At 48.7% G+C, this 55,398-nt stretch overlaps 2 protein-coding genes across 2 annotated transcripts; both read left to right on the top strand.

Annotated features, from left to right (window-relative positions):
• Window positions 1–23,593: 23,593 nt before the first annotated feature.
• On the top strand, window positions 23,594–24,991 carry LOC123152057 (serine/threonine-protein phosphatase 7 long form homolog). The gene is made up of 4 exons (XM_044571665.1): window positions 23,594–23,721; window positions 23,799–24,236; window positions 24,327–24,619; window positions 24,698–24,991. Exons 1-4 carry the CDS (start codon window positions 23,629–23,631, stop codon window positions 24,987–24,989), a joined length of 1,116 nt encoding a protein of 371 aa, XP_044427600.1. The 5' UTR covers window positions 23,594–23,628; the 3' UTR covers window positions 24,990–24,991.
• An 11,848-nt stretch (window positions 24,992–36,839) lies between these two features.
• Window positions 36,840–39,318, top strand: LOC123148232 (PHD finger-like domain-containing protein 5A). The gene is made up of 2 exons (XM_044567611.1): window positions 36,840–37,028; window positions 38,747–39,318. Exon 2 carries the CDS (start codon window positions 38,765–38,767, stop codon window positions 39,095–39,097), a length of 333 nt encoding a protein of 110 aa, XP_044423546.1. The 5' UTR covers window positions 36,840–37,028; window positions 38,747–38,764; the 3' UTR covers window positions 39,098–39,318.
• Window positions 39,319–55,398: the final 16,080 nt, after the last annotated feature.

The following is a 55,398-nucleotide window of genomic DNA, read 5'->3' as shown; positions in this document are numbered from 1 at the left end:
CCGCCGCCAGCCGTCTCCGCCTTCCCCTCCGACGCCAGCCGTCTCCGCCGCCCTCTCCGTCGGCAGCCGTCTCGGTCGCCCTGTCGAGATGAAGGGGTGCACATCATTGAGCGGGAAGCAGCAGGCAGGACGCCGTGGAGCAGGGGCGTCGTCATCCTCAAGCCACCCTCTCCCGCTCAATGGATGTGACCTCGCCGGTGCCGACATGACGAAGGACGGCGAGCTTTGGGCGAAAATCACCGGAGAGGTGCGCTACATGGATGTCGATTTCTGCAAGGTGCGTGTCCCCCTTCCCCTCGCCGATTTGGTTCGGATGCCCATGAATTTGGGCTTTCCTGATGAGTGCGAGCTTTCTGATGCTAACATTTGATTTGATGGCCATGGTAGGGGACTGAAAACCTACCTGAATTTGACTGGAGTATACCTCTATCCTCTCCTGATGCTGCTTTCAATGGCAGTGACAAAAGTGATCATTGTTGCCACTTACTGAACCCTGCGAGAAGAGTTTGCTCTGATGGATATGACTATGGTCGTAGATTTCTTGTTTGTCCTCGTGAGGTTAGTCAAGTGCCCAACTTTTGTTTAAAAAAGTGTGTTGTTTATCTGACCATTGTTATATGTTGATCTGACCATTGTTGTACTGAACAAATTGTTGTGTTTTGCAGGGTTATGATACATGTGCTTATCTGAAGTGGGTGGACAAAGAATGGCAGGGGAGACCTAGGCAGGTGATTGGCAAACTTGCTGAAGAGAATGTGGCTCTTCAGAAATTTGTGTTTGACAAGGATGCTGAAATTATGAGGCTGAAGGAAGAAAGGAAGGCCATGATCATGAAGCACAAGAAGGAGATCAGAACTAGGCATAGGAGGGAAATTTGGTTAGCCTGTTTGGTCTGCTGCTCTGCACTGTTTTATGGTGTTGTAGCACTAGTGATAAGAGGTTTTGTGTAGCACTAGTGATGTTAGAGGTGAAACTATTTGTTATCAGTTGCTACTTGTACTGATTATATGAAATCAGTGGCTACCTATTATCTATGTTTAGTGTTGTAAATATTCCAAACTGGAATCAGTGGCTTGAAATGAAATCAGTGGCTATGTTCAGTGTTCTGTTTACTTAACTGGAAATTCTATTATTTGACATGAAATCAGTGGCTTGTTTACTTAACTGAAATCAATGATTCTCTTATTTGACATGAAAATTCAGTTAACTTAAGCAAAATTCAGTTAACTTAAGCAAAATTCAGTTAACTCAACAGTGCAAATTTCAGTTAAGTTAACCATTTGGAAGGGGCCCAGGGATCTTCAGGTAGTACAACTTGGCATATTTGGCACAAAGTGAGCACCTAGTACATTCTATTTTAGGATGTGTGCACATGGGCACAACATAAGCAGACAACCTGGGCACATGCAAATTAACAGCAGATCAACATGGGCACATTCAGTTCAACAGCAGATCAACATGGGCACATGCAGTTCAACAGCAGATCAACACTAGATTGCCAAAGATACAGCAGTTCAACATCGACTGCTCAAAATAGATAACTTATATGTCAACATATAGATCAGCAGACCTAACTACTCTTCTGCATCTTCACCTCTTCTGCATCTTCTTCAGTTCTTGAGCTGCTGCAGGCGGATGGAGCGGCGCACCTTCTTCACCTCTTTCTTCAGAGGCGCCTTCTTCTTGTTTTGCTCTGGCTCCTTCACCTCTTCTTCTTGTTCAACCTTCACCTCTTCTGGCAGGAGCTCGACGTCCGGCAGGAGCTCGACGTCGATGGGCATGTTTCTGCCACCCTCAACGTCGACCGGCGTAACGAGCACAACCTCGTCCGCATCTGTGTCGTCGTCACTGATGACAACAGTCTCTTTCAGGTCGTCGTCAGAGGCGTAGTCCGCAGGGTTGACTGGAGCAGGCAGCGCGAGCATGACGCCGACGATGTTCGCAGGGTCGTCGTTGAGGGGGACCGGGGCCAGAGAGGTGGTGGAGCGGTACATCCACCACCTAGCTCGCTGGTACGGATCCACGCTAAGCGTGCCCTCACGCATTGCCCAGACGAGGAACATCGGCGGCGGCACTTTGCAGCCTGTGGGGAAGGCACGGGCGTTCTCGCCGTCCGTCAGCTGCTTGGCCAACCCGCGCGCATGCATGAGCATCATCTTCGGGGTGGTGAACCAGGTGCAGACCTCTCGAATCTGCGCGCGGAACGACTGGTCGTTGCCGGCCAGATCCTCCAGTGCGAGCTTCCAGCCCTCGATGTTCGCCATGGCGGCGGTGGCCGGCGGTGGTGAGTGGGGAGAGGAGGCGACGCGGTAGGTGTGTGGGGAGTGGTGAGTGGGGAGTGGTGGGCGGAGCGGTGGGTGGGCGGAGCGGTGGATTTATTGATGCGGCGACTGGGAACGCGAACCGTCCACAGTGGGAGTTGGCGACTGGAAGAGTAGAAGTAAGTTTCTGCATCTACAACTAACAAGCTCCTACTCTTACCGTACTGGCATTGCACCCTACTTCTCTACCCACAGGTCCTGGGTTCAAGACCCAGGCCAAACAATTTTTTGTTTATTTTTTTTAATTGTGGGATTTCACCAAATTCAGTTCAGCAAATGCAGAAAATTTAGTACATTCAGCAAATGCACATTCAGTACATTCAGACATTTTTCATGTAATGCACAAACAACTCAAATGTGCTGGTATTCAAAACTCAGATGTTTTTAATTCTTCAGTACATGGCCATGAAGTTCACTACATGTCTAACTGTCATTGCAACGGAAAATTGGTATTACATGAAAAATGCTAGCATCAAGTTCAGATATGAACTTCTACAGTTTAGCATGAAGTTCATTGATGAACTAAACAGACATCTAAATGTCAACCCTAGGTGCATTCTGAGAAACTGGAATTTCTTCAGTTAAGTTGAGATCAGGTATTGGCTCCCCCCTTGCTCCATCTTCACCAAACATGAGCCTGTATGCTGGATAAGAGCTAGCTTCCCTCCTGTCCCTTCTCCCAGCCACTCCTCTGCCTCTTGCTCTACTCCCAGAAGATCCTCTTCTCTCTGTAGTGCCAGATCTCACTGTCTTTTCTTTCTTCCTTCCTCTTCCTCCAGTTGCACTTGACCCTGGCTCATCTGGATGTGGTACTGCTGCAGCTTTCTTCCTTCCTCTTCCTCTTCCCCTCACGCTTGTTGTGGTTGTGGTTGTGGTTCTTCTGGGAGGGATAGAATCCCTAGCTTGCACCACAAAAGCAGACTCTTCAGGAAGTGGCCCAGGAGGATTCCAAGTGCTCACATATGCCCTTTCCTATGCAGGATCACAAAATGTCAGGAAGATACAAAATGAGAAAAGGAAATGCAGATACAAATTCAGAGAAAAAGAGTTAACTGAAAATGAAAGACAGTAATATTAAAGGTGCACCTCCTGGCCTATGGTGTAGACCATACTGCTTCTGTCATTCATAGGATCAAGTCTTGTTGGCATAATATCCTGTAGTCAGAAAACAATTCATGTTAGTAACATAAATGAACTTAAATGCAGTTAACTGAAATCACTGTTCAAAGTCCAAATTCAGAGAAAAACAGTTAACTGAAATCACTGATTTAACCTGCAGAATTGAAGGATCTTCTACTTCATCATCATCTTCTAATTGAGCTTCCTGTTGCCTCATAAACTTGGCATGTCCTCTCTTGTTGTGGTCAGCACTGCCACACACTGAGCAATGCATGGCCACTCCTTTTTTGTTGATGTAAACAGTTCCATCTTTCTTCTTCTTCTCTTCTGGTGTCTTTCTCCTGTTCTTTGTTGGCCTGCCCATTTTCTTTGTGAAGACTGGAGGGTGGATGGGAATGCCATTCATCTTTTACCAGCTTTTCCTGTCCCTCATAGGCATGATGTTGTGCCCGTATGCCTTTAGATAATTTTCTATGCTATAGCACTTGTGAACCAATATTTCAGGATCAATCCTATCAGCTCTACAACAAGCAATCACATGATTGCAAGGGATGCCATCCAATTGAAATTTTTTGCAATCACAAGTTCTTGCTGGAATATCCACAACATACTTGTTGTTACCTGATTCAACACCATAAATTCCAAGTCCTGAATGTGTTGGAAAGCAGTTACCTGAGTACTCTGCATTTTTGTCCAATTTCTTCCTAATCTTGGGGCAGATAAGTCCAGTCCACTTTTCTGAAGCTTCTTTGTACTTTTTGTCATGCCTCATAGTAATTTTATGTGTTATGCATTCTAGCATTGATATAACACACAATTCTCTTGCATCCAAGATGTAGCTGCAAGAGATATATAGTAAAGTTTTGTCAGAACTAACTGAAGTTTTATGTGTTAAACATAACATAACTTGTTTGCTAGAAAAGTGAACTAACTGAAGTTTACCTGTTGTACACCTCTGACATGTTGTTCAGCAAAATGTCACACTTGGGGAAATCTCTGAAGTATGCTTTCACCCACTGGTTGGGGGGCTTGCCATCCAACCAATTATATGCCTCCAAGTTCTGTGCCCTAAGCTTCTCTCTGTTCAAGGTCCACTTGTCCACATTAGTTGACCTAGCAATGGCCCACAACATATTCTTCAGTGTTTCTCCATTGAACTTCTGGTGGAAGTTTTGATAAAGATGTCTAACACAGAATCTGTGTTCTGCATCTGGCCATATCTTCTCAACATCATTGATCAAACCCTGCAAAATTAGTTCATAAACATGTGAGACAACAGCACCATATGGAAATATGCAACAGCAGCATGTTTGGACAAATGGAACACACCTTTTTCTTGTCACTCATTATAGTGAAAGGGGAGGTGTTAATGATGTTCAAATCATTCTTCAAAGTGGTGAGAAACCATTCCCAAGAGTAAGTTGACTCCACCTCCACCATCCCCATTGCAATTGGAAATATGCAATCATTGGGATCAATCCCAACAGCTGTAAGCAACACACCCTTGTATTTGCTCTTCAGGTGACAGCCATCAACAAATAGAATTGGCCTGCACCCCCTCAGGAAACCTCTCTTGCAGGCATCATAGGACCAATATAGTGAAGATAGGTGATCTTTTGGAAGCAGGTCACCTATTTCCTTCGCTTTGGTTGTGCAAACAATGAATTTGCTCCCTGGATTACTTCTCCTCAGTTCTTGTCCATAGTCCCACAACAGGCTGTATTGTGCTTTCTCATCACCATGTATGATCTTAAGTGCAGCACTCCTAGCCCTGCCAAGCTTCATTCTCACTGGATTAAGCTTGAACTTTTTGCTGAACTTTTCTTCCAAATGTACCCAAGTCCATGCTCTTGTTGTCTCTGAACTCATCCATAAATATCTCAGTCAGGTACTTCACTGTCAAGCACTTGGAATCCCATGTTTTCTGACAGGTGTGCTCTCCATTGTACTCTCTGATGACAATGCTTCATGTTCTATTGTCTCTAGATGCTTTCAACCTCCAAGGGCAATCAGGTTGACACACACCAATGAATCTCTCTGCCTCATTTCTAGCTTTGATGATTTTCACTCTGTTTTTGACTGTGTATGCAGTGACTGCTTCCCTTAGCTCTTTCATTTCTCCAAATACTTGCCCAACCCTAAAGATTGGGTTGCTCATGTCCATTTCTGCATTGAATGTTCTGAATGTATATTTCAACTTCTCCAACTCATCTTTTGACAGGTTGAGCTCATCATCATCTAGTGGATCTTCCTCCTCAAATATCTCTTCCTCTTCTTCATTGTTGTCATTCAATGATTTGTCCACATTCTGAGCAAACAAATCATCATCTCCATCTTCACAATCATAGTCACTCTCATAAAAGTCTGAGTCAGTTTCATTCAACTCTCCTTCTCCATCATTGTTTTCAACTACATTATCTGCATTGTCTGCATCTGCATCATGATCTGACTCTGCATCCTCTCCTTCCATTGCATTCTCTGCATCATGATCTGCCACTGCATCCTCTCCTTCCTCTGCATTCTCTGCATCATGATCTGCATCCTCTCCTTGTTCTTCATCCTCATTTCCATCTGCAGTTGGGCATCCCTTTAGTATGATTTCAGGATATAATGTCTAAATCTTGTTCTCCTCATCAACTAACAAATCCAATGTCTTGGCTTCTCTGCTGGACCTCACCATAGCAGCTATAACATCTGGATTGTCCACACATAGCAGGCCATCACCATAGTCTTTATCTGGCAAAATCCAGTACACCTTGATTTGAGGGTCTGTAGGGTCATAGTCCATCCTTGACAAGCAATACTTGATCATCCCCAGTGACCATGTGTCTGAATGACAGTAGTCAAAAGCTTCATGACTGCACCCAATGTAAGAGAACTTCAATTCTCCACCTATGCATTCCCCCAAGAAAATTCCATTGTGCTCAAACTCCACTGAGAAAAACTGGCTAGCTTCTCCATTTGTCACTGCAACAATTGACAGATGATATATTCAGTGCAACTCAATCTTAGTTTCAGTGATCAAACTCTAACTGAATCTGTACATGATTTTCAAACACAAATATGTACTGAATATCAACTAAAAGACAACCCTTTCATCACAAATCAATGGTAAAAATGCTGACTTTCATCTAAAAAAAGCCATGTACTTTTGCATAACAGGGAAAGTCAGCATTTTTACACTGAAATATGAACTAAAATACCACCCTTTTCATCACATTGTACACTGCATCTACAATTCAGTGCAACAATAGCATATAATCTCTGAATATGTAAACAATAAAATCACATCAAAAGACCCCCTCAAGGACCCCCCCCCCCTTTCCTGTATGCTACCCAAAACCCTAGATCAAATCCCCTCACATTGCCCTTGATTGACCCCCCCAATTCCTCAAATCAGCATCAAGAAACCCTAGACAAGCTCATGGAAACTAGTTCCCCTACGAACCCTGGGGACGCACACAACCAACCCTAGTGAGCAGATCGACCCAATTTTCAACCCTACATCGCCATGATCGGCCTGAAAAACCCTAGTGCGCCGGTGCAGGAACAGGGGAAGCAGAGGAACAGGGGAAGCGCCGGGTGCAGGTCCTTACCGTATTCAGGAGGGAACTCGCCGGGTTCCCTACGCCGCGGCTCCATGGCGCCTTGTGTCGCCGCCGATGAGGCCGACGGCGGCGTCGCCTCGCAGGAGGAGCGAGCAGAGATGAGGAGGAACAGGGGACGTGGGCGAAAGAAGGGGAAGGTTTTGGAAGGGCTTTGCATCGGGGGCGACGACCAGGTGCTTTACTGTCCAGGGATGGATTTGTCTGCGAAATTGCTAAAGCGCGAGGGTTTCTTTGTAAAAACGTGATCCGGGCCCGACAGAGCCTACATGGCATGCCACGTGTGCAGTTCGGGGTGGTTTTGTATGAATTTGTTACAGCAGACAAGTTGGAGGGCTAGTTTTGTGGGTTTTTTTAGTTTTTGTATGAAACTGTTCCCACCCCTACAAGTTTATGTATGAATAGTGGTATTAACTCTTGGCATTTTGGCCCCCATCGTCGGAGTTCACGAATTTTGCTTGCCAGTTCCAGAATCATCATGTTTGTTTGTACTGAACTTGGATGGGGGATTAATAAATATACTACATAAATGTCACTGCAATTTCGCCGATTTAGAGAGATGCCTTTGCAATGTTTCCTCTTTTGAAAATGCCGACCCCCTCCCCCCCTCCCCCCCCCTTCTCATCAGCAATGGTTACTCCAACCGGACCAGCCTCTGGCAATCTCATCTGCCTCCACTTGTAGCTCGGCCGGAGAAGCGCAATGGGGTGAGGGTAGAATAATAGGTGGCAGCACATGGCTAGCCAAAAAACATGACAATGGCAAGCTGTGACAAGTCATGATTATGTGGTTTAAGTCATGATTATGGGAAGTTAATAGCTGGAAGTGGCGGCGCTAGGGCGCGAGAGGTACAGAAAGGACCAAGAAAGGGCAAAGAAGAGCTAAAGAAGCGGGATGTCGTCTGAAACTCACTCGGGTGGTCTGGGACAAAAAAGGAGCACCATAATGAAAGCCTCGACACAGTGGCGGAGCCAGGATTCGAGTATAGGGGGGCCGAGTACGTATATTGATCTAATCTCGTTGGTAATTACTCGTCGCTCCTACTAAAATTGTCGATCGTTGGGGGGGGGGGGCAGGCCCCTACTCGTCCCCCTGGCTTCGCCCCTGCCTCGACAGCGACAACTAGCAGCGGAGTAGGGCAATGATGAGGAGAGGCTCCTGGGATGTGTATCTTGATACGTCTTCGTCGTATCTACTTTTTCAAACACTTTTGCCCTTATTTTGGACTCTAACTTGCATGATTTGAAATGAACTAACCCGGACTGACGCTGTTTTCAGCAGAATTGCCATGGTGTTATTTATGTGCAGAAACAAAAGTTCTCAGAATGACCTGAAACTTCACGGAGATTATTTTTGAAAATAATAAAAAATACTGGCAAAAAATCAAGACCAGGGGCCCCACACCCTAGCCACGAGGGTGTGGGGCGCGCCTGCCCCCCTAGGCACCCCCCTACCTCGTGGGCCCCTGGAGCTCCTCCGACCTCAATTCCAACTCTATATATTCGTGTTCGGAGAAAAAATCAGAGAGAAAGATTCATCGCGTTTTACGATACGGAGCCGCCGACAAGCCCTAAACTCTCTCGGGAGGGCTGATCTGGAGTCCGTTCAGGGCTCCGGATAGGAGAATCCGTCGCCATCGTCATCACCAACCATCCTCCATCACCAATTTCATGATGCTCACCACCGTGCGTGATTAATTCCATCGTAGGCTTGCTGGACGGTGATGGGTTGGATGGGATTTATCATATAATCGAGTTAGTTTTGTTAGGGTTTGATCCCTAGTATCCACTATATTCTGAGATTTGATGTTGCTATGACTTTGCTATGCTTAATGCTTGTCACTAGGGCCCGAGTGCCATGATTTCAGATCTGAACCTATTATATTTTCATCAATATATGAAAGTTCTTGATCCTATCTTGCAAGTATATAGTCACCTACTATGTGTTATGATCCAGCAACCCCGAAGTGACAATAATCGGGACCACTTCCGGTGATGACCGTAGTTTGAGGAGCTCATGTATTCACTATGTGTTAATGCTTTGGTCCGGTACTCTATTAAAAGGAGGCCTTAATATCCCTTAGTTTCCGCTAGGACCCCACTGCCACGGGAGGGTAGGACAAAAGATGTCATGCAAGTTCTTTTCCATAAGCACGTATGACTATATTCGGAATACATGGCTACATTACATTGATGAATTGGAGCTAGTTCTGTGTCACTCTAGGTTATGACTGTTACATGATGAACCGCATCCCGCATAATTCTCTATCACCGATCCATTGCCTACGAGCTTTTCATATATTGTTCTTCGCTTATTTACTTTTCCATTGCTATTGTTATCATCACTACAAAATACCAAAAACATTACTTTTGTTACCGTTACTTTTGCTATCTTTACCACTACTATCATATTACTTTGCTACTAAATACTTTGCTGCAGATATTAAGTTTTCAGGTGTGGTTGAATTGACAACTCAGCTGCTAATACTTGAGAATATTCTTTGGCTCCCTCTGTGTCGAATCAATAAATTTGGGTTGAATACTCTACCCTCGAAAACTGTTGCGATCCCCTATACTTGTGGGTTATCAAGACTATTTTCTGGCGCCGTTGCCGGGGAGCATATCTCTATTCTTTGAGTCACTTGGGATTTATATTTTTTTATCATTATGAAGAACTTGAGATATCCAAAAACCAAGATTTATCCCTCAACTACGAGGGGAGGTAAGGAACTGTCATCTAGCTCTGCACTTGATTCACCCTCTGTTTTGAGTAAGCTTGCGACACCTAAACCTGCCCTGCTATTGATTCTGATATGTCGCATATTATTGATGATGCCACTTCTGCTATGCGTGATACTTATGATGAAACTACTTCTATGCTTGATACAACTGTGCCACTCGGTGAATTTCTTGATGAACAACTTGCTAGGGCTAGAGAGAATAAAATTATTGAAACTAATAATACTGATGAAAGTGATTATGAAGGTTCTCCTAATAAATATGAATTACCTGTTGTGCCTGAGGGCTATGTTATGGATGAAGAAACTAAAAGAGACTTTCTTGCTTGCAATGATAGAAGTGATCTTAAGAAATTATTAGCTAAGCTTAAACAAAAAACTCTAAATGCTAGAATGAAATATGATCTTGCTTATGCTACTTCACCTATCTTTGTTACTGCTAAGGATTATGAATTCTCTATTGATCCTGATATAATTACTTTGGTTGAATCTGATCCTTTTTATGGCTATGAATCTGAAACTGTTGTGCCACATCTTACTAAATTAAATGATATAGCTACCCTGTTCACTAATGATGAGAGAACTCGCTACTTTTATATCATTAAAATATTTCCGTTCTCATTAAAGGGTGATGCTAAGATATGGTTTAATTCTCTTGATCCTGGTTGTGTGCGTAGTCCCCAGGATATGATTTATTACTTCTTTGCTAAATATTTCCCTGCTCATAAGAAACAAGCTGCCTTAAGGATATATATAATTTTGTGCAAATTGAAGAAGAGAGTCTCCCACAAACTTGGGGGAGGCTTCTCCAATTACTTAATGCTTTGCCTGATCACCCTCTTAAGAAAAATGAAATACTTGATATCTTTTATAATGGACTAACCAATGCTTTCAGAGATTACCTGGATAGTTGTGCCGGTTCTGTTTTCAGGGAAAGAACACCGGATGAAGCTGAAATTCTATTGAATAATATGTTGACAAATGAAAATAACTGGACACTTCCTGAGCCAACTCCTGAGCCTATTCCTAAACCAACTCCAAAGAAAAGGGGTGGTCTATTTCTCAGTCCTGAAGATATGCAAGAGGCAAAAAAATCCATGAAAGAAAAAGGTATTAAAGATGAAGATGTTAAGAATTTACCTCCTATTGAAGAAATACATGGTCTTAATTTACCGCCCGTTGAAGAAATATATGGTTTTAATCCATCACCTATTGAAGAAACACATGGTCTTGATAACTCGACACAGGTAGTAAAGGTAAATTCTCTCTATAGATATGATAAAGCTGAAATCCCATTTACTAAGTTTGCTAGCCCATACTTAGATGAGTTTGATAAATTTATGGTTAAGTAAGAAGACTTCAATGCTTATTTTGGTAGAGAATTAAAACACAGTGCTGATATGCTTGAACACTTGGGTGATTATATGGCTAATGTCAAAGGTGGACTTAAACTTATTAGTAAACATGCTTCTATGGTTACCACTCAAGTAGAACAAGTACTTAAAGCTCAAAATGATTTGCTCAATGAATTGAATAGTAAGAATAAGGACTATGATGTTAGAGTGGCTACTAGAACTGGTAAAATGACTCAGGAATCTTTGTATCCTGAAGGCCACCCTAAGAGAATTGCGCAACATTCTCAGAGAAATAATATAGATGCACCTAGTCCTTCTAAAAGGAAGAAAAAGAAAAATGATAGGACTTTGCATGCTTCTAGTGAACCTATTGCCGAAACACCTAAGAATCCAAATGATATTTCTATTCTGATGCTGAAACACAATCTGCTAATGAACACGAAACTAATGAGAATGTAAATGATAATGTTCATGTTGATGCTCAACCTAGTAATGATAATGATATAGAAATTGAACCTGCTGTTGATCTTGATAACCCAGAATCAAAGAATCAATGTTATGATAAGAAAGACTTTGTTGCTAGGAAACACGATAAGAAAAAAGAGCCTTGGGTTCAAAAACCCATGCCTTTTCCTCCCAAACCATCCAAGAAAAAGGATAATGAGGATTTTGAGCGCTTTGCTGAAATGATTAGACCTATCTTTTTGCGTATGCGATTAACTGATATGCTCAAAATGAATCCTTATGCTAAGTATATGAAAGATATTGTTACTAATAAAAGAAAGATACCTGAAGCTGAAATTTTCACCATGCTTGCTAATTATACTTTTAAAGGTGGAATACCAAAGAAACTTGGAGATCCAGGAGTACCCACCATACCATGCTCCTTTAAAAGAAACTATGTTAAAACTACTTTATGTGATCTTGGAGCCGGTGTTAGTGTTATGTCTCTCTCTTTATATCGTAGATTTGATTTGAATAAGTTGACACCTACTGAAATATCTTTGCAAATGGCTGATAAATCAACTGCTATACCTGTCGGTATTTGTGAGGATGTGTCTGTTGTGGTTGCAAACGTTACTATTTTAACGGACTTTGTTATTCTTGATATTCCCGAGGACGATAGTATGTCTATTATTTTTGGAAGACCCTTTTTGAATACTGCAGGAGCTGTTATTGATTGCACCAAAGGTAATGTCACTTTTCATGTTAATGGTAATGAGCATACGATATACTTTCCGAGGGAACAACCTCAAGTCCACAGTATCAATTCTATTGGAAAAATTCCATCGATTATTTTTGGAAGTTTCGAATTTCCTCTTCCTACTGTCAAAAAGAAATATGATATTCTTATTGTTGGGGATGTGCATATCCCCGTTAAGGTAACCTAGTGTTATTCGAAAATTCTCCAGTTCCATGTTATTCGGAATGAGTTTGTTAACAAGACTTGATCAACCTTGTTAATGGATTCCTTTTGATGATCATGATATGGATAAATTTAGAAAACACAACTCTCTGTACCCTCTTTCTACTTTCTGTTATTTATATTAAATAAAGAAAAAATAGTAATTTCTGTCTGTTTTCTTATTATCCGTGCAATACAAAAATACCCTGAAAATAAAAGTTCTCCAAATGCCCTAAAATTTAAATATGATTTTTTCTGAAATATTTGAGAATATTTGGCACTGAGAACACAGCAGGGGGGCATCCACCTGGCCACGAGGGTGGAGGGCGCGCCCTACCCCCTGGGCGCGCCCCCCTGCCTCGTGGGCCCATGGTGGCTCTCCTCCACTTATTCCTGCACCCACACACTCCTTCTTCCTCCCACAAACACCATTATCTAGCTCAAGCACGAGTTCTAACTCATTTTGCTGTGATTTTTGATCTCCTTGCTCAAAGCACCTCTCACAAATCTGCTTTGGGGGATTGTTCCTTGGTATGTGACTCCTCCAATGGTCCAATTAGTTTTTGTTCTAGTGCTTTATTCATTGCATGTTTTTGCTACTTAGGTGACCCTGTTCTTGAGCTTGCATGTCAAATTTATGTGGTTCTAAGTAGTTTTGATGCATGATATATACTCTAGGCACTTGTAGGAGTAGTTGCTATCAATTTTGTTGAGTTTGGTTCACTTTTATTTGAAGTTACTAAAAATTTCAGAATTCTTCAGAAAATAATGAAGAGATTTTTGAGGGGCTCATTGAGCCGAAGCTCGAAAGAAAAGCAAAATGAAGAAGCAAAGAGGCCCAAATATAATCTGCCTCGCATCGCGGAGGTTCGACCGTGTGAATGGCCTTGTGATGATTTCTTGAGAGCAGCCGGGATTTATGATGATTTCTATGAATTGGCTGAGAATGCAGGCCTCACCGCCTTCCTCCACGACCAGCGCGAACAATATCTCTTACTCACCAATTTTTTTGTGCAAAACTTTCATTTCCATGATAGGAGCTCACCACATACGTTGGAGTTTTATTTATATGATGAGCATAAGGAGATGTCACTTCATGATTTTTGTCGGGTTTGTTTGATCCCTTTCGAGGGCATCATAGAGGAACCACATCGCGGCGATGTGGATGGGTTTATTGATACCATCACTGTAGGGGAAACGAGGAAGGTTTCTGATGCACAAACTACTAACATACACTTTCCTGTTCTACGTTACTTAGCTATATTTGCTAGTAGATGCTTAATTGGGCGCGGAAACTATGGAAACATGAGTGCCCCTGATATTGTTATTTTGTGCCACGCCTTATTTCGTGATGATACATTCAACATGGGTGCTACTATTGCAAAGCGGTTAAATCTTAACCGTACTAAGGGCCCTGTCGGTGTCAAAACCGACGGATCTCGGGTAGGGGGTCCCGAACTGTGCGTCTAGGCCGGATGGTAACAGGAGGCAAGGAACACGATGTTTTACCCAGGTTCGGGCCCTCTTGATGGAGGTAAAACCCTACGTCCTGCTTGATTAATATTGATGATATGGGTAGTACAAGAGTAGATCTACCACGAGATCAAGGAGGCTAAACCCTAAAAGCTAGCCTATGGTATGATTGTTGTATGATGAAGTGGTCCTACGGACTAAAACCCTCCGGTTTATATAGACACCTGAGAGGGTTAGGGTTACACAAAGTCGGTTACAATGGTAGGAGATCTTGAATATCCGTATCGCCAAGCTTGCCTTCCACGCCAAGGAAAGTCCCATCCGGACACGGGACGAAGTCTTCAATCTTGTATCTTCATAGTCCTGGAGTCTGGCTGAAGGTATAGTCCGGCTACCCGAACACCCCCTAATCCAGGACTCCCTCAGTAGCCCCTGAACCAGGCTTCAATGACGACGAGTTCGGCGCGTAGATTGTCTTCGGCATTGCAAGGTGGGTTCCTCCTCCAAATTCTTCATAAAAGTTTGTAAACACCAAGAGTAGTGTCTGGCTCTGCAAAATAAGTTTCCACGTATTGCCACAGAGAGAATAATATTAACACAAATCTAATCCGCTGACGTATTCCGCAGCGTGACATCACACTACGGCCAAGCCTATATTCGAATCGTTTTCACTTTTCCACCTCAGCGTGTTTTGTGAGGCGGTTTCCTTGGCACGTCTTGTCAAAGCAAAGATCGTGTCCCCTTTATTTACAAGATTCTCATCAATACGGACGTGGGTAACCCAATCGTGCCCGTTAGCATGTCTTCTCGATTAAAGGCGAGTCCCAAACGGTTACGGGGAGGGCTCCTGGTATTCAACCTCTTATAAAGAGACAAAGTCCTTACTCCTTTTCTCCAATCTCAAAACAAGTTCGCCCGTCGCCTCAAGTTCCAACACCCTAGGCTCCAGATTCCAGGCGCTTCGGACCTTTGACAATGTCCGGTTCCGACCTTCAAGGCCGATGGATGCCCTCCTCCGTCACGGAGGAGGACATGCTAAAGTTGAGAGAGGCTAAGTTCTTGACCGCCGAAATTTTGCATAGGTTGCCTGCTCAAAGGCAGGCTATTCCCAGTCCCCAGCCCGGTGAGAGCGTAGTGTTCATGTCTCACTTCCTTCGGGGTTAGGCTTCCCGATGGATCCCTTCGTGAGGGGGCTAATGTTCTATTATGGGCTGGAATTTCATGACTTAGCTCCGGAGTCCATCCTCCACATTTCCTCATTCATCGTTGTGTGCGAAGCGTTCCTCCGTGTTACTCCTCACTTTGGATTATGGCTCAAGACTTTTGGAGTGGAGCCGAAGATGATTGAGGGATGACACGCAGAGTGCGGAGGCGCTGTCATAAGTAAGAATGCTGATGCTCCATGGCCCGAGGGCTCCTTTCAAGAGGAGCTCGGCTTGTGGCAACGAGAGTGGTTCTATATCACCGCTCCCAGGAGCGCCAAGTGGGTGGCGCCTCCTACCTTTCGCTCGGGTCCCCCAACACGGCTAGCGTCATGGGTCAACAAAAGATTAGATTGGGGGTTATCCAAAGACGTGCCCTTGTTGCACGGCCACATTAGAGATCTCTTAGAAAGAGACCTCAACCTGGTCAAGGTGACGCAGGTCATGCTGATTCGCCGAACACTGCCCGGCAAACGTCGCTCCCTTCGTTTGTGGGAGTTTAATCCGGAGGGACCACGAGCTCTCCAGCATTTTATGGGCGCAACACCCGTGGAGATGTATAAAATGTTCTTCGGATCACAAGCAATGTGTCCGGATTTGACCGAGGACGCAGGTTTAAGCTGCAATCGACCTGATACTCAAGTAAGTAACCTTGTGCCCGGACTCGCTATCCGTAAAAGTGTCATAAATTCGCCCCTAAAAGAGCTATCCTTTTAAACAGGAGTGGATAGCGAAGGCAAAGTTGATCAGGTGTCTGGCTCCCCTTCCTGAGACCATGCCGGATCCCGTGCTAGTCAGGATGTTGAAGATCGTGCCTTTGGAGGGAAGTGAGGGGGAGGACAAGGAAACTATGGCCTCCTCGAAGGAGGCTGCTCCGAAGTGAAGAACCGACAATTCCTCTCCTAAGGGGAAGAAGAGGACCGCCTCTGACGACCCGGAGACCATGGCCTCAAAGCAGGGGGAAAAGTCCTCATCACAGGGTCCGACGCCGGGGAGATCCTCGGCCGAACTACGCCCTCAAAGGGATCAGCCCTCCAGCGAGCCGTAAGTATAGAAAGATTTTCCTGTAGAGGTATGAGAGAAATCCTTGCTTTTTATCTGAGAAGATTAACCGAAATTTTACTTTGTAGCTCGGACCTCAGCCCTTCTCAGCAGAGCTCGTCTTCGGGGGATCTTCTTTTGGAGATGATGGAGAGTGGAACGCCTCCCCCTGCCATACCGCCCGGTGAGGCGGGCGACCCTGTGGTGTCATCGCGGAGGGTTTCTCCGAATCCGGCAGGGGTGGAAGGTAGCCATATGTCCCCCCAAGGTTCTCCACGTCCGGCCTTCGATGGAGGTCATAGGACGAGTCCGGCACCGTCTGATGCGCGGTCGGAGGAGCTGATGATTCTGCTGGGGTGAGCTTCTATCTCAGAGGAGCACCGTGTATTGATGGGTACGGTGATTGGAAGGATTTCGTCCGCAGAAAGCGGATTGCATGAGGCCGTCAGAAGTTTGCTGACGGGTTTTGAGGTACATTTGATAATGTACTTCTTTGTCAGTTGCGCATAAACAAGATGCGCCCTGTGTAGATAGTAGCCCCTGAGACTCTGTGCGTTGTCAAAATTGACGGCGCACAGAGGGTCATAATCCCAGGTCTAAAATGTCGCCTTTGTATACAGGTGGCGAAGTGTCCGGAATCGAGCCGAACTGATGATTTTGCCGAACTAAAGCGGCAACTTGACGTGGCAGATGCTGACATCGCGCTCATCAACGAGCGGCTTGATGAGGCTCAAGGTATGCAATTCCTCGGGCGGCATCTGGTAAGAGGAGCTTTATGCCAGTATCTTACAATGTGTGTGCTTGACGCAGATGGTGCGGCCGCCGTGGAGAGTCTTCGGGCGGAACTTGACCGAGCTAAGGAACAAGCCAGGAAAAGTGATGCGGCTGCCGAGAAGGCCCTTGAAGAGATGAGAGTCGAACAGGCTGCTCACTGCCGAAGCAAGAAGGAGATGGCCGTGATGGCCGTGAAGTTAAAAAGTGCTGCTGACCATTGCAAGTTTCTTGAGAAAGAAGACCGTGCGAGACAGACGGACTTAGAGAAGGCCGTTGCTGATGCCAAGGACGCTCGCTCTACGATGAGAGCTGCGAAGGAGGAGTTGCGTCAGGCCGGACAGATTGCGGCTCGAAAGCCCTTTATGCTGCGGAGGAAGTTTTGCGATCCGAAGTTTGCTCCGTTGGACCGGATGTGGAGTGCGGAGGACACCTATCTGGATTTGGCAGCGAGTGCTACTGATGTGACCGAATACTTTCGAGATCAAGAAGATCACGAAGTGGAAAGGCTTTTCTGGTCGTAGTTCCAGAATCCAGAGCGTCCACTGGCAGTGGACGATCGTCTGGCTCAATGGGTCGAACTGAATAGATTGTCCGGATGCGCCATGAAGTACATCATGGGTCATCTATGGTCGGGGAGATCGGAGCCGAAGAGTTATTTCAGCTTGGTGCAGCAATTCCTTGACGCGGTGCCACGTATCAATGTGATGAAGAGGGCAGCATGCATAGAGGGCGCACGGATGGCTCTTGCCTGTGCCAAGACATATTGGGCAGAGATGGAGACCACCGTTGTTGCATCCCGAGATTCGGACAAAAGCCGAGTACCCTCCGAGCACTATTTTCAGGAAGCCCTTGAAGGCGCTCGTGTAATAGAGACACAGTGCTCGAAGGATGCTATGTTCTGATAGCATATGTAATTATAAAGCAATATTTTGATGAATTGTAGTAGCCTTTTATACTTGTGCCTTCAAGTATTTGGAACACCTCCTGTGTGGCCATTTTAAGATATATATACAAAATCTGAAAGATTGCAGTCGTTGGCTTCAGCCCCCACGCACATAGTGCGGGGGTGCTCGCAGAAGGCGCATTTTCACACTTAATCCAACGTCTTGGTCCTACAAAGGAGGTGATAGCACAGCGAGCTAGGCAACCAGACTATAATGCTTTAACACTTTCACTTAGCCATAGGAGCTTGACAATGGGACTATTTAGGTAGCCCCTGGTGGCGACTGCGCTCGCCCGAATTCGGGGCGCGTATGTGCCTGGCCGGGAAACGGCCCTTCGTTAATGCGGAGGAATCCTACAGATTCCGGAGAGTCATCGAGTGGTTGACCAGTCTCACGCCATATCATGACAGTCGGTTTTCGGCTTTCTCTACTGAGGTGCTCGCCTGGCTGAACCAGGGCACAATCGCAGTAGTTCTCCTGGTGCCTCCTTAGCCGATAGAGCGGAACGTAAGGCGGCCGAACACAGGAGCTGGGCAACCCAACATTTGACCAAAATCATGACTCAGAGCTGATGCATATAAGGCCAAACTCGCGACGCCGAACACTCCCTAAGGTATTCGGTCTTTATGAGAGCGGGCAAGGTAACTCTCTGAGGTATAAGCCCCTAGTGTCTAGGTACGCGCAAGAATTCTAACGTGGCCACATGCCAAGACGCTAGCCTCCTCCTTGGTCATAGAACCAGGGGATGTGTATCAACAAGAGAGAGTAAAAAAGGTTTACGCAGGGTCTTAATCTGAAAAGAATCCTTGGAACGGGTCCCTACTACACGTCTGCGCCTGTGTCTCCGTTGTGTCGTATCCTGGGCGGGCGCAGCACGACGTTCATCTGTAAAAAGAGAGCAACTAAGTTGAAAGAGGGGCATGCCGACTATGTTATTTTTTGTAGCAATTTCGGAAACTATAGCGTAGAATGAAAAAAATGCAAAACTAGTAGCCCGTCGGCCAAAAGTGGGCCGAAAAGGCAGTTTTCGGCCAGGGTGTGGCCGAAGTAGGCTTTTCGGCCGCGGTTGGGCCAAAAACTCGTTGTTGGCGGGGGCCCGGCCGAAAATAGTAGCTTCGGGTGCCAGGAGGCCGAACTGGGCCGTTTTCGGCCCACCGGTGACCGAAGCTGGCCTTTTCGGCCAGGCTTCGACCGAAGAGGTTTTCGGCCAGGTGTAGGCCGAAAAGGTGCGGATAAGCACCGTTCGCCCCTGCGCTGCTGTTCTTCGTTTCCCTTTCTCTCTCTCTCAATTCTTCTCCGTAGAACTCCCCCCCCCCGCGCCGATCTCCTCCATTTGCCACACATTTGCAAATCCAACCCACAGAATCGGTAGATCATAGCAATCTCCACCGGCCTACGGTGTTATTTTTTGCTATGGGATAGTTTTTGATGTGTAGAGGAGCAGCCATGGTGGGGAGGAGGAGCCATGGTGGAGAGGAGGACGGGTAGTAGGTGGTGGTGACTAGTAGCAGCAGCTGCAGAGGAGGAGGTGTTGAGGAGGAGGAGCAGGTTGGGGGCTGACCAGAGTTGAACCTCCGGTCGTCGGGGGCGGCGTTGTCGTTCTCCGGTGGTGCAAGTACTTCGCGAGGTGGCCGGTGCCGCTGAGTCAAAGAGAGAAGCAAGAAGCGGACACACACTTCGAAGGTATAATCACGTCGTCACAAATATTATGTAAATATTAGCGCATAGTTCGTGTAGCGGATAATATTAGTGTTCGTTGTGAATTTCAGTGTTAATTTAATTTAGGAGGCATTTTAGCGCATAGTTCGTGTAGCGGATAATATTAGTGTATATTGTGAATTTTAGTGTTAATATATTTCTGGAGGCATTTTAACGCATAGTTCGTGTAGCGGATAATATTAGTGCATATTGTGATTAATATAGTTTAGTTAGTGTATATAAGTCATATTATGAATTTTAGTGTTAATATATTTTTGGAGGCATTTTAGCGCATAGTTTGTTGTGATTAATGAGAAGATGGCAATGTCTGACAGGTGAAAATGTCTGAATCAGTAAATCTGAATGTTTACTACGGCGCTGGTAATGTTCGATATAATGAGTTGGGGGTTGATCTTAGCGAGTTTAAAAATGGCGTTATGACACTAGCTGACCCGGACAGACTGGACATTAGACAGTTGAAGTACTGGTTGACAACTAGTTTCGGTCTGGATCCTGAAGTATGTTCCGTCAGTATTCATGCATTGTGGACCAAATCTTGTAAAAATGTCAAGTGGGAGTTGATGCCGGTAGATAGGAGCCAGCATTGGTTGTCCCTGTTAAGACGCTGCCGAGACCGAAGAATCCACCCATATGCACTTGTGCAACCTGTGCCGAAGAAGGAGAATACCGTACAACTCCACAGGGGGTATGAACCCGGCCAAGGCAGTGAAGTGGCTAACGAGATTGTTTTATCCGGGTCACAGCCACAAGATGTGGATGCTAGCCAACCGGAGAAAGAGTCAGACTACGTGCCACACAATGTTTGTGGTCCTGATACTGGGCAGAGTAGCCAGTCGATAATATTAGCTGTTTCTGGTTTTGCTGATGGGGATGAGGAAGGGGATGAAATGCAGAGGGTGATGGAGGAAGAGGACGAGGATGGATTGGTGGAGGAACTGGATTCTGAAAATTCTGAGGATGAAGTTGAGGTACCGATTCCTTCTGCATGGGAGCAGGACATATCCACCGGCCTTACGGTGAACGATGGCCATGAGACTCCATGGCAGTATAATCTGAACCAAGTACAAATAGGGGCTATGTTTGATACAAAGAAAAAATTGAAGTATGCGGTGATAAAGTGGGCTATGTCTACGCAGAGGGTTTTCAAGACACACATATCAAGTCCAACAAACTATACCGTGAAATGTGTTGTAACAGGTTGTCCTGGGAAGGTGCACGGTCACGTGCCGAAGTATGACATCCACTGGGTTGTCACCATTGTCGTCCCACATAATTGTGTGAGGACGAACCTGCTGGTGAAGCATCCGAACCTGACTTCAAGTCTCATTGCGCAACTCATGTATACTGAGATAGTAGAGAAGAAAGATATGGAAGCAAAACACATCCAGACAGCAGTGAAGGTCAGATGGAATTATGTCATTGCTTATGGGAAGGCTTGGAGGGCTAAGCAGAAGGCTATGGAGGAAAGGTTTGGGACGTTCTTCGACTCATATGATAATGTTGTCCGTCTCCTGGGCATACTGAAGGAGAGGAATCCGGGCACTTATGTGAACGTACAACACATGAGGTTGCTGAGTATACCAGATTTCAAGGTGTTGAAACGAGTGTTCTTCTCATTTGCTATGTGCATCGAAGCTTTCCGGCATTGTCCTCCTGTTATGTTTGTGGATGGTACATTCCTGACCGGTCAGTATAGAGGGCAAATCCTGACTGCTATTGGTGTGGACGGGAACAATCAAATCATCCCACTTGCCATGGCATTTGTGGAGGGTGAGAACTTTCTCAGCTGGGTTTGGTTCTTCCGCCAAGTGAAAATTGCCATCGTGAAGGACCGACCAAACGTGTGTGTCATTCATGACAGACATGCTGGTATATTGAAGGCCGTGAAGACACTTCGGAATCCAGCAGATGACGAACCAACACCTTGGAGGGACTTGCAGAGCCGGTGGTGCATGCGCCATCTTGGGGCTAATTTTTTCTCACAGTTCAAGAACAAGCGGTTGATGAACTTGTTCAAAAAATTATGCAAGCAGAGCCAGCAGCGGAAATACGAATTTATTTGGTCAAAACTAGATGAGTTTACTAAGAAGCAGGTCCGTGCAAGGAAGAAAATGGAAGAAGATCAGGTTAAATTAGCAGCACTCATCGCGGAGCTAGAGGAGCCAGTTGGTCTTTGTGACTTGCCAGCAATTGACCCTCCTAATACTAAGAGAAAGAAGGGAAGGGCAATAAAGAATTTTTCTGAGTGGATAGAGAAAGAGCCTCCAATGAATTGGTCTTTGCTGCATGACACACATGGAGCTAGGTATGGCCACATGACAACCAATCTTGCAGAGGTGTATAACTTTGTGCTGAGAGGGAATAGAGCATTGCCACTCACAGCTATTGTGGAGGCTGTATTCCATGGCACTTTGAGATATTTCAGAGAAAGGCACGAGTTAGCAAAGAAGCATATTGAAGATAATCAGAACACACCTTATTGTAGCCGTGTCATGGAATACATGGCAAAGAAGATAGAGAAAGCAAAGAAGCACAGTGTCAGACTCATAGGGAATCAAGAAAGGAGGTATGAGGTTCAGCTTCCTACCGATGGTTTTGGTTCTGGAAATGAGGTGAAGACACACGAGGTAAAAATTGGAACGGAATTTTATCCAACGTGTGAGTGTACATGCAACAAACCGAAGTTGCTGCACCTACCTTGCTCTCATGTGTTGGCTGCCTGTGGCCAGATTCAGTTGGATGCTATATCCTTCGTGTCCCCATACTATTTAAAAGAGCCAGTGCTCAACACCTGGACAGGCGAGATGACAGGGTTTAGAGTCGTCGGCAATTTCAACAAGGTAAACGATGGTGAGAGAGTATACATCCCGCATCCAGACCTTCGGCGAACAAGTAGGGGCAAACGAAAGGCCCGTCGCATCCAGAACGATATGGACCAGTCTGAAGCTGGCGGAGCAACCAGACAATGTTTGTTATGCACGGCTTATGGGCATAGGATGAAATATTGTCCCGACCTGAACAAAGATGGTGCTTCCGCATCGACGAGTGCTTCCACGTCGACGGCTGCGACAACAAGAGCAAGAGGCGGACGTGGTCGTGGCAGTCGAGGCCGAAGGGGCGGATGAGGAAGAAATAACTCACAAGCTATATAATGTGCCGTAGTGGGTTTTAATATGTAATATGTCAGGACTATGTTTTAATTTGTAATATGTGAGGACTATGTTTTAATTTGTAATATGTGAGGGCTATGTTTTAATATGTAATATGTCAGGACTATGTTTTAATTTGTAATATGTGAGGACTATGTTTTAATATGTAATATGTCAGGACTATGTTTTAATTTGTAATATGTCAGGACTATGTTATAATTTGTGCGGATAATTTGAATTGCAGATATGTCTTCGTATCCGTTGCTTAATGGTAACATCGATAGAAAGCACCGGGGCGCTCTTACGGAAGCGGGCAACAACTTAGACGTGTTGGTCACTCGTACCCCAAAGACTAACTGGCTGATACACGATTCATGGGTTGATAGGTATGTGTGCATATAATGGAGACCATATAATGACTTACTATGTTTGACATACTTTTCATAACCGCTAACAATCTCTTTATTTTGTAGGTTAAGTTGGGCTGGACTTCTACCCTTGGCACGGCTGGTTGAGGGTACATTGGATGAGTGGATTGATGGTCCGGACTTAGATGAGGCAGGTGAACCATTGCAGTTACACAAGAGGCAAGTGAGACGTTTCTCTTACGACAAGTCACTCCTTACCTGCTTAGTAGATAGATGGAGACCAGAAACACATACGTTTCACTTTCCTTGGGGAGAGATGGCGCCTACTTTACAGGATGTGTCTTACTTGTTGGGATTACCTCTGGCCGGTGCTGGCCATAGGTCCCTTAGAGGCAGAATCTGGGTGGCAAGCAGCGATGCAGACCCGTTTTTTGGCTGCAGTCCCGACTGCTAGGGCTATAGACAACGATCCTCATGGACCTCTTTTTAGATGGTTGAGCCAGTTTCAGGTAACCATCACGGCCACTTAAACAAATGTTGTTTTTTAGTTGTCTGATGTTCATACAATTATTACGTTTCTATGTAGATTGTCTCGTTAGGACATCCCGACGTTCAGTTGTCGGAGGCTCAGATTGACCGGTCCCTAGAGGCATATATTCTTTGGCTATTCGGCAAGACAATGTTTACGGAGAACCACGTGACCACTGTCGATGCACGACTCATCGGTATTGCACGAGAGATAGCTGACGCACGTTGCCCTGCGGATATTCTACAGAGGAGTTTTGGTTCTGCTGTGTTAGCGGCTACGTACAGAGGCCTGTGCAAAGCTTGCTTGTTGAAGTCTAGAAAATCTAGTCTTGTTGGATGTCCATTATTGTTGCAGCTTTGGTCATACGAGAGGTTCCCTATTGGACGACCCTATGTCTACATTGATAAACCTTTTGGTTTGGAGGACTTAGCTGGGACTTATGTGCCTGCTATCGGCGACTTACCTACTATGGGATCTGTTTGGACACGGCGAGAGGTACTTTTATATTAAGTAACAATTAATTCAATTATTTCTTGCCATTCAATAGTATTACTAATGCTTATTTGTTGTCATGCACAGAGACAGTTTGCGCATACTCAGGTTAGGGGATGCTACCCGTCCTTCATGGCGCAGTTTGATAGTTTGCACGAGGATCAAGTTATTTGGGAGCCATACTCGCCTCAGGCTATATCATCGAGGTACCCAGTTGGGATTTCTGGATTGTGCACTAGAGATCGGCACTTTTGGATGACCAAGGCCAAGTTGGTGTTCGACGTGACGGTTGAGGAGATGTCTCTTCATAGGGTGATGAGACAGTTCGGTCTATATCAAGAGCCTGCGATTCCAGATATTCCACACTTGCCAGACCACGTGCACAAGTAAGTACTAATACTATTTTAGTTGGCAGCTCTGCATTCATAATATACCTAATCATGTATCGCGCATGTCAATCTCAGGGACAGTCGCCTAGGAGGAAACAAGTCCATGACTTATTGGCTTGAGAGCATTACCCCTTACGTTGACGAATGGACTACCGCTGCGACAAATATCTGGGGTGAGGTTCGGCCCTTTAACTGGGAAATGTTTGGGTTGTATCTGCAGCGTTACCGGCATACAACGAGGATCTACTTGGTTCCATCAGCTGCTACTGATCAGATCGAAGCCCCTCTCACCAGCGATATGTACCCAACTGCCTCTGTTGTGGGAACCAGACACCACGCGGTAAATGCCTTGGTTCTCATATGTTAAGTCTTTTGTTAATCTGGACATATTCGCTTGGTTGTCTATTCGTGGTGTCTATCATACAACGAGCATATAATTGGTTCATTCTTTGTGTATAGGGTGACTTGACAGTACAGGTGCGAGAGGAGGTTTCCGCTTTAATGCGGCGCTTTCAGAGGGGAGAAACTATCCCACCGCGAGAGGGCGTCTCATGGTTGAGGCGTCTTGATGACAAGCTACGCGGGATTTACGCAGCTGTTACGTGTAGACGGACTTCGGATGTTGCACTTCCTCCTCCAGCACATCGTCCGCCACGTCCCTCTGTACAACATTCAGAACCACGACCCTCTGTGCACCGTTCAGAACCACGACCCTCTGTGCACCGTGCAGAACCTCATCCTTCACAGCCAGGGAGCTCTTCCTGGCATGAGCCACCTCCTTCACAGCCAGGGAGATCTTCCTGGCATGAGCCACCTCCTTCACAGCCAGGGAGATCTTCCTGGCATGAGCCACCTCCTTCACAGCCAGGGAGCTCTTCCTGGCATGAGCCACCTCCTTCACAGCCAGGGAGCTCTTCCTGGCATGAGCCACCTCCTTCACAGCCAGGGAGCTCTTCCTGGCATGAGCCACCTCCTTCATAGCTAGGGAGCGCTTACTGGCATCAGCAGATGAATCTAGGTAACACTACTCACTACATTCTTTTGAACAGTGTAGTAATCGTTCTTGCATTCTCAGCAGTCACTGATGCTTACTGGTGGTGCTTCGTTCATGCATTTGTATCAATTTTACTTTACCGCAGGCGGCAACCAGTCGCAACCATTCATGCATTCAGAGCAGTCACCGATCCTTAGTGGTGGTGCTTCGTACTTTGAGGGCGACCGCGAGGATGATGACCAAGCTACAAACATTTATGGCTTCTCGCAGACAGTGTTTCACACTCCACCACCACCACCGACGCAGGAGACACAGACCGTGACAGACGAGGTTAACTATGGTCGTGGTTATCGCGAGCCTCGTCCACCGCCTCAGCGCTTATCGCCTTCGGGTCCTCGCCCAAGGAAGACCCAGACTCGTCGTCGTCCCCCGCAGTGATATGCTTATCTATCTATGTATGACTCATTATCTATGTTAGTTTCAGACTATTCGCAGCTGTGTGTCAGTATTTATGTATGAGACATGCTTCATGTATGTGTTACTATCGCACTTGCTTCTATGTGATCAGGAGACATATATTGTTTTATGTATGCGAGACACATATTACTATTAATTCGCATTCTTATTTCAGTTACATTTCCAAATAGACTACAACCGATAATTAAGATACAAGTACATCTGAATTAAACGGTGCGGCTGAACTTGTGCAATACATCTTACATACTACAAAATGAAATTCAGATAGAACATAATGCCATACAATAATACAATACAAACTAATAATGCAAATACATCTCAATGAAACGGTACAACTGGAATACATCTTACATACTACATGAAGTCATCATCGTCATCCTCTGTTGATGCAGCCCTCTTGCCCTTCGACGATGCGCTCTTCTTGCCTTTCGTCAATGCAGAACTCTTGCCCTTGGTCAATACAGAACTCTTGCCCTTCGCGGATGCATAACTCTTTCCTTTGGACGATGCAGAACTCTTGCCCTTCGACGATGCAGAACCCGGAAGCGGCGGCATGAAGATATCATCGTCGTCCTCGCTCTCCTCAGTCCATAAAAATGGATGCTTTTCTGCAGTCCTTCTAAAAGTTTCACTCTTCGGCTCCACCACCTTCTTCCACCTTTCATGCAACCTAAGAAGTTCTTGATGTACCTCCTCATAGGTCCTTTCAGGCCACCCAGACCTACGTAGTTGGTGAGCCAACTCATTCATTATGGTGTCACTACCGGTGAGTTCGTCCCATGGAACTATCCTATTGTCCATCCTGAAATCGGTAGCTAGACTCAGCAGAGTGCTGCTCATCTTAGGGTGAAAACTATGATCGAATGGATAGTGGGACATCTCGACTACACTACACTGGAATGCCTTATCCACCTCCGCCTGAAGGGGGTTTTATAGATACAGAGGAGAAAATGGCGGGAAAGAATAACTGCGGTATGGCGGGAAAGGGTTGGCGGGAAGGGATTGGCGGGCAAATAAGGCGGGAAGGGATTGGTGGGAAAATAAGGCGGGAACGGATTGGCGGGAAAATAAGGTGGGAAGGGATTGGCGGGGAGGGGTTGGCGAGAAACGGGTGGTGGAAACATATGACGGGAAGGGGTTGGCGGGAAACGGGTGGCGGGAAGGGGTGGGCGGGAAACGGGTGGCGACAAAATACAATTCAGCATGAGCCATGCAACTTCGGCCTAGGGTTGACCAAAAAGTGACTTTTCGGCCTAGGCTTGACCAAAAAGTCTATTTCGGTCTAAGTGTGGCCGAAAAGTACTACTTCGGCCTAAGTGTGGCCGAAAAGTACTACTTCGGCCTAAGTGTGGCCGAAAAGTACTACTTCGGCCTAGCTATGGCCGAAAAGTACTATTTCGGCCTAGTTGTGGCCGAAAAGTACTACTTCGGCCAAAGATTGGCTGACGGGCTATTAGTTTTGTTTTTTTTTCATTCTACGCTATAGTTTCCGAAATTGCTACAAAAAATAACATAGTTTTGAAAAAAAATCTGAAAAATTGAGCTTTATTGTCTCTTATTTTATACGTGTGAAGCCCCTAGTGCAGGGGTATATGGCCACTAAGCCTTTGTCAATGATACTTTTGTGTCGGACTCGTCTATCCGTGTCCGTGGTCTTAATGACCTGTTCCGATGTTCTGGCTGGTGAAGCCATTGTATTGTGGGGCTGTTAAAGCGGCCGCACAATCCTCCGCTTGGGGGAGGTGTTCTCACTGCTTCCCCTTTAAGGAGATGATGCCGCGTGGACCGGGCATCTTAAGCGTAAGAGATGCATAATGCGGTATTGCGTTAAAGCAGGCGAAAGCTTTGCGTCCCAGTAGTGCTTGATAGCGACTTGAGAATGGGACAATGTGGAAAGTCAGCTTTTCGCGACGGAAGTTATCAGCAGAGCCGAAAATAACCTCAAGCCGGAGAAAACCCATGCAATGGGTGTCCAGACCTGGCGTTACTCCTTGAAAGGAGGTTTTGCTGTGGCGAATTCTTTTTGGGTCGATCCCCATGTGGCGGATTGAGTCCTGATATATCAGGTTGAGTCCGCTGCCACCATCCATAAGGACATTTGAAAACTGGAGTCCGCCAATTATTGGATCGAGTACCAGGGCGATCCAGCCTGGGTTCCTGACACTTCTAGAATAATCCAGATGATCGAAGATGATTGGTTTTGACAACCAATGGCGGGATTCCTTTGGGATAGGCCGTGGGGCGCGTACCTTTATGGGAGCCACACATTTTGTTATGCGGAGTAAGTTTACTGTTTTTACTTCTTGTGGGAAATTCTTTTGTTTCCTGATACTCTGCTTTTGGGGTTTGTCCTCGTCTTCGCTTGGTGTGTCGAGCCCCTTGTGTTCGGTGTTGAGTCTGCCGGATTGTTTGAAAACCCAACAATCTCTGTGGGTATGGTTAGCAGGCTTTCCGGGAGTGCTGTGTATTTGACATATCCTATCCAAGATTTTGTTTAGGTTGGATAGGTCGTCCCTATTATCTTGGAGGGGCGGCTTTTTCTGATTCTGTCGTGAGCTTTTGAATCCGGCATTGACTGCCGTGCTCTTCGGACTTTTTTCCTTAGTCCAGCGACGGTCCTTATTGCGTCGCGGTTTTCCGTTTCCATCCCTAGTTTCGAATGTACTTGAGTCGCTGGTGCTGCATCTTGCCAACCAGCTGTCCTCTCCTGCGCAAAAGCGGGTCAGTGTGGCCATTGTTCTTGGCTTTTCTTGGCCGAGGTGTCTGGCGAGCCATTCGTCTCGGACATTATGCCTGAAAGCCGCTAAGGCTTCGACGTTCGGACAATCGACTATCTGATTCTTTTTAGTAAGGAATCTATTCCAGAATTGTCGAGCTGACTCGCCGGGCTGTTGAGTTATGTGACTAAGATCGTCTTCATCCGGAGGGCGGACATAGGTCCCTTGAAAATTTTCTCGGAAAGCGTCCTCGAGCTCTTCCCAACTTTCGATTGTGTTTTCAGGAAGGCTTTTGAGCCAATGCCGGGCTGGCCCTTTAAGCTTGAGGGGTAAGTATTTTATGGCGTGGAGGTCATCTCCTCTAGCCATATGTATGTGGAGGATATAACCCTCGATCCAGACTCCAGGGTCTGTTGTTCCATCATATGCCTCTATGTTTACGGCTTTGAATCCCGCTGGAAATTCATAATCCAGGACCTCATCGGTGAAACATGGGGGTTGTGCGGCACCCCTGTATTTGGGTGTGCCGGATTCTGATAATGGCTTTACTGCATTGCTTACGAGAGCTTGCTTTCTTGGCCCGTAAATGGACCTGGTTGGGCCATGATGCGAATCCTTAAGTGGGTCACATGCCGGCTTAAGTGCGGCGCTGCTTGCCGCTTTATGCTGGCCATGGGGTCGTCTATCCGACCATGTAGCTTTCTCACTTTTGGAATGCGAGGGCTCTAAGGCCTCCTCGTCGAATTCAGGCAGTAGCTTTCTCTTCGGATAGCTTTTAGTGCGGCGACTGTCGCCGTATTTATCTGCGGTATTGATTACTTTACTCCATCTGATCCTGAGTGCATCTTCCGCAGTTTTTAGCTTCCGCTTCTGCTTTTTCAGGCTGCGTGTGGTTGCAACAAGCCGTTTTGTGGAGGTTCTTCTGCTTCGTGGGCTTGTCCGGCGTAGGGTCGTCCGGAATGCCATTTTTGTCGGGGGAGGGATGTTCAGTTTCTCTATCCAGGTTGTCCTGTTGGGACGGTTGCTCTAAGGCATGCTCGTCGTCTACCGGCTCATCCTGCTTTATGGCTGGGTCTTTATCGAGGCAGGGCTCGGGTCGGCGTTTACACCGACGCTTTGATTGTTTTTCGAGAGATCGATCCCTCTTTCCATCCCCGTTTTCCTCGGTGTTGCTTCCTTTAGGGCTATCCACCATGTACACATCGTGAGATGAGGTGGCTGTCCAATGCCCTATAGGCGTTGGTTCTTGGTTGTCTCCTGCATCGTCGTCCATACCGTCGATGTCTTCGGAGTCGAAGTCGAGCATGTCGGTTAAGTCGTCGACAGTGGCTACAAAGTGGATGGTGGGTGGGTTTTGAATTTCTTCATCATTCGAATCCCATCCTTGCTGACCGTAGTCCGGCCAGGGCTCTCCTGATAAAGAGAGAGACTTTAGCGAATTCAGGATGTCGCCGAAGGGCGAGTGCTGAAAGATGTCTGCGGCGGTGAACTCCATTATCGGCGCCCAATCGGATTCGATTGGCAGGGGCGCGGGGGGTTCGGAGTTTGGAAAGGAATCCGGCTCCTCGGAGTCACGGGCCATGCGGAGTGCGGGGCTAGAGTTCGACTCGATCGCCTCTGAGATCGCAGCCCCTGAGGCAGCGTCCAACCGATGATCCTCGATTGGCGCAGTAGGCTCCAAATCAATGGTCGGAACCGATGCATGTGCGGCCTCCAAGGCGCTGTTCGGCGGCAGAGCTATATCATGCCCATCGAGACAGTGCGGCGCGCTTGGCTGTGGCTCGAATCCGTCAAAGATCAAGTCCCCGCGGATGTCAGTTGTGTAGTTTAGGCTTCCAAACCTGACCTGATGGCCAGGGGCGTAGCTTTCGATCTGCTCAAGGTGGCCAGGCGAATTGGCCCGCAGTGCGAAGCCGCCGAAGACAAAGATCTGTTCGGGGAGAAAAGTCTCACCCTGGACCGCATCGTTGTTGATGTTCAAAGGAGCCATCGGGCCTGAAAGCGACGACACAGAGGAACTCTCAATGAAAGCACCAATGTTGGTGTCAAAACCGGCGGATCTCGAGTAGGGGGTCTCGAACTGTGCGTCTAGGCCGGATGGTAACAGGAGGCAAGGAACACGATGTTTTACCCAGGTTCGGGCCCTCTTGATGGAGATAAAACCCTACGTCCTGCTTGATTAATATTGATGATATGGGTAGTACAAGAGTAGATCTACCACGAGATCAAGGAGGCTAAACCCTAAAAGCTAGCCTATGGTATGATTGTTGTAATGATGAAGTGGTCCTACGGACTAAAACCCTCCGGTTTATATAGACACCGGAGAGGGTTAGGGTTACACAAAGTCGGTTACAATGGTAGGAGATCTTGAATATCCGTATCGCCAAGTTTGCCTTCCACACCAAGGAAAGTCCCATCCGGACACGGGACGAAGTCTTTAATCTTGTATCTTCATAGTCCTGGAGTCCGGCTGAAGGTATAGTCCGGCTACCCGAACACCCCCTAATCCAGGACTCCCTCAGGCCCCGTCTTTGGAGGCATCTTCGCCTCACGCCTAGCTGCACATTTTAACATACCTATTAGGCATTATGAGAAGGAAGAAAAATTGCTGCCTCCTGTTTATTTAGATTATAAGAGTATGGTAGCACACGATTTTATTGTTAAGAATAGGGAAAATGAGCTCAAATACAAATTGTTCTTTGATAAACATCATCCTGAAACTATTACCCTGCCTGCTCCTTCCTTGTTTGATTTATCTGCAGGCAAGTACCTTGTTCTGTTGGAGGCTATTCATGCCTATCGGAACCCTACATCAACCACAGAGCCAGAGTCGGAACCACAAGTTGATCTTCCACGACAGTCTAATTACCAGTGGGATCCAGATATGATTGCCAACCAGTGGCAATCAAAGTCTTCTTCTTCGCAGTACGACCCCAACTATTACTATGGATATCCGACAGGCCAACCGTGGCCATAGACCAACTTAGGCCAAAAGCCTAAGCTTGGGGAGTACGTATTTCTCACCGACATTACATTCATATTCACACACTCATTGCTAGTTGTCGGTGCTCATACATTTTCATTGTAATATCAATGCTAGTTTATTTTCTCTTTTTATGCTTTCTTCTTGTGTGTTTAATAAACCTTAAAAAAATAGTTATAGCTTTTAGTTAGTTTTTTCCATGCTTGTAATAGTAATTAAAAAGAAAATTCAAAAAGATTTCCTGTTCTTCTTTTTGCTTGTTGGGAGTTTTCCCGTGTAAATAGTTTTATTTTTTTTCTTTTCTCTGGGGGTCGATAGGAGAAGACCATGATTAAATTGTTAAAGTGACTCCTATATGCATTATTGTTGATTTAACCAAGAGTCCATATTGCCTTGTCTTCTCCTATTTATTGAATACTTGCAGATTCCAGCTTAGTTCAATGCACGTGCACTATTATTGTTATTCACATCGTTCGGTCGTGCAAGTGAAAGGCAATTATGACGATATATGATGAACTGATTGAGATGGGAGAAGCTGGTATGAACTCGACCTCTCTTGTTTTTGTAAATATGATTAGTTCATCGTTCCTGATTCAGCCTATTATGAATAAACATGTTTGCGACGACAATTAAAGATCATAGTTTCTTATGCCATGCTTAATTAGCTAGGAGCTTATAATAGTTTACCTTGCGTACCAACATGCTATTAAAATGGTTGTGATGTGGTATGATAGGGTGGTATCCTCTTTTGAATGATTTGAGTGGCTTGACTTGGCACATGTTCACGCATGTAGTTGAAACAAAATCAACATAGCCTCTACGATATTTATGTTCATGGTGCATTATATCATACTCATGCTTGCATTCGGTGTTAATTAATTTTAATGCATGTTCATGACTGTTGTCACTCTCTAGATGGTCGCTTCCCAGTCTTTTTCTAGCATTCACCTGTACTAAGCGAGAATACTGCTTGTGCATCCAATCTCATAAACACCAAAGTTATCCCATATGAGTCCACCATACCTACCTATATACGATATCTACCTGCCGTTCCAAGTAAATTTGTATGTGCCAAACTCTAAACCTTCAAATAAATACCCTGTTTTGTATGCTCGCATAGCTCATGTATCAACTAGGGTTGTCCGTATTTTCCATGTTAGATGTGTTATTCTCAAGAGGAGTGGACTCCGCTCCTCACTTCTGAGAAAGTGGCTGGTCACTGGGATGCCCAGTCCCATGCTTTATGCAAACCAAATCAAAATAATTGCAAACAAAACTCCAGATGGGACTCTTATTAGTTGGAGGCACTCGTTGTTTCGAGCAAGCCATGAATTGATGCTTGTTGGTGGAGGGGGAGTATAAACTTTACCATTTTGTTTGGGAACAACCTATAATGTGTGTAACATAGAAGATATCGTCATCTCTTGGTTGTTATGTTGACAATGAAAGTATACCGCTCAAAATATTATTCATCTCTATTTCAAAACCGAGCTCTGGCACCTCTACAAATCTCTGCTTCCCTCTGCGAAGGGCCTATCTATTTACTTTCATGTTGAGTCATCATCCTCTTATTAAAAAGCACCCGCTGGAGAGCACCTCAGTCATTTGCATTCATTACTGTTAGTTTACATTGAGTATGACTTGACTGGATCTCTTTTACCATGAATTACAATGTCTAGTTAGTCCTTGATCTTTAAAGGTGCTCTGCATTTATGTTTTGCGGTCTCAGAAAGGGCTAGCGAGATACTATCTTGTTATATCTTATTATGATTGTTTCGAGAAAGTGTTGTCATCCGAGATTTATTATTATTGCTCGCTAGTTTATTATGCCATTGACATGAGTAAACATGATACCTAAGCGTTATTGTGAATATGGTTAGTTTATAATCTTTGCTGAAAACTTGAATGCTGGATTTACATATTTACAACAACAAGAACAAACAGAGTTTGTAAAAGTTTTTCTTTATCACTTTCAGTTTATCAACTGAATTGCTTGACGACAAGCAAAGGTTTAAACTTGGGGGAGTTGATATGTCTCCGTCGTATCTACTTTTCCAAATAATTTTGCCCTTGTTTTGGACTCTAACTTGCATGATTTGAATGGAACTAACCCGGACTGACACTGTTTTTAGCAGAATTGCCATGGTGTTATTTATGTCTAGAAACAAAAGTTCTCGGAATGACCTGAAACTTCACGGAGATTATTTTTGGAAATAATAAAAAATACTGGCAAAAGATCAAGACCAGGGGCCCACATCCTAGCCACGAGGGTGGGGGGTGCGCCTGCCCCCCTGGGCGCGCCCCCTACCTCGTGGGCCCCCTGGAGCTCCTCCGACCTCAACTCCAACTCTATATATTCGTGTTCAGAGAGAAAAATCGGAGAGAAAGATTCATCGTGTTTTACGATACGGAGCTGCCGCCAAGCCCTAAACTCTCTTAGGAGGGCTGATCTGGAGTCCATTCGGGGCTCCGGAGAGGGGAATCCGTCGCCATCGTCATCATCAACCATCCTTCATCACCAATTTCATGATGCTCACTGTCGTGCGTGAGTAATTCCATCATAGGCTTGTTGGACAGTGATGGGTTGGATGAGATTTATCATGTAATCGAGTTAGTTTTGTTAGGATTTGATCCCTAGTATCCACTATGTTCTGAGATTGATGTTGCTATGACTTTGCTATGCTTAATGCTTGTCACTAGGGCCCGAGTGCCATGATTTCAGATCTGAACCTATTATCTTTTCATCAATATATGAAAGTTCTTGATCCTATCTTGCAAGTCCATAGTCACCTACTATGTGTTATGATCCGGCAACCCCGAAGTGACAATAATCGGGACCATTTCCGGTGATGACCATAGTTTGAGGAGTTCATGTATTCAGTATGTGTTAATGCTTTGGTCCGGTACTCTGTTAAAATGAGGCCTTAATATCCCTTAGTTTCCGTTAGGACCCCGCTGCCACGGGAGGGTAGGACAAAAGATGTCATGCAAGTTCTTTTTCATAAGCACGTATGACTATATTTGGAATACATGCCTACATTACATTGATGAATTGGAGCTAGTTCTGTGTCACTCTAGGTTATGACTGTTACATGATGAACCGCATCCGGCATAATTCTCTATCACTGATCCATTGCCTACGAGCTTTCCATATATTGTTCTTCGCTTATTTACTTTTCCATTGCTATTGTTATCATCACTACAAAATACCAAAAACATTACTTTTGTTACCGTTACTTTTGCTATTCATATTACTTTGCTACTAAATACTTTGTTGCAGATATTAAGTTTCCAGGTGTGGTTGAATTGACAACTCAGCTGTTAATACTTGAGAATATTCTTTGGATCAATAAATTTGGGTTGAATACTCTATCCTCGAAAACTGTTGCGATCCCCTATACTTGTGGGTTATCATATCTCCTGGGGGTAGAAGGCTTCGAGAGACCTTCATGGACCCGAGGGTGCAGAGGTGGAGGACAAAGATGCGGAGAAAGGGGAGATCGATGCAGCAGTGACTGTGACCGAAGACGACAATAGCGACATCGATTGGAGGCGTCTTCGACTACAGGGTTCACCAGGACGCGGCCGAGTAGTTTGGCACGCCGGCAAGGTCTAGCATGGTGATTGGATGAGCAAATGAGAAACGATGCTGGCATTGACGCGCCACGCCTTGACGTGCCACCCTCACCATCGTCATGCCTAATGTCGAACATTGCCAAATTAAAGCTCGTCATGTCTTCTCGCGGTCGTGTGTTGCCTCAGAGTGTGTATCGCTTATGGTTAGTGCTACTATACTTGTTACTTTCGCATGATTATAGGATCTTCCACATGAATACTATCAATTGCAAAGGGAAGATTGATAATTCTATGGGCTAAGCTATTTTAGGTTCGGTTGTCTTAAATAAAGAAATTAAGGACCAAAAGTTTCCATGACCAGACTGGTACATGGAACTTAGTTTGGAGCCTTTTGTGCCCACCAAAGTTCAAAAAATTATCTAGAGAGCGTTGCATAGTGTGATTCCATGCTGGTCTATTCTAGCTAATAAGCATCTTAAAATTAATCCTAATTGTCTTGCACGCAATCAGGGACCCGACACAATTCAACATCTTCTGTTTGAATGCAAACTCGCAGTGGACGTTTGAAAATCTCTCAGTCTGGAGGATGTCATTAGGAGAGCAACCAATGTGGACAGGGCTAGTGAAGCTGTTTTGTGGCACTTGTTATGCTTAAAGGACATTGATATTCATATGTTGGGACTGCCAAAACAAAGGGAAATTATGGCAACGGCAGCATAATACCCTTGGTACGAAAGGAGGAAATTGACCCATGGTGGAATATATCCAAAATGCAGCTCAAATAAGTTTGGCAGTGAGAGGACTTGCGGCCAACTTCGTTATATCATGTAGTCTGAAACCTATATAGAAAGTGGTTGGTTGTGTGAAACCAAGATATAGCCATGTCAAACTAAATGTTGATGCTGGATTTGACAGTGACACGCTGGAGGGTTCAGTCGGTGCAGTTTTTCGAGATCATAGCGGGCAGTTTGTTGCTGCTACTAACAAAAAACTTGATACTTGTTTTATTTCATTTACAGCAGAGGCAATAGTTGTCCGATTTGGTATGAATATTGCGTGCGTCGTGAGGCTGCAGCAAAGTTGAAATCTGTTCAAATAATGTGGACGTCGCTGAAGCTCTAAAAGAGGGTAGTTCTACCTCTGTTGCTAGTGCAATCTTCGATGATTGCTACTTTATGTCCTTAGATTTTACCATATAATCTATAATTATTACTAGTTTAGAGAAAGTAATTAAGTAGCTCATAAATTAGCTAGGTTAGCTAAGTTTTCTCCCCCTGAAATTATGGATGGATTCGGCCTTTAGTGCGATCATCCCAATGCTTGTATATGATGCTACTATCGTGACACATGAAAAAAAGGGGGAGTTTATTGTAAGAAAAAAATGACCAAAAGTTTCCAGCCGTTTCCAGCGCGGAGCGTACTGAACTCGTCACGCCGTTTCCAGCCGTTGGATTGGATGAGCTGTGCTGTATTCGGTCGGAGGCTCGGATCGTGCATCCATCTGTAAGCTTCTTGACTCTTGTAGCACCCACCCCTCGAAAAAGGAAGCAGCATCACTCTCCGCCGCGCCGCGAGAACTAGCCGAGCCCATCGTGTATCCTCGTCGCCGCCAGGAGCACGGAGCGACACCGCCGCCGCAGCCAGCGCTTCCTCTCCAAGGTGCGTGACCACCGAATCCAAAACTTCTCTGGATGAACCATGGTTCTTTTCCGTCGCCAGAAACACATGCCCTAGAGCACATGCGGCTCGAGTAGGGCTGTAGGGGACAGAGGGGTCTGTATCCCGTTGGTTGGGGGGTTGCGCGAAAGCCGATAAACGCGGTGTCACCGATGGTGGAACGCAGTTGAGCGCCTGGTTTTTAGTGAGACAATTTTTGCCTGATGACTTGGGGATTTTGCGCTCGTGCACGTGAAGTGTTTGATGGAATGTTGTGGTCGGCGCTGCCGAATCTTGTGTGGCCACGGCTTGTAGAGCATGGAGCAGAGTCCTATGCTTTTCAAAGTGTAAATCAAATTGGAGGCTAGCAAGTTTGTTTATGCATGTTAGTCTTTGCATTATGAGCCTAACTCTCAACAGAAGCTGTTTCTGGTAAAGCGTTGCTGTTTAGTTTTGTGTGTCAAAATGTTTAGGGAAGCTTGTCCGATCCTATCCAGCACTGCAGGTGGTTATAACTCAAAACCTGTGTCTATGTTGTTTTGTCATATGTATTTCTGATCAGCCATGCCTACAATCGATGATGTGGGCAGAGCTGCTGTTTGACGGACAGCCTAATTACACTGTTGCCGGCCATTGTATATGGGGCTGTTGCTTTGCTAGTCCCCGTAGCTCAGTCACATTCCTCTGGTTTAGGTCTTCAATTTCCCCCAAATCGTGAGTTACGATTAGTCGGTTTCTCTTTGAGACAGATTTGTGCTCAGAGTAATTTGAATACTGCAGTCTCCTTACTGGAATTAATAATAATAATAAATAGGTTCAGTTGATTGCAGTATCCAAATTATATATGACATCAACAACAAATCTGTGGAACTAGCCAACCAGGTGACCATTGATTGGAAATGTTGTGGAGCAACTTCCAACGTCGAAACCAGGATTACATCGCCTAACATACCACACCTTTCTTTTGCGGGGAATTTAATATGCTATACCTAAAGGCATGAATCATGGGGTAGCATTCTTCTTGAGTATGAGTGAGTTTCTAGCTTAGCCACTAGTTGTGAGAACATGTGATCAGTGATTTGTTGTAGCTTTAGTAGGAAACATGTGCCTAGGTGTTAGTATGTCACAACACACTCTTACGATGTATACCCTTGCACGGAACTGTATCTTTTTTTATGAGAGATCTCTGTTAGGAGATACTCAGTGGCTTTCAAATTGGTTAGCTTAAATGTTGGTAATGTTGGCATTTTCTGGTGATTTGTGATGTTTCTCTTTGTAAGATATCCCATGAAATTGTGTTTGAAACCCACCTGATGATGCCGAACAAACATATTGGAATGATGTTGGTGCCATTTTTAGCCATACCCACCCTGTTTGCCTTTTTTTTTAATTATGAGATGTAGTAGCAGTATAATTTGTCCTTCCATTATTTCTCGTAAACCTGACAAACAATAATGGCACGTAATGTAGAGCTGGAGGAATATGTATTTCTGAAAGAGTTTTTGCTGTTTTCCTGTTTTCAGAATAATTAATTGAACAACTATTTGCTTCTCTGTAGGGGATACTGTGTTTAGTTTGCTAATAGTTACAATGGTAACCTCATTAACAGTTTGCTTCTCTTAGGAGGGGATGTGAATTGCTCATCTGCTTGTTATTCCTGCTACTTGCAGATTAACATTGCTATATTCTGATCATATATGAATCCAAATATGATTTGCCAGGTTAGCATCTGACCAGCCATGGCGAAGCATCATCCTGATCTCATCATGTGCCGGAAGCAGCCTGGCATTGCTATTGGTCGCCTGTGTGAGAAGTGTGATGGCAAGTGCGTCATCTGTGACTCGTACGTGCGCCCATGTACGCTTGTCCGGGTCTGCGACGAGTGCAACTACGGCTCGTTCCAGGGAAGGTGCGTCATCTGCGGCGGAGTTGGCATCTCAGACGCCTACTACTGCAAAGAGTGCACGCAGCAGGAGAAGGACCGAGATGGGTGCCCCAAGATTGTCAACCTTGGAAGCGCCAAGACCGATCTCTTCTACGAGCGCAAGAAGTACGGTTTTAAGAAGAGATGAATTACATACATGGATTTGTCGGGTCCTCCGGGCCTCTCATTCTGTGCCGTTACGCTAATACCAGAAGCAGGTTGCTGGGGCAGCGGCATTGTGTCCGTGTTATCGTTTGATCCTTATATACAAGAATGCATCCCTGATATGCTCTGTTGTATGGTTCAAAACTCTAGACTGCATATGCAGTATGCACTTGATGTGAATGACCATGAATGTTTGACTTGAAATGTGTGCTGGGATGGCCTTTTGTATTTTTACTTAATCGCCTCAGCTACTCTGAAGACCTGAGGTATGGCTGTAATGTAGAAATACATGCTGGTAGCAGATCATGCCTGATGTGCTTATGATGGAGAGTCAGCTGGAAGTAGGGATTCAAGCGGTGGGCTGGAGGATAATACTGTAGTGCAGATGTAGTGTTAATTTCGCGGGACGAAGCGGGATGCCGCTTGCACCCCAAGCTGAAAGTAATCTGATCAGTGGCGTTCTTGCTGGGCGTATGGACGTACCATGTATGCACTTCCAGGATTTTGTACTTGTATAGGGGATAGATAACCTAGGAGAAAATCATTTTGGAGCTCGGCCTCCATGGAGGCTGATCTTTTTTTTTTGAAAAATTCAAAATTCATACTATTTGATTTCAAAAAAATCTGAAAAAATTGCACAAGTACACAAGGATATGATGTGTATATGTGTAAAATTTCAGAATGAAATACCTTGAGATGCGATCTGTGCAAAAAGAACAAATTCATGGACTTTTGGGATGAATAGTATCATGTGTTGAAAAGCCAAAGATTTTTCTTTTTTGCACAGCCCTCATTTCAACATAATTCGTCCTGGAAATTTACACACACGTGTGTTATGCCTCCATGTATGTCTGTATTTTTTTCAGGATTTTTTGCAATGTGAAAAATATAAATTTTGTTGAATTTTGAATTTTTCAGAAACCGGCTTTCATGGAGGCCGAGCTCCAAAAGTAATTTTCGATAACCTAGCAACTATGTGACTTCAGTATTTTGTTTTTGTATATAAATTAGTAAACGTATGATCCAACTTCAAATATACCTGCAAGGTTGTAGTAAGTCTGTATCCGCAGGATAAATGCATGGCATAACAAATTAACAATTCTGTGGTTTGATCACCTATGTTTACTAATTTTAGGACCAAATAAGAGATAGTCTTATTTTTGGCTTTGAAAAAACAAAAGGCGCCCCTGCAATGACAGAATACTATTTGATTTCAAAAAAATCTGAAAAAATTGCACAAGTACACAAGGATATGATGTGTATATGTGTAAAATTTCAGAATGAAATACCTTGAGATGCGATCTGTGCAAAAAGAACAAATTCATGGACTTTTGGGATGAATAGTATCATGTGTTGAAAAGCCAAAGATTTTTCTTTTTTGCACAGCCCTCATTTCAACATATTTCGTCCTGGAAATTTACACACACGTGTGTTATGCCTCCATGTATGTCTGTATTTTTTTCAGGATTTTTTGCAATGTGAAAAATATAAATTTTGTTGAATTTTGAATTTTTCAGAAACCGGCTTTCATGGAGGCCGAGCTCCAAAAGTAATTTTGGATAACCTAGCAACTATGTGACTTCAGTATTTTGTTTTTGTATATAAATTAGTAAACGTATGATCCAACTTCAAATATACCTGCAAGGTTGTAGTAAGTCTGTATCCGCAGGATAAATGCATGGCATAACAAATTAACAATTCTGTGGTTTGATCACCTATGTTTACTAATTTTAGGACCAAATAAGAGATAGTCTTTAGGACCAAATAAGAGATAGTCTTATTTTTGGCCTTGAAAAAACAAAAGGCGCCCCTGCAATGACAGAATACTGTTTATTCGTTAGCTCACAAGATTTTGTGATGGGTGGTTTTGGCCGTGAAGGCGCACGATACATACCTGTCGCATTGTTGGCGCTGGTCGATGTTTAATCATAGTATATTGGTTTCGTGCTGTAACCGTGCTTGCCGCACGGTGTATGCCAGCACCCGGGCGTCACCTTTTATTCCACAGTGTATGGACCTGGAATAGCGATGTGGTACTAAACATCAGCGCAGCAACACGTAAGCAAGGAACCACCGACCACACGGGCTTGTTTTCCTTGGCGCTTGCCTTCGTGATAGAGCATCTCCCGCGGTGTCTCCAATGGGCCCATGACATTTTTTAGCGCCGGCGCCAAAAAGCAGTTCAGCCACGTCCTTAAGAACCCGTTTTTTGTCGGTTTAGTTTGAAACTGACGTCGGCGGACCCAAATCGAACCCGACGCCTGAAGACGCCGGAGAAACTAATTTTGGCGCGAATAGGAATGAGCCCGCCGAGTCAGCGACACGCCGCTTCGCCGTTCTCATCGCCTCGGTTCCCGCGGGAATCAATGCCAAGGCTGCCGCGCTGCCGTGTCGGTCAGCCTTCCATTGATGCCTCACGGATGGCGCAGTGAAGGCGCCACAACGCGCGTCCCACCCACTCCTGCCACGCGGCACCCGGCGAGCAAGTTCTCACCGCCTCGCTTCGGCTATAAAAGCCGACCTCCCCGTCGATGAACGCCACAGTCGCCACACCTCGCCTCCTCTCTCACCTCGTCTCGCCACAGAAGCCACTCTCCCCCTCTTCCCCCGCCAACGAGCAATGGCTGAGCGTTATCCATGCGACGCCCCGGCGGCTAACGGCTTCGCCCGACGCCATCTTCGCGAGGACAAGGCGCGCCTCCTCTACGAGATCGACTACCCGGCGTCCCCAGACATGCGGGTGCCGGGCTCGTGGAGGCTGAGCGCCGCCGGCGTCCCGGTGCCCCCGGTTCCCACCGGGGCTGAGCGGCGAGCCGAGATCGCCCGCATTCGTTCGTCGTTGTCGGAGGCGCAGCGGAACGAGCCGAGGTACACTGCCGACAACCACACAGTGTGGACGATGTACTTCCACCGCCGCCACAAAGACCAGGTCGCCTCCACCGACGGCATCATCCCCGCGGCCGCCTCAACACCGACGGGCGGTGTGAATGGTGAGGCGTGCCCGGCCGCACCCTCGAGGCCGTCCTCGATCACATCGAGACCGGCAACACACCGCGCGTCGAGTACCAAGCGCCCCCGTCCTTCTCTCGCCGCCGCAGTAGTTCCTGGACGGCGCGGCGAATGGAGGCGGCGACCTCCTCGTCGTCGGGCTCCGGTTCGCTCTCCTCCGGGTCGTCAGCGCTCCGCCCCATCAAGCCGGAGCCACAGGAGACGCCGCTTGGGCGCCGCACCGGCAGCGGCGCTATAACGCCCTCAATGCGGCTATATCTCCTACGCGTCGAAGCACGACTTAGAGACATAACCGCATTGAAAACAATGTCGCAAGTAAGGTAATCTTCACAACATCCCATGTAATACATAATAAGGGGAAAGGTAACATAGTTGGCTTACACTCGCCACGTCACACAAAATACATAAATAGCAATACATCATCCAATACACTCATGGTCCGACTATGGTACCAAAATAAAAGATCAACCCAACATGCGACATGGTCCTGATCACCCCAACTGGGCACCACTACTGATCATCAGGGAAAGACATATAGTAACGGCGTGAGTCTTCGTCGAACTCCCACTTGAGCTCAAGCGCATCATCTGGAACGGAGTCATCGGGCCCTGCATCTGGTTTGGAAGTAATCTGTGAGCCACGGGGACTCAGCAATCTCGCACCCTTGCGATCAAGACTATTTAAGCTTATAGGTAAGGCAAGGTAAATATCTAGAGCTGCAGCAAGCGACTAGCATATATGGTGGCTAACCTGTTCGCAAAAGAGAGCGAGAAGAGAAGGCAAAGCACGAACGAAGAACTAGAGAAACAACCTACGGCAAGCATTACTCCAACACCGTGTTCGCTTCCCGGACTCCGCCAAGAAGAGACCATCACGGTAACACACGCGATTGATTCATTTTAATTAAGTTAAGGTTCAAGTTATCTACAACCGGACATTAACAAATTCCCATCTGCCCATAACCGCGGGCATGACTTTCGAAAGTTCAAATCCCTGTAGGGGAGTCCCAACTTAGCCCATGACAAGCTCTCACGGTCAACGAAGGATATACCTTCTCCCGAGATATTCCGATCAGACTCGGTATCCCAGTTCTACAAGACAACTCTGACAAGTCAAAACAAATCCAGTAACACCGCCCGAATGTGCCGACAAATCCCGATAGGAGCTTGTCGGGGGTTTGGTGCGACATATGCCAACGGATGGCTTATCATGGTGGGGGCGAGTAGAACGTCGCCGGTGCCTGGAAATGGGATGAGGTGAAGACATGCACGCCGGCGAATCTTACCCAGCTTCAGGGCTCTCCGAGGAGATAACACCCCTACTGCTGCTCTGCGGGGTCTCCGCATGATCACTATGGTCAAGTGTTTACACGGTTGCTCCTTGAGCTGTATCTGGTGGTAGGAGAGGGCAAGGCCAGCTCCCTCCTTCTATCTGGTATGGTGTAGAACTACTGGGATCCAACCCTTTGCATGGGTGCCCTGTGGGGTTTATATAGGCCCACCCCCCAGGGGTACAATGGTAATTAGACTGTGCACGGGCCCAGCCGTTAGTGCCTCTGACCTCCGACTTCTCCGCCGACTGCTGGGGCCCGCCGACTGGTCTGGTACAGAGCCGACAGGCCGCGTCCGCCGCGGGCGAGTCTTGCCGGCTGCTGATTACTATAGCCGTGCTCCTGATGACGCAGACTTGGTCATGGGGTCATGGCAACAGCCCCGCCGCCTGGCGGGCGATCACTGTGGCCACTCCCCATCTCATCTTGATTAATGGCGTGTGGGCCCCGGGGGCTGGCTCGGCCGACTTCCCCGGGCCGACTCCCGATGGGTCCGACTGGCGGTCCTCCCGCCGTCTCCCGAGGTCTCGCTGGCCGGTGGGTCCCGATGCTTCCAGGCTGTACAGACAAACCGTCGTGGGCACAGGACTCGGTACTGTGGTGCTGACGTTAGGGCTAGCATGGCAACAGTGCCACGCCGCACGGAGATCTTCCGGAGTACGGCGTGTTATGGCCATGCCTACCCTTGGTGAGGGGCGGGGGTAGGCTTTGCTGTGGCCACGCCCCTGCCTCGTTCCCTTTGATGAGGTCGTGATTCGTTGGAGTCACCGGCCGACTCCCCAAAGCCGGCTTCTTTGGAAGTCGTCCCTGGGACTCAGCCGCAGGCGGGCAGTCGGCCGTCCTGCCGTTGACTCCTCAGGAGGCGGCTCTTCGTCCCGGAGTCTTGTGGGGCGCAGCCTGCCCCGATGTCTTGAAAGGTTATGGGCCTCGGGTTGGCCTACCCGTGGCCCATTACTCTGACAGTAGTCCCCGAAGCTGGTGAGGCGCCGCGGATGATCGGCCGAGAAGCCTCAGCAGTTTCTCTCTCCGGGTGCTCGACGCGTGGTCTTGATTGACTTCCCCGGGCCGACTAGAAGGAGTCGGACTCGCCCAACTCAGACTCACTCAATTCCGACTTGCTCAGTAGTTCGAACGTCGCGGCGGGATTTCAAGTGGCGTGCTAGCTAAGCTTTCAGGCCGCCGCCCGTTCTTGGCCTGTCACGCGAGGGCACGTGGCCAGGCCGTCCTGCCAGCCCACGCGCGCGACGGGACAGGCCCGGAGGCAGGGCCCGCCACTACCGCGCCTCGGCGCCCGAGCGGATCCGCTGCGGCCCCCGTGGACGGTTGGGATTCCCGTGACGTTACTGCGTGCAGTAACTTTTCGGGGATCGTGGGGGACGTGGGGTTGTGGGCGCAGTAAATCCCCACGCCCGCCCCCTCGGCTTCGCAGCCCACGGGGCTATAAGTAGGGGGAAGAGGGGGGCACGCGCGCCCCTCCTTCCTACTACCTCTCGCTCTCTTCATCCTCGCTCTCCTGCTTCCTCTCTTCTTCGCTCTGCCGCACGCCCAAGCTCCAGCGAACACCGCGGCGACAGCTTCGCGATGAGTTCCTCCTCCGCTGTCGCGCCTCCCCCAGTGCGTTACGGCACCTGGGACGGCTCCGAAGTCCACGAAGACCATATCGAGTTCCTCCGCCGGACCCGTCGGCTTCCCGGCGAGGATCGCGTGCAGGTGCGTCTAGTGCCGGAGGGGGAGATTTCCCCCGCCCCGCAGGAGGGCGAGCGGGTCATCTTCCGCTCGCACTGCTTGCGCGGGCTGGGGCTACCGGCGAGCAGCTTCTTCCGGTCGTTCATGGAGTTCTACGGCCTTCGTGGCTTTGTGTGAAGGCTTCCTCGGAGTCCTCCCCACCCTCGAGCTCTGGGGGGAGTTCTGCTTCTCCAAGCTCGGCACCCAGGCCGTGGGTGTGTCGGCTCAGTGCGGCGCCTTCATCGCCGTTTGAAGGACAGGAGCCGACAACCACTTCCCCTCCGTCTCGCTGTTGAAGTCGGTGAACATGTGGCAGAGGTCCCACTTCTACGTCAGGAACGTTGCCACGAGGGGCGACTGGGTCAATCTGCCGGCTTTCGAAGCCGGCCCGCCGACTGGCCGACTGCCGAACTGGTCGTACCGGGCCCGGTCGCTGACGCCTGCGGGAGCCGGCGCCATCACGCGACTCTGAGTGCTGACGCAGTCGGAGGGTCTGACTGGGCCGGACCTACTGGTCGCCTTCGTGTCGCGCCGAGTTCTTCCACTCCAAGGCCGCCCTCACATGATATGCCAGATGAGCGCGCGCCGCGACCCAAGTTGGATGTGCACCAAGGACATGTCTCACGAAGAGGTGGCCCACATGGTGAACTACCTTTCAGACAGGAGGCTCCTGGAGGACTGGCGATTCGGCAAGGAGCCGTACTCCCGCGCCAACCCCCTGCCCGTGGTGAGTCGCCTTTCTTTTCTTTAGATTGTCTTCTTCTTGCCGAGTTTTGTTCTGATTAGTCGGCTTTGGTTAGAATCCCCTTCTTCATCCATCAGCCGGCACCTCGGGGCCGGCCCGTGAGTTCGCCGCCGACCGGGCGGAGAGCGACATCGACGACCCAGATCTGGGGGCGGCGGCTCTGGAGGACGACACCGAGGGAGGAGGAGGGACGACCGGCGACTTCAGGCCCTCGGCGACCTTCGCCGACTGGCCTGAAGACGACGCCGAGGGAGGAGTCGCCCCTCGCCATCGGCTAGGAACCAGCCAGCCGGGCGCGGGATCTTCTGCCGCGTCGGGCGCTCCAGGCGGCGGGAAGAAGCGCCGGACTGTGCCGACTTTGTTCGGCAGCCGGCCGAAGAAGCCCAAGGGCTCGGCTACGGTGACCCGGCGGGACGAGGCAGCCGCGAAGGCCATCCGCTTCCGTAAGGAAGTGAAGAAGCCGTCGTTGGTCTCTGCGTAAGTATTCTGTCTTCAGGGTTTTATTCTCTCTTCGTGATTTGTCTGAATCTCTGCATGCCCTTCTTGCTTCAGGGCTCCCCTCTCTCTTGAGAGGGTCGCCGCCGCCTCCGTCATGGGGTCAGTGGAGACGTCCGCCACCACTCGGCGGATTGACCCCGCTGCTGACCTCCGGGAGGCGACGGAGCGGAATGCGCGAGAGAAGCGCAACAAAGAAGAGGCCCTCCGCCTGGAGAAGGCGGAGGCCGACAGGGCGGAGGCCGAAGCCGCCGCCACGGCGAAGCAGCGGGCTGAGGAAGCCGCCCGCCGCCAGTCGGCAGAGCTCGTCACCCTGCTGAGCTCTGCACCGCCGCCTCCAGAGTTCGCGGGGCCGACTGGAGAAGCCAGCGGGGAGAACCCCATCGAGAAGAGGGAAGGCGGCGACCCCTCTACTCCGGACGCAAACGTTCCGCCTCCGCCTCCGCCGCCGTCTGAAGGTGCGCGAGGCGAGCAGCCAGCGGACCCTCCAGTGCCGCCGACCGAGGACGAGGCCGTGGCGAGGCTTATCCTCCAAGTCGGCTCGCCAACACGCCGTCGTCTGGAGAAGGCGACTTCGGCACCCTGCCCCCTGGAAGCCGGCACCGCCAGCTCGGCGGCTCCAGACACCGAAGCGACGAGCACCGCACCCGTTGGGTGGGTGCGAGGAGGCGGCACTGAACCGGGCACTCCTGGACGTCCAGGCGAAGCTCCATGCTGAGGGCGACGCTCTCTAGAGTTGCACCAAGGCGTTCCTAGCGTCGCGGGCAGCCGTCCGGGTATGTTGTTTTTCCTTTGGTCTTTGTTTTCTTGTTCCTCTTTGTGGGGGCGCGCCAGCGCACCCACTGGGTGTAGTCCCCGAGTTACGGGTCGGCTGCTGAGCAGGCGGCCCGGAACTCTAATTGATGAACTTCCGGGTACTGACTTTGTCTGAAATGCTTGTCGCAGGATTACCACAACCTCCGCGTCACTGCCTTCAACTGTAATGTTGAAGAGCTGGGCAAGCGGACCGCCGACTTGGCGGAGAGCCGGAGTAAGTCTCTCTTTTTCTTCTTTGCGGGGGCGCGCTGGCGCACCCGCGGGCTGTAGTCCCCGAGATTCGGGCCGACTGCTGAGCAGTCGGGCCGGATCTTCTTGGCGACCTTCTTTATTGACGACTGCTATCTTTCTTGTTTCCTTCAGGAGCCAACGCTGCTCTTCAACAGCAGTTGAGCGAAGCCAACTCCGCCCTGCGCGCCAAAGGGGAGGAGTGCAGCAGGCTCGCCGCAGAGCGCGATCTGCTGGCCACTTAGTTGGCAGAGCAGAAGGAGCTGCTTGTGAAGTCGCAAAGGGAGGCGGAGGAGACGAAAACTGCCCTCTTGGCCAAGTTCGCGAGCGAGCGCTCCTCCTGGTCTGACAAGGAGGCGCTGCTGTCCTCCAGCTTCCACGAGATTGAAGACATCGTTCATGGTGAGTCTCTTTACTCTCTTTCCTCAAGCTGCCGACTTTAAATCGTGCCAACTCCTGGTTTTTGACTTGCTTCTTCGTTTCTTCATGTCTTTGCAGACTTCTTCCCTGGGCAGTCATAGGCCGCCATCCAAGCCATCGAGGCCGACCACAAAAATCGGAGGGCGGAGGGCGCAGAGATCGCTGCCGATGCCCCCCGAACTCTTGACGAGCATATCCTGAGCATCGAGGCTCGCCTCCGGCCGGCTCACCGGATGCTGCGCCGGCTTCAGCGCGTCGGTGCCCAAGCGATTGCCGCCCTGTGGCCGGATATGCAGGCTCCGCGCACCCCCAGCCTGACGGCCAACTGGCTGGAGGTCGTGGCTGGTCGTCTTGAGGCCTGGAAGGGCTCTTCGGCTCGGGCTGGAGCGCGCCGGGCCTTGGAGTTCGTCAAGGCATGGTACCTGGGGCTGGATCTAGACCGGTTGGCCACGCTCCGGTCGGAGGCCCGGCCGGAGCTGGTGGCTGCGGAATACGCCCTCGTCAAACGTGCTGTGGCGATCGCCGAGTACACTGACACCAGCATCTTCGTCCCCGAGCGGTCTGAAGACGGCGAGGAGGTCCCGCCGGAGTGGTTTGGGATGAACCCTGACTACGGCGAAGACTCGGCGGAGGTGATCGGCTCCAGCGTCGAGGAGGAGGACGAGGCGGAGGATGAGGGCGAGGCGGAGGCACCAGAAGACGGAGCAGACGGCCAGCCTCGGCCCGACCGCGCCTCCAGCAATGAGCAGCGTGCGACCGACCCGACTGCCGCCGGAGGCGATCAAGCCGAGACTAGCCGGCCGACCGCCTCGACACCTGACGCTGGCGCCTCCTCCGACCCCCCGAATCCGTCTGCCGCCTCCTGAGCTGCCACTGTGTCTTTTGTTTTATCTGCTTCAGTAGTCTTTTGAAGAACTTGTTAATTCGCACAATTCCACCCGCGGGGTGTATTTTGGACCTCTACTCGACAATTCGGCCAAGGGCCTATGTTATGTAAATATATATCTATCTTTTCTTGCTCATTGTTCTTTTGGCTGTTTTCCTTTGCCGCTTTCTCTTAGTTGCCCGCCTTGCCAATCGGGCAGCCGCTCTGCGGACTGTCGCTGGATCAAGTGCCAGGCTACTTTGGGAAGCAAGTACTTAGCCGTTTCAAGATTGTTCGAGCAAGTTGGATAGAAGACAGCAATCCGACTATCCGAGAGTCGGTTTGTGAGAAAAGCTGGAAGCCGTCTTGAGCTATGTTTTATGCTTTGAGTCCTTAGCCATTTTCCGTGCGAGCACCCATTCTACCCTACCTCTGCCCATCGTACAGTCGCTCTATGAGCTGCTGCTTCTGTCAGAAGACGGCTTAGGCATTTACACACTACTTGTCCGACTACAGGAAGCATTTCATAGTGCAAGGTGGCAAGTCCCCGGGCCGACTTGTCGGGCCCGGTGCCAAGCGGCATGACAAAGAGTAACATACTTGTAGGCATAATTTTTATCATATAGACAAAAGAGGGCAATCCCCGAGCTCGTCTCGGGGGGCCCGAAGTCTTGATACTTAAATACAAAAGGTAGCGTGATACATACTGCATCAACTGTAAAATCTTCGGAAGAGATTTGCATTCCATGGCCGCTCTGTCTCCTTGCCAGATTCGCCCCTCTTGCGTGCTCGGGGCTTCTAAGTGTCGATTAGGTAGTAGGAGTCGTTGCCCAGTACTTTGCTGATGATGAAAGGGCCTTCCCAAGGCGCTGACAGCTTGTGCTGGCCGACTGTTCGCTGGATCAGCCGGAGCACAAGGTCGCCTTCCTGGAAAGATCTTGGCCTGACCTTCCTGTTGTGGTATCGGCGCAGGCTCTGCTGGTATATGCTGGACCGGCTGAGTGCCAACAGCCGGCCCTCTTCCAGCAGATCGACGTCATCTTGCCGTGCTTCTTCTGCTTCCTCCTTGGTGTACATGGTGACTCGTGGGGAGTCGAACTCTATGTCCGTTGGGATGACGGCTTCGACACCATAAACGAGGAAGAAGGGCGTGAAGCCGGTTGACTTGTTTGGAGTCGTGCGCAGACTCCAGAGGACGGCTGGCAGCTCGTCGAGCCAGCAGCCAGCCGAGCGCTCCAGAGGCTCGATCAACCGAGGCTTGATGCCGGACAGGATGAGGCCGTTTGCTCGCTCCACTTGGCCGTTTGACTGCGGATGGGCGACGAACGCTAGGTCCAGTCGGATGCCCTGTGTTGCGCAGAAACGGGCCAAGGCGCCTTTGGAAAAATTTGTGCCGTTGTCGGTGATGATGCTGTGTGGTATGTCGTACCGAATTGTGATATCGGTGATGAAGGTCACGGCAGTCGGACCGTTCAGTTTCTTGATTGGCTTCACTTCCACCCACTTGGTGAACTTGTCTACTATGACAAGTAGGTGAGTTAAACCACCTTGTGCTGTCTTGAATGGTCCCACCATGTCTAGACCCCAAACTGCAAAAGGCCAGGCAATGGGGATGGTCTTGAGCGCTGAAGCCGGCTGGTGCGGTTTGGAGCTGAACTTCTGTCACCCTTTGCATTTTTGGACCAACTCCTTGGCCTCTTCCAAGGCAGTCGGCCAGAAGAAACCGTGCCGAAAGGCTTTGGCGACGAGTGCTCTTGAAGCCGCATGGTGGCCCCATTCGCCTTGATGGATGTCTTTGAGGATTGCCTGGCCTTGTTCTGGCTCTACGCAGCGCTGATAGACACCAGTGACGCTGCGCCTGACCAGCTCTCTGTTGATTATGGTATAGGCTGCCGCTCGGCGTTGTACTTGCCGAGCTGAGGTCTCATCAGTTGGTAGCTCTTTGTTCACCAGGAATTTGAGGATGGGCTGGGCCCATGAGGGTGTTGCTATTTCTTCGACTACCAGAATTGCGACTTGGACGAGGGCGGCTGGGCTGGGAGGCGGCGGGTTGGAGTCAATAGCCGCTTGCTGGGTTGATGAAGTCCCCAAGCCGACTGGCGCGGTCCTTGGGCCGAGTTCTGGAATCTTTGAGACCGCTACCGCAGTCCCCGGGCCGGGCTCAACCGTGGCGGCCTTGGAGTCATCCGCCAAAGTCCCCGTTCCGACTGCCGGAGCTCTGGAGTCGGATCCGCCGTCTTCGGGAGGAGCCGGCACAAAAATGGAGTCTAATTCTGGTGAAGGCTTGACAGACGGCTTGAGGAGGCGTTGAAGGGCGACGCCAGAGGGTATTGCTTGGCGGGTAGAGCCGATTCGGGCCAAGGCGTTTGCTTGGTCGTTGTCATTTCTTGGCACATGGAGGAACTCACACCCTTCGAAATACCCGCTGAGTTTCTGCACGAGGAAATGGTAGCTCGCCATGTTTGCGTCCTTCGCGTCCCAGTCGCCAGATGACTGCTAGACCACTAAGTCCGAGTCGCCATAGCACAAGATCCGGCGGATGCCAAGTTCTTTGGCAAGCCGGAGTCCGTGAATGAGCGCCTCGTACTCGGCAACGTTGTTGGAGGCGGCAAAATGGGTTTGTAGTGCATATTTGAGCTTGTCGCCTTTAGGAGAGGTGAGGATGACGCCGACTCCCAAGCCAGTGCGCATCTTGGAGCCGTCGAAGTGCATCCGCCAATGGGTGGAGTCAGGTGCTGGAGGTAGGTACTGGGTCTCGGCCCAATCGACGAGGAAGTCGGCTAGTGCCTGTGATTTGATAGCGGTGCGGGGCTGGTAGTAGATGGTGTAGGGAGCCAACTCTATGACCCACTTGGCCACTCGACCAGAGGCATCTTGGCTACCGATGATCTCGGCAAGCGGAGCCGTGCAGACCACTGTGATTGGATGCTCTTGAAAGTAAGGCTTCAACTTCTTGGCGGCAAAGTGCACGCCATAGCACATCTTCTGGTAGTGGGGGTAGTTCTGCTTGGAGGTCGACAGTACCTCGCTCAGGTAATATACTGGTCTTTGGACCGGTAGCACCTTGCCTTCCTCCTTGCGCTCTACTACAATGACTGTGCTGACCACTCGGCTGGTGGCGGCGATATACAGGAGCATAGGTTCCTTGGGAGTCGGAGCCGCCAGGAAAGGTGGAGTAGTCAGCATCTTCTTCAACTAATGGAAAGCTTCGTCCGCTTTATGGTTCCACTCGAAAAAGTGGTCTTCTTCATGAGTTGGTATAAGGGGAGAGCTTTCTCGCCCAACCGACTGATGAATCGGCTGATGGACGCCAAGCAGCCGGTGAACTTCTGCACATTCAACAGTCGGCTGGGTACCTCCATTCTCTCGATGGCCTTGATTTTTACTGGGTTGCATTCTATGCCGCGTTCAGAGACCAGGAAACCTAGCAGCTGGCCAGCTGGCACTCCGAAGACACACTTCTCGGGGTTGAGCTTGATTTGGAACCGGCGCAGGTTCTCAAAGGTCTCCCTGAGGTCTTCCAGCAGTGTTCCATGCTTTTCCGTCTTCACCACCACGTCGTCCACGTAAACGTGGGCGTTTCTGCCGAGTTTCTTGAGGAGACACTTCTGCATGCAACGCTGAAAGGTGGCGCCAACATTCCTCAAGCCGAATGTCATGGTGAGGTAGCAGAATGCTCCAAACGGTGTGATGAAGGCGGTCTTCAATCTGTCAGCCGGGTTCAGCTTGATCTGGTGATATCCTGAGTATGCATCCAAGAAACTCAACAGCTCGCATCCGGCTGTGGAGTCTATCACCTGATCGATTCTTGGTAGAGCAAATGGGGTCTTTGGGGCAGGTCTTGTTGAGACTCGTGTAGTCAATACACATTCGCCACTGCTTGTTCTTCTTTAGCACCAGGACCGGGTTTGCCAGCCACTCCGGAAAGAAAACTTCCATAATGAAGCCGGCTGCCAGGAGTCGGGCTATCTCTTCTCCGACGACTCTTCTCTTCTCTTCTGATCGGACATGTAACTTGTGCTCGGCGAAATCCGTCGGTACACCTGGCATGTCTTTGGGAGACCATGCAAAGATGTCCCGATTCTCACGGAGGAAATCGACGAGCTTGCCTTCCTATTTGCTATCGAGGTTTGCACCTACGACCGCGTACCTCTCTGGGTGCTCTGGATCCAAGGGTATCTTCTTTGTCTCTTTGGCCGGTTTGAACGAACCCTCAGCTTCCGACTCCTTTGGGTCGGGCGATAACTCCGGCTGCTTTCCGGCCATCGCCACAACTCGTTCAAGGAGATGCTTCTCGGCTGCGACTACCAGGGACTCGGCCAGCCGACTGCTCTCAGCTGCGCAAGCAGACGACTTCCGGTAGTCGCCTGCCACAGTCAGAATTCCCCTGGAACTGGGCATCTTCATCTTGAGGTAAGCATAGTGGGGGACCGCCATGAATTTGGCCAAGGCGGGTCGGCCAAGTAGCGCATGGTACGGGCTCTCAAGGTCCACCACCTCAAACCAAACAGGCTCTCTTTGGAAGTGATCTTTGTCCCCAAAGAGGACGTCAATCAGGATCTTGCCGATCGGTGAGTAGGACAGCCCAGGGACAATGCCGTGGAACACAGTTCGGCTGTTCTGAAGCTGTCCTTGCTTGATTCCCAACTTCTCCATGGTGCCTTTGTACAGGATATTGATGCTGCTGCCCCCGTTTATCAAAACTCGCGAGAAGCGCGTGGCCCGCTTATCCATGGCAAAGGTGGCATCCAGGACCAAGGCGTAGGAGCCCGGGCTCGGCATCACTTCTGGGTGGTCAGCCCTACTCCACCTGATGGGCTTCTCGGACCAGTGCATGAACTCTGGCGTCTCTGAGGCTACTGCGTTCACCTCTTGTCGCTGCAGCCGCCTGCTGCGCCGATCATCAGCCATACTGGTGAACACCACATAGGCTCCATGCTCTTCAGGTTATTCGTCTTGTACTGCGCCGACCGACCTGACTGCCGGCTGCTGGGGCGGAGGCGGAGGCGGTTGCCCAGCAGGCGGGGTGCCTGGAGGCCGTCTCCCTTGGCGATCCTGGTGAGCCAGTGGCACTTTCGGGTGGTGTGATTTGACGGCTTCGCGCCGCTGTGGAACATGCAAGGTCCATCCAAGGTCTGCTCATAGGAGAAGGCCGGCAACCAATTCGGCTTGCCGCCTTTCTGTCGCTTGGGCGGAGGCTGCTCTTCCGGCTGCCGGGCTTCAATGGCTGCCACCTGCCGGCTGCCGGAAGCCGGGTGCGGGGCCTTGCACTTGTTGTCGCCCTGCTGTTGTCGCCGGCCGGCGTGTGCCGCCGGAGTCCTTGGAGCTTGAGGGGCCACTTTGCCGGCTGTGCTGATTTGAATTTCTGCCTTCATGGAGGAGTCGGCCATGGCGTACTTGTCTGCTATGATCAGCAGCTCATCAAGGGTTTCTGGCTCGTCGCAGAGAAGCTTGTGCTTGAGGAGGGTGCCTTCTCGGCACCCGGCTATGAAGTACTCGATGGCCTGCACCTCGTGCATGCCCTCGCAGGAGTTTCGGAGCTCTGCCCAACGCGTGAGGTAGTCGCGAGTTGACTCGTCAGGACCTTGCACGCACAAGGAGAGCTGACGAGGCTTGGGAGGACGCTTGTACGTGCTGGGGAAGTTGCGGACGAACGCTTCGGTGAAGTCGATCCAGCTATTGATGGTGTGGGGCTTCAGGCTGTTCAGCCATGTCCGGGCCGTGCCCTGGAGCATGAGCGGAACGTACTTTACGGCGACTCGCTTGTTGCTGTTTGCTATGCTGACAGCCGTGGAGTAATCGACTAGCCAGTCTTCCGGCTTCACGGAGCCGGTGTACTTGGGCGTGTCTCTTGGGAGCGTGAACCCTCTAGGAAAGGGCTCGTCTCGAATGCGGGACCCGAAACAAGGCGGACCCAGCTCGTCTTCTTCCTCCAGCGCCAGGGACCGGTGAAGTCGGTCAATCCGGAGGTGGGCGTCGTTCTCTCCAACTCCCTCTCGACGGCCAAGGCGGTCACCGAGAGTCAGGTGATCAACAGGCAGCGGGGAGACTCGCCTCTCCTTGCGAGGAGGGGGAGGCGGACAGTCGTCCCGTCGTTCCACTGCTCTCGGGCGGCCGTCTCGGTCGCGCTCTATGGTAATCCGAGTCCGACTGTGTCTCACAGCCGGCTCCTTGTTCTTTCTTCCTTGGGCGCCGCCAGTCGGCGTCCGAGACTGTAACGCCCTCGATGCGGCTATATCTCCCACGTGTCGAAGCACGACTTAGAGGCATAACCGCATTGAAAGCAATGTCGCAAGTGAGGTAATCTTCACACAACCCATGTAATACATAAGGGAAAAGAGATACATAGTTGGCTTACAATCGCCACTTCACACAATTACATGAATAAAGCATTACAACATCCAAATACAATCAAGGTCCGACTACGAAACCAGAATAAAAGAAGAACCCCAAATGCGACAAGGTCCTCGATCGACCCCAACCGGGCTCCACTACTGATCAACTAGAACGAAACAACACAAAGGACAAGATCTTCATCGAGCTCCTCCTGAGCTTGGTTGCGTCACCTGCTCGGTTCAACGGCACCTGCAAACTGGTTTTGGAAGTATCTGTGAGCCACGGGGATTCAACAATCTCGCACCCTCGCGATCA

The sequence above is a fragment of the Triticum aestivum genome, chromosome 7A (genome assembly GCF_018294505.1).
Source record: "Triticum aestivum cultivar Chinese Spring chromosome 7A, IWGSC CS RefSeq v2.1, whole genome shotgun sequence".
Taxonomy (NCBI): Eukaryota; Viridiplantae; Streptophyta; class Magnoliopsida; order Poales; family Poaceae; genus Triticum; species Triticum aestivum.
The sequence above is the reverse complement of the archived record's forward strand: the minus strand, read 5'-3'. Positions and strand labels throughout refer to the sequence as shown.

Bases quoted from the DNA above. Each gene is read 5' to 3' on its own strand.
- LOC123152057 (XM_044571665.1), top strand. From the start codon at position 23,629: ATGCAGACCCGTTTTTTGGCTGCAGTCCCGACTGCTAGGGCTATAGAC. The intron at 23,722-23,798 runs GTAACCATCACG...GTTTCTATGTAG, and splicing joins GATGGTTGAGCCAGTTTCAG to ATTGTCTCGTTAGGACATCC. The intron at 24,237-24,326 runs GTACTTTTATAT...GCACAGAGACAG, and splicing joins CTGTTTGGACACGGCGAGAG to TTTGCGCATACTCAGGTTAG.
- LOC123148232 (XM_044567611.1), top strand. From the start codon at position 38,765: ATGGCGAAGCATCATCCTGATCTCATCATGTGCCGGAAGCAGCCTGGC.